Source organism: Schistocerca nitens, chromosome 8, assembly GCF_023898315.1.
Source record: "Schistocerca nitens isolate TAMUIC-IGC-003100 chromosome 8, iqSchNite1.1, whole genome shotgun sequence".
Taxonomy (NCBI): domain Eukaryota; kingdom Metazoa; phylum Arthropoda; class Insecta; order Orthoptera; family Acrididae; genus Schistocerca; species Schistocerca nitens.
Window position 1 is genome coordinate 382375250 of NC_064621.1, and position 72089 is coordinate 382447338.

The 72089-nt window shown below is 42.7% G+C and overlaps 1 protein-coding gene across 1 annotated transcript; it reads left to right on the forward strand.

Annotated features, from left to right (window-relative positions):
* Positions 1-20996: 20996 nt before the first annotated feature.
* Positions 20997-39866, forward strand: LOC126199582 (glutathione S-transferase 1-like). The gene is made up of 6 exons (XM_049936506.1): positions 20997-21068; positions 26189-26400; positions 31212-31270; positions 31365-31506; positions 34846-35013; positions 39708-39866. The coding sequence occupies exons 2-6, from the start codon at positions 26260-26262 to the stop codon at positions 39864-39866; spliced, it is 669 nt and encodes a 222-aa protein (XP_049792463.1). The 5' UTR covers positions 20997-21068; positions 26189-26259.
* Positions 39867-72089: the final 32223 nt, after the last annotated feature.

A 72089-nucleotide genomic window follows, 5' to 3' on the forward strand; every position in this document is an offset into this window, starting at 1 on the left:
ATAATGTGCAATAGCCGGCTGCAGTAATGATGTGGAGCAACAGATCGTAATTGATCAGTGATATTACTATTATTTTGTAATATTTCAATGAGAATTCGTTTACAGCTGTGTGGGAGATGCTCCTGATCTCTAGTCTGAAATGCTAAAAGACGTAACTATTTTATCGGTCTTCTCTGTGAGGCCTCTCCTAATCACCTACTCATTTAGGTGCACATCGTCTGCCTTGCTCGTGTACGGAGTCACTACAGGTGCATATGAAGCAATGTACCCCTTAACGGCCATGCAAACAAGATAGAAACCTTGTAAAACTCTTGTCATATAACGAGGTCTACTCTCAACTCATTGCTACATACCACACATTTCTGTCCACTTGTTTCTCATATGCCGGCCGAAGTGGCCGTGCGGTTAAAGGCGCTGCAGTCTGGAACCGCAAGACCGCTGCGGTCGCAGGTTCGAATCCTGCCTCGGGCATGGATGTCTGTAGGTTAGTTAGGTTTAACTAGTTGTAAGTTCTAGGGGACTACTGACCTCAGAAGTTGAGTCCCATAGTGCTCAGAGCCATTTGAACCATTTTTTTGTTTCTCATATGCATAATTGTCGTAATAACATACCCTGCATCAACTGAAACAGTATAACAAATCCCTTTCCATAAGACCTATCGCTCTGTCCCTTTGAATTCAGTTGCTTGGTGCCATAGTGTTCCCTTTCGCATCGTTTAAACATAGTACCAGTTGCTTTGTTTATAGATCATTTCATCACTCACAAATGAGTGAGTTTGGTATAATAATGCTTTTCCCGGTCAATAAATAAGTTTCTATATACACTTTCAATTACTCCTCGGAAGTATGGTACACGTTCTCCGACATTTGGATTATTTCGGGCTACTCGTGCTGAATGTTGGTATTTTGGGACAGGCGACTAAGTGTGCCGCTTAAGCCGAAATTTGTATAAAACTTTTGTTTTCTTGAAATAAGATATAACAGCACAAAACGTTTACTTGAACATTTGTTTTTGTACAAATGGTGAAATAAATATTTCTAAGTGAAGCAACACACAGCAAGAAGTGATTCTCTTAGAGAATTAGTAGACAGTATGGAGCTTGATATTTTGTTTTAGTGCATAAGCTTATTTCATCTTTATTGCCTTCATCAGTACGCGTCCTGACGGTTTAGACGGACATATGTCAACTTTGACTGAACTATTACTGCTGTCCGTAGTAAACAACTTGATGTCAAATGTTAATTTCAACGACTGCCAAAATAATAAAAAAGTCTTATACGGGCAACATCAAATCATCGAAAAACTTTAAAACATTACTACATAGAAATATTATGGATAGCAGTAATAGTTTACTCAAAGTTGACATACGTCCGTCTACGTCAGGTCACGTACTCTGAAGACAACAAAGCCGCAATAAGCTTACATACCACAAAAAAACATCAAGCAGCATACCGTCTACCAATTCTTTGAATGATGTCCAACTGCAGCAATATGTGCTGCAGGCTAGATAGTAATAAAAGAGATTTTCTAAGACTTACAGTTCGAGATGTTAAGAAAAGTTTCTAGCAGTATGGGTAGTAAAACAAAACAAAGTTTTTAAAATAAAAATGTTTTTTTGTTGTTCACAAACAAATTAATCTGTTTACATATAAAATGCACACTAATAAAAAAACTGTTGGTTAAAAACCTTTCAATTTGTGGTCTATTGAATCTAACAACGAATTAAACCTGTGAGCTGAGGTTTTCTTTAAGAGAGTTCTTAGTGCTTCGTCATAAAATTTTGATAGAAATCTTTACCTACTAATTTCTTTTCTCTGTTTAATCGGTGAGGCACTTTCAAATTTTCTACCAAATTGTAAACCGACATTTGAAACTCAATCTTAGCTAACAGCATTAACCTGGAATCTAAATATCTCGTGTGAGCTAAAAGAATTTCTTCGCAATTTTCTTAAAATATTGGTTTGAAAAATCCCATCTGAGATTTCATAAACAGTTATTTTAATCTCCTTCGCATTGCAGCTCTAAGAATAGTAAAACGTCTGGCACCAGTCCTTTTGATTATTTCGCTTGCTTCACTGCAGTTTCAGAGCATCTCTGGGACGCTTCTTTTCAACCTTAGCGTTTTATCCTAAAAATCTATACCAACCAGCTTTGGCATGGCCCATACTACCTGAAAGACAATTTACATTAAAACATGGCGGAAAGAAGACCGGCTACAGACAGCGGAATTTCATTATTACGATAGAATGTACATTAGACTGTTTAAATATTAATATTAGTCTGACAATACTTCTTCTCTTTAAAAGTATAAACCTTCGCCGAAAATTACACTGTTCATCAGCTTCGACTCTCAGAAACAAAATTATTTGTGACACAAATTCAACAGCTACATCACTCAAGTTCAAACATATGACACTTTATTGCAGGCACTGCATGCGGCCGGTGCTTTGCGGCAAAGCCGAGAAACAGCAAGTGGTCCATGCATGCTACCCGCCATCCCATACTAACTGCTGTTTCCTCACCGTTACTTAAGCTGGTTACATGAACTCATGTACATAAATATATAGCGTTAAGCTGCTGTGTTAACAAAACTGAGTATTCAGTCATTTATTATAAAAAAACTGAATAGTTTACAATTAGTAAAATACACAATTTCATAGTGGGAGCACTGATGACTACCAAATATGGCAGTTAAACCCAAGGCCCAGCACATCAAAAAAATACAATTCTCAAAATGCATAGGTGCAAGGTCATAGTTGACGGACCCAAAATAAAATCTGTTTAATCAGCTTTCTTTTCTTATCAAAATAATTTAAAGGACTAAAGATTAATTGCCATACAGGGTTGCTCGTCGAGAGTTACAGGTCAAGAACTTCAATTGATGAAACAAATAACTACTGCACAGTCCGCTTAAGGCCCCATCATAAATGCCTACCATGGCGAAGCCCTTTCATGCACTGTCACCACCCCCCTGATAATCCGCTCCTGTAGATCCAATGAAAGAGCGAAATTCAATCTTCAGATTACCCATTGTAAAACAAAGAAACGATGAATTCCAGTTAACTTGTCCGGAATCTTTTGTCAGTGGAGAGATCACCATGACACTTTCCCAGTTTCAGGCCACATGTTTCAGGCCACGTGTTTTTAATGCAGTGGTTTCTATTGCCTTCCGCAACCTCATTCCGTTGATCACTGCTGATTCTTCCGCCTTTTAGGGGCAGTTTCCCATCCCAGGAGCTAGAAAGTGCCCTGAACCTCTGTCCACTCCTCCGCTCTCTTTGACAAGCCTTTGGCAGAATGAATATGACTTCTTACGACTGAAGTCTTCAGTTACACTTATGATTTTTTATCAAAATTTAAGCAATGGCAAGATTCGAACCCAGGACAGAGGACGTGTTTATTATTAGTCAACGACACTACCCCTTTTTTATCTCACTTTTTGTACGTTATTGGTCGTTGTACGTGTTCGAGGCGGACATGACACATATTCGAGTTCATCGTTCATCAAGTTACTCAGTTTTTTTTTTTTTTATGACAGAGGGCAGTTAGTCCTCTGACCGAACACGCTGAGCCACCGTGCCGGCGCCCCTATACCACACCCCTATTCTCTAATAAAATGCAAAACACCAATAAATAAAACAAGGCTGGCAAACACTGAATAGGTAGGACGCCATACAAGTAGTTTACAGAAAAATTTTAACAGTAAGGTCTGGCTTGCTTACACAGTCAACCAAACGACACTACCCAGTAGCGTTGTAAGTATACACCAACATCCAAATCGCAATCCACGTTCGCCAAAGATCGTGAATATGTGTCCAGAAAATCTGCCGAACGCAGCGTGGTAGAAAAACACAAATGGGTGCCTTAGCTCACAACAGAATATCGGAAGGAAGACCACAAATATCAGATAGATCTGGAAGGAAGGGGGAAGCAGTGGGAGACACTTCAGTTAAGAGCAAAGTTACTTCACGCAACGGTTCCCCGAGGGACTTGCTTCCTATAACGGTGGAATAGCTGACGTTTGAACTCCACAAGCTAGGCCGTAACCTTCCAGCTATGTTCGGCCCACTGGAGCACTCTCACGCCCTAAGTGAAACGTATCTCTAACTCTCCACACTGATGCTAGCAACCCCCTTCGGTAACAAAGCGCCAAGGATGTCACGCACGCATCTGCATAATCTCTTTACACATCATTGCGATGTGTCTAAGAAATGGCGACGCTGATAAATTCTTTGAATTTCAGTGATTGGCGACTCTCTTTCCGCTACTCCAGTAGCCAGTACACAGAAGGAGAACTTCCGTGGGGTCGGGAAGGTAGATGACGAGATAGCGGCGAAAGAAAAGCTGCGAGGGGGTGTCGTGAGAAGTGCTTGGGTAGCTCAGTCGGTAGAGCATCTGCCCGAGTAAGGCAAAGGTCTCGAGTTCGAGTCTCAGTCCGACAACACTTCTCATCAGCGAGGAAGTTTCTGTCAAAATAAAACTGAACTTTTGACTCTGGGCGGAAGCTTTATCAATGAAATGGTGTTCGATTCAGCGTCACGGCATGGAGAGGTCTGTGGTAAGTTCACCAAGTAACACTTTCAAGTAAGCGAAACTCATCGTTTCTTTGTTTTACCATGGGTAATTTGAAATTGAATTTTGCTCATTTTTGTTGCATCTAGGTTTTACAATTTTTGCAAAATGTAGTGCGTTGTTGAACGAAACCGGGAAGGACACATTGAAATAGACCACAAGCCTAACAGTTACTGAAATATTATGTTTGAACTATTAAATATGTACCATTCTTATGAGATAGTCGAAATGCCAGAAAATAAAGACAAATATTCTAGCAATTCTTTTCGTACTAAATGAAACAAAAGAAATGTGATATAGGTTACAAGGTTTCCGAACCTCCATTAGCATCGTAAAGCCTATTTTCAATAGATGACGATAGAAGTGTCTACGACCTGTCTGTTGCGTAGCAGATCCACGATTCCAGCGAAAAATTCGTCATTAACCATCACTATTAACCACGCCAGTTTTGTACATTTCTAGGAACAGAATATATCACAATGGATATACAAAATAGTTACACAAGTAAAGTTACAGATTTAACATTACCACAGATTCAGCTAATTAATCGTTTATTTGAGACAGAAACGCCTCAAAATTACGAATGAATAAGTCGGCTCAATGATAAAGTCTGCAAATACAATTGATAGGTTACCGACTATTACTAAAAGTAATATAATTTGTTACTGCTTGTGTGCTAATATATAGCCAAGTGATTTGGTTTGCTGTTGACTTAAAAATTTTTTTTAAAAATGTTGAAAGGTTAAAGTTTGAAAAATTTATCACAGAAAAGGAATTAAAGTTATTGTTGAAGAACTTACAGACATGAGGACTAATACGAAGATGTTAGAAAACGTGATGGGGAAAAGTAATGATATGTTTCAAATATAGCTGTTAGTAGAAATTCACCTCGGCAGTTTGCAAATGAATTAGTCGGACTAGAGCTCGTTCCGCCTGTTACAAAGCACCGTTATCCTGATAAAGACGACGATGATAAATATTTTTAATATAACAAGGGCATATAGCGTTTGGGTGGCATTTTCCGCCGTTAAGTGACAAAACGTGTTGTCAGCGATAAAAAGCGCGGTAACTACTAAAAGTGCTAGTCATGCTGCACCGCTAACACTCAGTTCGCGACGAAGGTCGCTGAATAGGCAATTATCGATCTGCGATGCGCGCTTTGGGAGATGTGTGTGTCGAAGCGAAGCCGATAGCACGTCTTTAGATTAGATTAGATTAGATGTCAACAAATAGCAGGGACGCTTTGTTTGATGTCGGCGTCACTAGTCCCAATTCCGGAAGAGAGATACAATTTCGTGGTGAGGAAAGGTTTTAATTTTTCAGCTGAGAAGGCTTTGTGTGTCCTTTCTCACCGTTCCCCTTGTGTTTTTAATTTTCTTCAACTTGGAGTGAGGGACACTCGTTAATTATAAGAAACAGTGCGCTTGCTAGGCCTTGCATGTGTTTTAAAGCTTAGTTGCTTGCCACATGTTAGAGAATTGAAAGCACGATCCCTTATAGCTCTAATTATTTTTAAATGTGCCATTCATAGTTCTAGGGAGTAGACCGACCCTCTCTGCTCCAGTTTTGGAACATATACTGTGTTCGAACATCATGAATCACCTCAAACAAAATGTCTTATTGACAAACAAGCAGCACGGATTCAGAAAATGTCGTTCTTATGAAACACAATTAGCTCCTTATTCTCACGAAATAATGAGTGTTATCGACAGGTGATGTCAAATTGATTCCGTATTTTTAGATTTCCAGTAGACTTCAACACCGTTCCTCAAAAACATCTTCTAATCCAACTGCGTGTCTATAGAACATCTTCTTCGTTGCGTGACTGAATTCGTGAATTCTCGTCAGAAAGGTGTGAGTTCCTAGTAACTGACGGAAAGTCATCGAGTAAAAGTAATATCTGGCTTTCCGCAAGGAGGTGTTATAGACCCTCTGCTGTTCCTGGTCTACATAAACGGCAAAGGAGACAATATGAGCAGTCCTCTCAGACTGTTTGCAGATGAAGTTGTCATTTACCGTATTGTAAAGTCATCGGCTGATCAAAACCAATTGCAAAATCATTTAGACAAGATAGCTGTAAGGGGTTACACTTAGAACAACTTAAATTCGAAAGATCACACAGATAAATCTGTGGGTAAGGCAAACCAAAGACTGCGATATATTGGCAGAACACATAGAAAGTGCAACAGGTCTACTAAAGAGATTGCTTACACCACGCTCGTCCGCCCTCTCCTGAGGATTGCAGAGGTGTGGGATCCGTTTCAGTGCGGCTGAAGGAGGACATCGAAAAGTTCAAAGAATGGCAGTTCGTTCTGTATTATAACGAAATAGGGTAGAGAGTGCCACGGTCATGACTCATGAACTGGGGAAGCAACCTTTAAAACAAAGGCGTTTTTCGTTACGGCAGGATGTTCTTGTGAATTTTCAATCACCAGCTTTCACCTCCGATCGCGAAAATATTCTGTTGGCACCCACATACACAGGGATAAATGATCTTTATGATAAAATACGAGAAATCAGATCTTTCTCAGAGAGATTTGATTGCTCGTTTTTCCCGCTCGCCGTGAGAGACTGAAACGGTAGAGAAATACACTCCTGGAAATGGAAAAAAGAACACATTGACACCGGTGTGTCAGACCCACCATACTTGCTCCGGACACTGCGAGAGGGCTGTACAAGCAATGATCACACGCACGGCACAGCGGACACACCAGGAACCGCAATGTTGGCCGTCGAATGGCGCTAGCTGCGCAGCATTTGTGCACCGCCGCCGTCAGTGTCAGCCAGTTTGACGTGGCATACGGAGCTCCATCGCAGTCTTTAACACTGGTAGCATGCCGCGACAGCGTGGACGTGAACCGTATGTGCAGTTGACGGACTTTGAGCGAGGGCGTATAGTGGGCATGCGGGAGGCCGGGTGGACGTACCGCCGAATTGCTCAACACGTGGGGCGTGAGGTCTCCACAGTACATCGATGTTGTCGCCAGTGGTCGGCGGAAGGTGCACGTGCCCGTCGACCTGGGACCGGACCGCAGCGACGCACGGATGCACGCCAAGACCGTAGGATCCTACGCAGTGCCGTAGGGGACCGCACCGCCACTTCCCAGCAAATTAGGGACACTGTTGCTCCTGGGGTATCGGCGAGGACCATTCGCAACCGTCTCCATGAAGCTGGGCTACGGTACCGCACACCGTTAGGCCGTCTTCCGCTCACGCCCCAACATCGTGCAGCCCGCCTCCAGTGGTGTCGCGACAGGCGTGAATGGAGGGACGAATGGAGACGTGTCGTCTTCAGCGATGAGAGTCGCTTCTGCCTTGGTGCCAATGATGGTCGTATGCGTGTTTGGCGCCGTGCAGGTGAGCGCCACAATCAGGACTGCATACGACCGAGGCACACAGGGCCAACACCCGGCATCATGGTGTGGGGAGCGATCTCCTACACTGGCCGTACACCATCGGTGATCGTCGAGGGGACACTGAATAGTGCACGGTACATCCAAACCGTCATCGAACCCATCGTTCTACCATTCCTAGACCGGCGAGGGAACTTGCTGTTCCAACAGGACAATGCACGTCCGCATGTATCCCGTGCCACCCAACGTGCTCTAGAAGGTGTAAGTCAACTACCCTGGCCAGCAAGATCTCCGGATCTGTCCCCCATTGAGCATGTTTGGGACTGGATGAAGCGTCGTCTCAGGCGGTCTGCACGTCCAGCACGAACGCTGGTCCAACTGAGGCGCCAGGTGGAAATGGCATGGCAAGCCGTTCCACAGGACTACATCCAGCATCTCTACGATCGTCTCCATGGGAGAATAGCAGCCTGCATTGCTGCGAAAGGTGGATATACACTGTACTAGTGCCGACATTGTGCATGCTCTGTTGCCTGTGTCTATGTGCCTGTGGTTCTGTCAGTGTGATCATGTGATGTATCTGACCCCAGGAATGTGTCAATAAAGTTTCCCCTTCCTGGGACAATGAATTCACGGTGTTCTTATTTCAATTTCCAGGAGTGTAGTTTGAAGGTGGTTCGATGAACGCTCTACCAGGCACTTAATTGTGAAATAAAGAATAACTACGTAGATGTAGATCTAGAATGAACTGCAGTTAGAACTGTTTGCCATCTGAAAGGCACTGGATCAAATGTGGCGTCATAAAAGCGAACGGTTTTTATGCGCTCTGTTTCCCTGTCGTACAAGCAATGGAACAAATGTACCCAGGCGCGGAAATTGTACAAACAGTACAGCACCAATTGCTCAATTTTCAACAGCGGAGCAAACGCATATATCATTCTGCTTGGTACCATGAGATATGGGGAAATGGTCAAGCAGACAGAACAGCCAAGGGAGCCTATAGGTGACACAGCGTGAGGCAATGAGCCGTTCCTCTGCAGGCTGTCATCTCGCTTTTGAGCCAAAGCACCTCGGTGCTGTGGCAGATAGTTAAGGGTAAGACCAGCCGAGTACCTCGTACCATTTGTATACCTGGCATTGTTAGCCTGGGGGCGATCTGCAGTTTATGATAACTGAAGAAAACTTCACAAGCCAAGCTCGCCAAAAAAAAAAAAAAAACGATTTGTTGGATGACCGGTTTAGACAGGGCTAAGTTGTCATCATCGGATCTCATGTTTTAAAATGTTTTCAACATATTGTCCGTCAGTGTTGCAAGTCGCTTCACATTGCATCCATTATCTCACATTTTCTAATAGCTGAAACGCTTCAATATTTTGAATATTATACTTGAATATCGTTTGTAAATAAACGTTGCCAGCCGATAAAAAAACACAACCAATGGAAAGCTTAAAGATAGAACAGCTATGAACAACTGTGTGTGCGTGTGTGTGTGTGTGTGTGTGTGTGTGTGTGTGTGTGTGTGTGTGTGTGTGTATCTCTAGTAAGGCGACTGTACCATTATCGACTATTAATATGATAACAATTTCGGAATTCAATTCAGGTTTAGTTTCCAGACATCTCTACACACAACTCGAAATTTCTGGAGTAGCTAGGTAACTGAGTAGCCACTAGGGGTATTTAACAAAAAAAATATAGTGAGCAACTAAAAAACAGACAATGGACGCAAGAAGAACTTCAGTCCCAAGTAATATATATAATCCAAAGCATATCTTTGCGTGCTTAGTTAATTCGTTGCTTATCTTAGCCAATGCATTCAAGAAAGCACAAATACCAGACCAGGATTAATGTGCAGAATCAGGTCATAAATAAAAGAATCGATTACAAAATATTTATTGAACGTAAGAAAATGTTGTAAACTAAATCAAGCTTTAATACACTACTGGCCATTAACATTGCCACACCAAGAAGAAATGCAGATGATAAAGAGGTATTCATTCGACAAATATAATACACTAGAACTGACATGTGATTACATTTTCACGCGATTTGGGTGCGTATATCCTGAGAAATCAGTACCTAGAACAACCACCTCTGGCTGTAATAACGGCCTTGATACGCCTGGGCATTGACTCAAACAGAGCTTGGATTGCGTGTACAGGTACAGCTGCCCATGCAGTTTATACACGATACCACAGTTCATCAAGAGTAGTGACTGGCGTATTGTGACGAGCCAGTTGTTCGGCCACCATTGACCAAACGTTATCAATTGCTGAGAGATCTGGAGAATGTGCTGGCCAGGGCAGCAGTCGAACATTTTCTGTATCCAGAAAGGCCCGTACAGGACCTGCAACATGCGGTCGTGCATTACCCTGCTGAAATGCAGGGTTTCGCAGGGATCGAATGAAGGTTAGAGCCACGGGTCGTAACACATCTGAAATGTAACGTCCACTGTTCAAAGAGCCATCAGTGCGAACAAGAGGTGACCGAGATGTGTAACCAATGGCACCCCATACCATCACGCCGGATGATACGCCAGTATGGCGATGAAGAATACACGCTTCCAATGTGCGTTCACTGCGATGTCCGCAAACACGGATGCGACCACCATGATGCTGTAAAAGGAACCTGGATTCATCCCAAAAAGTGACGTTTTGCCATTCGTGCACCCAGGTTCGCCGTTGAGTACACCATCGCAGGCGCTCCTGTCTGTGATGCAGCGTCAAGGGTAACCGCAGCCATGGTCTCCGAGCTGATAGTCCATGCTGCTGCAAACGTCGTCGAACTGTTTGTGCGGATGGTTGTTGTCTTGCAAACGTCCCCATCTGTTGACTCAGGGATCGAGACGTGGCTGCACGATCCGTTACAGTCATGCGGATAGGATGCCTGTCATCTCGACTGCTAGTGCTACGAGGCCGTTGGGATCCAGCATGGCGTTCCATGCTACCCTCCTAAGCCCATCGATTCCATATTCTGCTAACAGTCATTGGATCTCGACCAACGCGAACAGCAATGTCGCTATACGATGAACCGCAATCGCGATAGGCTACAATCCGACCTTTATCAAAGTCGGGAACGTGATGGTACGCATTTCTCCTCCTTACACGAGGCATCACAACGACGTTTCACCAGGCAACACCGGACAACTGCTGTTTGTGTATGAGAAATCGGCTGGAAACTTTCCTCATGTCAGCACATTGTAGGTGTCGCCACCGGCGCCAACCTTGTGTGAATACTCTGAGAAGCTAATCATTTGCCGGTTGGTTCAAATGGCTCTGAGCACTATGAGACTTAACATCTGAGGTCATCAGTCCCCTAGAACTTAGAACTACTTAAACCCTACTAACCTAAGGACATCACACACATCCATGCCCGAGGCAGGATTCGAACCTGCGACCGTAGCAGTCGCGCTAATCATTTGCAGGTCACTGCATCTTCTTCCTGTCGGTTAAATTTCGCGTCTGTAGCACGTCATTTTCGTGGTGTAGCAATTTTAATGCCCAGTAGTGTAATATCTGAACCAAGCATTGCAATCCACTCCCCATACAACAGCTTTAGAAGAAAGATTTCTGGTCATCCACAGTTCCCCTTAAACAAGGTAACAATCTTCTGACAGTTAATAAAAGCCAAATTTAATTTATATATTAATAACAAATATTCCCTCACTTAAGCCTGGAATCTCATCGAATCGAGTTGAAGTGTCTTCATTGATGAGTCCCGCTTCCAACTGAGTCCCGATGACCGGCGAAGACATGTGTGGAGGCGCAGTGGAACACCCAGCCTGAGTGAAACTTCGTGTCAGATTAAAACTGTGTGTCGGACGGGGACTCGAACTGGGGATCTTTGCCTTTCGCGGACAAGTACTCTACCATTGCCATGCTCTCCAAGCAACGTGTGACTCAACGTACATGTATATGGCTCGGTTCTTTCTCAATACGACAAAATATTTTAAACACCATTTACAATGAACTAATTGAAAAACCAGAAATACTATAATTGCACATAGAAACCAGAATTACAAGTCTAATAAATGAACACGAGCCAGATACTTTGTTGACTGTACCTGTGAGCAAGAGGGATTGTAATTAAAGAAAACTGTAATACCTTTTTACCTCATTATATATTGACGAAAATTTTCCATTACACCAGCATCATAAATCAAAGCCCATCTCCTTTCTTAAATACACTCTGAAAATTGCAACTTCTTCCATCTATACATTACACCAACCGAACAGCATCTACTCTCTCGCCCAACAGAACAACAGCTGCCCTCGACATCCTCTGAGCTACTATTGCACCAATGGAGGTGGCGGAATAATAATCTTTGGCGCAGTCTCTGGCGCTGTGACTCAGTGTAGCCACCTTTCATCACGACTCACGACCCGTCCTCACAGCCTCAATTCCGCCAGTACCTCCACTCCTACCTTCCAACCTTAATAGAAGCTCTTCTGCGGACCTTGCAGAACTAGCACCCCTGGAAGAAAGTATATTGCGGAAACATGACTTAGCCACAGCCTGGGGGATGTTTCCAGAGTAAAATTTTCACTCTGCAGCGGATTGTGCGCTGATGTGAAACTTCCTGGCAGATTAAAACTGTGTGCCGGACCGAGACTCGAACTCGGGATCTTTGCCCTTAGCTAGCGAGTGCTCTACCATCTGGACTATCCAACACGACTCGTCCTCACAGCCTCTAGCCTGAGTTTCGCCCGCCATACGGTGCGATAACCAAGAGTATTGATCCGAGTGCCAATTTTTTTTATAGCATGGCACCCTTACAGCACAGGAACGATATTCTATGCCCCATTTTGTTGCCCTTCTCGCAAGCCATCCTGGACTTGCATTTCAGCAAGATAATGCCCGCCCAAGCACGGCGAGAGTTTCTACTGCTTGTCTTCGTGCTTGCCAAACCCTACCCATTTATAATTGAGAACTCGGGATTTTGACGATCTAACGCGACAATTGGACAGAATTTAGCACAATACCCCTCAGGAGATGATCCAACAACTCTGTCTGTCAATGCAAAAACGAATAGCTGCTTGCATAAGGGTCAGAGGCGGACCAACACACAACGCATCATTGACTCGCTCAAATTGTGACGCTCTTTCTCTTGAATACATCATCCATTTTTCGTGAAACTGTAATCATTTGTTTGTCTTTAGATGTATATCACATCTACAGACTTCCGTCCCATTCGGATTAACTCCGTGGTGCGTCCATTTTTTGCCCTATTTGAAAATTAGTTGAGAAGAGCCTGGAAGAATCAATACACATTTAAAATACAAATTTCGATGGTGCTTGGACACCATACATGCGTAATATATGTGACAATGAATTTTTAGTTTGCCAACGTTTGTATGGTTCCTGGACGGCCACATAATCGTAAATCCTCACAAGTGTTCTAAATATCTTCGTTTGTTACGGTATGTAGTCAATGACATTTTTGCTAGGATGGAACAACGTCTAAAAAAGTTCCCTGTTTATGTTAAGTGGCGTTAAGTCTATTATTTCTTCAAAATTTTCTTCAGCATTTTTTGAAACCACTTTCTACAGTAGATAGTAAAAGTAACGAAACTATTTCAAGCGTGAACGTTTTCGGAAACCAAATGTTGACAACTGCCACTGGAGTGCTTCGCGATCGCCTAAAAATCGTGTTGTCAAGCTCGCAGTCCATGTGTTCACGGGTGATTGCTGACCAACACGCTGAAAAGTAAGTTGTCGTTCACGTCCGTGTCTCAATCTGGGTTAAGTTAAGTATCAAAGGTGGGTCAGATATGATAGTCGGATGCTTCTATAGACCACCTGCATCAGCAACCGTAGTAGTTGAGCGCCTCAGAGAGAACCTGCAGAACGTCGTGAAGAAGTTCCGTGATCATACTATTGTAATAGGGGGAGACTTCAATCTACCAGGTATAGAATGGGATAGTCACACAATCAGAACTGGAGCCAGGGACAGAGACTCTTGTGACATTATCCTGACTGCCTTGTCCGAGAATTACTTCGAGCAGATAGTTAGAGAACCAACTCGTGAAGCTAACGTTTTAGACCTCATAGCAACAAATAGACCGGAACTTTTCGACTCCGTGAATGTAGAAGAGGGTATCAGTGATCATAAGTCAGTGGTTGCATCAATGACTACAAGTGTAATAAGAAATGCCAAGAAAGGAAGGAAAATATATTTGCTTAACAAGAGTGATAGGGCACAAATCGCAGAATATCTGAGTGACCACCATCAAACGTTCATTTCTGAGGAAGAGGATGTGGAACAAAAATGGAAAAAATTCAGAAACATCGTCCAGTACGCCTTAGATAAGTTCGTACCGACTAAGGTCCAAAGCGAGGGGAAAGATCCACCGTGGTATAACAATCATGTACGAAAGGTACTACGGAAACAAAGAAAGCTTCATCATAGGTTTAAGAGTAGTCGAATCATAGCTGATAAGGAAAAGCTGAACGAAGCGAAAAAGAGCGTAAAGAGAGCAATGAGAGAAGCATTCAACGAATTCGAACATAAAACATTGGCAAACAATCTAAACAAGAACCCTAAAAAGTTTTGGTCATATGTAAAATCGGTAAGCGGATCTAAATCCCCTATTCAGTCACTCGTTGACCACGATGGCACCGAAACAGAGGACGACCGAAGAAAGGCAGAAATACTGAATTCAGTGTTCCGAAACTGTTTCACTGCGGAAAATCGTAACACGGTCCCTGACTTCAGCCGTCGCACGGACGCCAAAATGGAAAATATTGAAATAAACGATATCGGAATTGAAAAACAACTGCTATCACAATCTAAACAAGAACCCTAAAAAGTTTTGGTCATATGTAAAATCGGTAAGCGGATCTAAATCCCCTATTCAGTCACTCGTTGACCACGATGGCACCGAAACAGAGGACGACCGAAGAAAGGCAGAAATACTGAATTCAGTGTTCCGAAACTGTTTCACTGCGGAAAATCGTAACACGGTCCCTGACTTCAGCCGTCGCACGGACGCCAAAATGGAAAATATTGAAATAAACGATATCGGAATTGAAAAACAACTGCTATCACTTAGTAGCGGAAAAGCATCCGGACCAGACGAGATACCCTTAAGATTCTACAGTGATTATGCTAAAGAACTTGCCCCCTTTCTATCAGCAATTTATCGTAGATCTCTGGAAGAACGTAAAGTACCTAGCGACTGGAAGAAAGCGCAGGTCGTTCCCATTTTCAAGAAGGGTCATAAATCAGATGCGAATAATTATAGGCCTATTTCGCTTACGTCAATCTGTTGTAGAATAATGGAACATGTTTTGTGTTCTCGTATTATGACGTTCTTAGATAATACAAATCTCCTTCATCATAACCAACATGGATTCCGCAAACAGAGATCATGTGAAACTCAGCTCGCCCTATTTGCCCAAGAAATTCACAGTGCCGTAGACACTGGCGAGCAGATTGATGCCGTATTCCTGGACTTCAGGAAGGCATTTGATACGGTTCCGCACTTACGTTTAGTGAAAAAAATACGAGCTTACGGAATATCGGACCAGGTTTGTGATTGGATTCAGGATTTCCTAGAAGAAAGAACACAACATGTCATTCTTAACGGTTCAAAATCTGCAGATGTAGAGGTAATTTCGGGAGTACCGCAAGGAAGCGTGATAGGACCTTTATTGTTTACAATATACATAAATGACTTAGTTGACAACATCGGTAGCTCCGTGAGGCTATTTGCACATGACACGGTTGTCTACAAGAAAGTAGCAACATCAGAAGACTCGTACGTACTCCAGGAAGACCTGCAGAGGATTAATGAATGGTGCGACAGCTGGCAGCTTTCCCTAAACGTAGATAAATGTAATATAATGCGCATACATAGGGGCAGAAATCCATTCCAGTACGATTATGCCATAGGTGGTAAATCATTGGAAGCGGTAACGACCGTAAAATACTTAGGAGTTACTATCCGGAGCGATCTGAAGTGGAATGATCACATTAAACAAATAGTGGGAAAAGCAGGCGCCAGGTTGAGATTCATAGGAAGAATTCTAAGAAAATGTAACTCATCGACGAAAGAAGTAGCTTACAAAACGCTTGTTCGTCCGATTCTTGAGTATTACTCATCAGTATGGGACCCTTACCAGGTTGGATTAATAGAAGAGATAGACATGATCCAGCGAAAAGCAGCGCGATTCGTCATGGGGACATTTAGTCAGCGCGAGAGCGTTACGGAGATGTTGAACAAGCTCCAGTGGCGGACACTTCAAGAAAGGCGTTACGCAATACGGAGAGGTTTATTATCGAAATTACGAGAGAGCACATTCCGGGAAGAGATGGGCAACATATTACTACCGCCCACATATATCTCGCGTAATGATCACAACGAAAAGATCCGAGAAATTAGAGCAAATACGGAGACTTACAAGCAGTCGTTCTTCCCACGCACAATTCGTGAATGGAACAGGGAAGGGGGGATCAGATAGTGGTACAATAAGTACCCTCCGCCACACACCGTAAGGTGGCTCGCGGAGTATAGATGTAGATGTAGATGTAGAAGTGAGAACGGGTTTGTTAGGGGACCATACCGAGACAGAAAATACAATGGTCGAAAGGAGGATAAATGCATGTGCAATTGCGTTCTACTGATCAAACAGTGTAACTATTGAAATCAGTCGTCCTCAAACTGCAATGACGGAAAAAAGTCGGAACACAAAAAATAATTAACGCGAAGTAATAAAATTTTTGGAATACATTTGCCTAGGTAACACATTTAAGTGATTAACATTGCAGGATCACAGCTTAAAGTAAGCGGAGATAAGCAACTGGAAATGTGGAATACTGGTACATTAATAACCAGTGTAACCACCAGAATGTTGCATGCTAGCATGAAAACTTGCATGCATTGCGTTTTACAAATGCCGGATGTCAGTTTGTGGGATGGATTTCTACGCCTGTTGTACTTGGTCGATCAATGTTGGTATGGTTAATGCTGGAGTTGTCATCCGATAATGTCCCATATGTGCTCAACTGGAGACATATCTAGTGATCGAGCAGGACAGCGCAACATGTCGACATTCTGTAGAGCATGTTGGGCTACAACAGCGGTATGCGAACGAGCGTTATCCTGTTACAAAACACTCACTGGGATCTCTTTAAAGTCAGTACCGCCATTAGATTGTCTTTTATCTGGAGTTTTACATTTCTACGATCGTGATTTCGGCTTTAAAGTGCCATCATCAAATGTTTTAATGTTATACAGTGCCTAAGAAGGCATACTGTCGTATTTAAAATACACTATTAGACGCATTGTCTAAGGGTCAATATTTCTGGTAAAAGCCTACTGCTTTGTTTTATCACTGCCTATACCATACTCAGTGATAAAACAAAGCAGTAGGCTTTTACCAGAAATATTGACCCTTAGACAATGCGTCTAATAGTGTATTTTAAATACGACAGTATGCCATCTTAGGCCCTGTATAGCAATAAAACACTTGATAATGGCAATTTAAAGCCGAAATCATGATGGTGTAAATGTAACACTGCAAATAAAACACAGTATAATGGCGGTACTGACTTTAAAGTAATATGTTATGATTGTGGCCCCACATTATGAAAAAATTATTAAACTCACTGGGATGCTCGTCATGAATGGCAGCAATCACCAGATTGTCGTACAGAATTGCTTTCAAGGTACGTGTGATAACCATGAATGTGTTCTCGCTGTCATACGAAATGCATCCCAGATCATAACCCCGTGTGTAGGTCCGCTGTGTCTAGAATGCAGACAGGTTGGTTGCAGGCCCCCAACTGGCCTTCTTCTGGCCAACACGCGGCCATCACAGGCACCGAGCCTGAACCAGCTTTCATCAGGAAGCACAGCAGACTTCCATCTTGCCTTCCAGCAAGCTCTCGCTTGACACCTCTGAAATCGCAAATGGCGGTGGTTTGAGATCAGAGGAATGCAGGCATCTGGCTCGGAGCTGTCGTTAAAGTAACAGATTTGTAACAGTTCGTTGTGCCACTGTGGTGCCAACTGTTGCTCATATTGCTGCTGTAGATGTAGTATGATGCATCAGAGCCATACACGTGGTCGTACGGAGTCCGTTCTTCTTGGACCTTGAATTTCCGTGACCATCGCTGCCAGCAATCATGCATAGTGGCTACATTCCTGCCAAGTCTTTCTGCAGTATTGCAGCAGGAACATCTATCTTTTCGTAGCTTTATTACACGACCTCGTTCAAACTCAGTGACGTGTTGGCAATTGCGTCCTCGTCGCTTTAAAGGCATTCTTGACTGACACCAACTCACTACATCCATATTTAAGGCAACCATGATTTGCATACTCAGAGCGGCGCTACTAGCGCCAGTCTCACGAGAGTGAAGCGAAGTTTGAGTAGACATCATCTTTCAGATGTAGAAATACGCCTACCAGCTTTCGTTTATGTCGCAAAACTCCTTCTTGTTGCTGCGATTTTTTTTTTCCATCAGCGTGTGTGTTGAGCTGGCCGAATGACATGGTAGCTTGCAGTTGTAAGTAGGCTGTTTAGGTTTTTATGTTGGTAACGCCACGTAGCGCTCTGTATGAAAATCACTGGCTGTGCTGTGTGCAGTCAGTGGCTGGGTGGCATTGTTGGAGTATATGCTATTGTAGTGTTGGGCAGTTGCCTGTTAACAGCTCGTAGCGTTGCGCAGTTGGAGGTGAGCCGCCAGCAGTGGTGCATGTGGGGAGAGAAATGGCGGAGTTTTGAGAGCGGATGATCTGGACGTGTGTCCATCAGAGACAGTGAATTTGTAAGACTGGATGTCATGAACTGCTATATATATTATGACTTTTGAACACTATTAATGTAAATACATTGTTTGTTCTCTATCAAAATCATTCATTTGCTAACTATGCCTATCAGTAGTTAGTGCCTTCAGTAGTTTGAATCTTTTATTTAGCTGGCAGTATTGGCGCTCGCTGTATTGCAGTAGTTCGAGTAACGAAGATTTTTGTGAGGTAAGTGATTCATGAAATGTAAAGGTTATTGTTAGTCAGGGCCATTCTTTTGTAGCGATTATTGAAAGTCAGATTGCGTTGCGCTAAAAATATTGTGTGTCAGTTTAGTGTTGAACAGAATAGGTAAAGAGCGAAATGTCTGAGTATGCTCAGTTCTGCTCAGCTGTTTGAAAATCAAATAATGTAAGAGGTTCATCAGCACAGTAATTCATTAATTTTTCTAAGGGGACCTTTCACAGTCAGTAAGTAAATGGTAGTCAGTTGTTTATCCAGTCATACGAATACATTTGTGTTTGATAACCAGTGAAGAATCCTGCATACGTTTATGCTACGTGTATCCTTTCATTCTTTACTAGGTTTGTTGTCGCTGCATGTGTAGCTCTGAATCTATCATCAGACGATCATTCAGACTGCATCACTATACAGGGTGAATATTAATAAAACCGAAAAAGTGGAGAGATGGACTGGTTTCCTGACTGGAAGTGGAGAGAAAAAGGTCCAACGAACGTGTATCTGGAAACGGACGGTGTGCGTGCAATCACAAAAAATGTCCCGGAACACAGTACAGAGTTGCATTGCATCCGCGTCACAACAAATGTCCCAAGTGACCACCATGCAGTGCACGTTTTCACACGTCGCATCATTGACTGCCGCTCTCTTTCGCTTTCACAGTGTTGGTAGGCCACCTGCCTGGACTTGTACTAGGATTCGTTTCAATATTCTGTAGAACCCGATTCTCCAAATCTGGTGTACGCACGGTCCGCCGCATCCCTGCACTTTAGTCTGTCCGAAAGGACCCATGATCACGCAAACGCCCAAAAAGACCTTGAAAGGTTGTATAATGTGGTTGGTGTCCGTGAGGGTATTTGTTTTGGTATAGCCGTGCTGCCTCTCGGCAGTTTCCACCCACTTCGCCGTACACAAACACCATCTCGGTCGGCTTGTTCCCGACATGAATACCGACCGAACCATTCTGCTGCTTACAGTACGCTGCACCAATCAAGGAGGATATAAGATGAACATCAACAAAAACAAAACGAGGATAATGGAATGTAGTCGAATTAAATCGGGTGATGCAGAGGGTATTAGATTAGGAAATGAGACGCTTAAAGTGGTAAATAAGTTCTGCTATTTGGGGAGCAAAATAAGTGATGATGGTCGAAGTAGAGAGGATATAAAATGTAGACTGGCAATGGCAAGGAAAGCGTTTCTGAAGAAGAGAAATTTGTTAACATCGAGTATAGATTTAAATGTCAGGAAGTCGTTTCTGAAAGTATTTGTATGGAGTGTAGCCGTGTATGGAAGTCAAACGTGGATGATAAATAGTTTAGACAAGAAGAGAATAGAAGGTTTCGAAATGTGGTGCTAGAGAAGAATGCTGAAGATTAGATGGGTAGATCACATAACTAATGAGGAGGTATTGAATAGAATTGGGGAGAAGAGAAGTTTGTGGCACAACTTGACTAGAAGAAGGGATCGATTGGTAGGACATGTTCTGAGGCATCAAGGGATCACCAATTTAGCATTGGAGGGCAGCGCGGAGGGTAAAAATCGTAGAGGGAGACCAACAGACGAATGCACTAAACAAATTTAGAAGGATGTACGTTGCAGTAGGTACAGGGAGATGAAGCAGCTTGCACAGGATAGAGTAGCATGGAGAGCTGCATCAAACCAGTCTCTGGACTGAAGACCACAACAACAACAAATGTTTTTGAACTGACGATGAAGGGTGGTTAAAATACCAAACTAAAAATTAAGTATACCAATAACATTAACTTCGTGCTTTTCCTGTGATTGGGACTAGCATTACAAAACACAATTTCCGCTGTAGAGTTAGGACTGTCGTACTGCCTCACATAGTAGTAGATAATCTTGACTCAGCATTCTTTAACGCTTACTCTGTCCTTAGGTCGAGGTGTTTACCGCTACATCACCAGCGGAAGTATTTCTTATCTTAGCGGCGTGATGCAGCACTGCCACGTGACAAGACACAGAGAAAAAGCAGAGAGAGAGAAAGAGAGAGAGATGGAATTCATGCTCTGACTAGGCTGGCATGAATGGACAAGTTGACTCGCGGTATATAGTGAGCTGCCTGCGAGGTTACAGACAAATTCCTCTTCCTGGAGTGCATTGCTACACAGCAAAATTGCTTCTTCACTCACATTCCCAGGTAAGTTACAGGAACTTCAGTGTTCTTCGGCTAATGGTTATTTGATATAAGCTGAAAGAAAATCATTTCGAAAGATAATGTCTAGTGCTCGTTGCGACTAATGAGTAAGACGTCCGGTGTGGCCGTGCGGTTCTAGGCGCTACAGTCTGGAACCGCGTGACCGCTACGGTCGCAGGTTCGAATCCTGCCTCGGGCATGGATGTGTGTGATGTCCTTAGGTTAGTTAGGTTTAAGTAGTTCTAAGTTCTAAGGGACTGACGACCTCAGATGTTAAGTCCCATAGTGCTCAGAGTCATTTAAACCATTTGACTAATGAGTAAACTGTTTTATTATTAATGCATTTTACTTGAAATACTTCATTTTTTTTATTCGCCAGTCTCTCTACTGCATTTGCGTCGTATTTTATTTTTATAACGCGTTTCCACCTAGTGTTCCTATCGTAATTTCTGTTTTTGTCGTATCTGCATCGTGTAGTCTGCAGTTTCTAGACTAGGTACTTTTCCGGATATCTAAACTTCTTTTGCGCTTGGGGTATCTCGTAGATCACTACCGAATGATGTAGCTCAGTAGTTAGCACACTGCAGTCGTATTCGGGTGGACGACTACTCAAATCCTCGTTCGGCCATCCAGATTTTGGTTTTCCGTGATTTCTCTAAATCACTTCAGGCAAATGCTGGGATGGTTTCCTTGAAAGGACGCGGCCCATTTCGGCCTTGTCCAATGCGATTTTGCACTCCGTCTCTAATCACCTTGTTGTCGACGAGACATTAAATTCTAATCTTCTTTTTTTCCGAAGGTGACTCTCCTCTGCTAGTCAAAGTGTCTAATCTTTTGTTTCACTTGTTCGTATTCTTCCCTCTCTAATAAGCCCGTAAGACTTTTTGTTGGTATTATAATGGACGAGACACACACACACAGAAATTCGAAAGGTCATTGGCGGTATCTCTCCTGCCGTAGCAAATGGGTCACTTTTCACTTCTTGGATATTTTTAATCACCGAAGAGTGTAGAAGAGAACCTCTTTCCGTTTCAAGTAATTATTTTTATGTACATCCAACTAAGTCAATGGTTCTTTTAGAAAATATCCTTTGTCTTTTATTGCTTCGTTTTTAACCATATTTTTAAGCCAACACAACATGTAGGATTGAAACTTTCTCCATTTTTGTATTTCTTTTCTCATGTCAAGTTTTATAATTAGAAACTTGTTTCATTCCGGCTCATGTAAGATTTTATGTTATTATTGTTTTAAAATTATTATTATTTCTCTTTTATTATTATTATTATTGTTATTATTCGAAGTTGGCCAACTTAGGACCATGTGAAACAACTGACTTATGACGTCTCATTTGGCTTTCCAATACTTCTTCATTTTGATCTGCACTGTTCTCTCCTTTGTTGTGTCGATGTCCAACAGTAGTGACAACATCTTGTAGAGTATATACTCGTGATGTATGTAATCAAACTAGTATTTCATGTGTTCAACAACACCTAGGCCAAGGAATGAAAATACTCTTTTGGTTTACAATGGACCTGAAGATGGCGTAAATGTTGCCCCGAAACTAGTCCTTTGAAATAAATTTCTTTGATGACATGGCTGCAGTGGTTCGTTTTCTTTATATGTATCATCAACCGCTGTTCCATGGCTACTAGAACGATTGACTTCTACAAGTCTGTGTTTTCTTCTGTAAACCCTTGACTTACTATATCATTTTCCATGAATCTATGTCTGTTTTCTAAGTCTTTGTCTCTAATTCACAACTTCTGTAAATCTTGCCTAGCTTCTGTACACCTCGAAATTGAAGTTTTCATATTTTTGTCGAAGGAAATGAAATTTTTTCGTCCACTTCTTGCCCATTCTTTTTAGGTGACCATAAATTGTGATCCGCCCCTTTCTCACTGTGTGTGTTAAATTTTCAGTTTTTTCATAAACCTCCTTGTTGCGTCTTAATTTCAAAATCCCATGCTCATACTTCGGACCAAAAATTTTTCGAATTATTCTTCTTTCCTATCCAAATTACTTAACCGTTTTGCAGTGTTTATAGCGATGACATCTGATGTTTATAGACACTTGATTTTAACCATCACACTGTTAGGCCTCAATTTTGCATTAATAGATAAGGCTTTTTTAATTGTACGTGTGCTTTCTTGAACGGAATTCCATCACCACTTTCCTCTACAGTGACTTTCAAGAATTGTACTTGTTGTCAGTTACTATAATGTATTACAATGATGTTATCATCTGCTGTATATATTATACATCCATAAAAGCTTTTATTTATCACATTTACTCGTCTTGTCTGTAATAGTAATAATAATAATAATAATAATAAAACACTTCCGAAGCGCCTGTTCTACTGTGTGTCCTATTACACCAGCAGAAAATTTTTTAATCAATTGCTAAGCGGTTGGAAAAGATGAAATAGAGTAAATATCTTCCTCCTAATGAAATTTCCACCAATTACTTCGGTAAGAAAGCCCAGTTTCTACGTATATATCATCTAAGGTGCAAAACTAAGCTGAAAGACGAAATTACGTTAAATCGAATTTGACAAAACAAAAATTATAAAATCTACTAATTATGGAATTGGCAACAGCCAAGATGAGTGGCAGCCTTTCATTTGGTACACAACATTACTGGACCTCGCCACCCATGTCGCACTGATGCATTCGAGCATTTTTGGGGTTCTTGCTTTATACTATGCACAAACATCACTTAACTTTGACTTGCTAATGTACGAGGACATGTCAATAAATAAAAGCAATTTGTTCTGCTCCATAGATTGATAACACTACTCAACAATGAACTGCCTTAACCTCACTGTTATTCTTGTGCGTTATAGTTGGACACAAACGTTGGTGGTGAGTTTAGGCTCGTTCTGTGCAACTACGTCACGCATTCTCCGGTAGCCAATTAGCTTTCAGTGGTGTTCCGAGCGTTCTGCTGTGAATGTCGTATCCAATGCGAGCATTAAACGTGATCGTAGCGAGTTATTTGGTGAATTTGTATTCCAATTGTTGCAAGTTGTCTTGTGGCTGATAGCGGTGGTAAGCGACTAATTCTACTCAAGCAAGTGAGAAACATAATTTGCGTGATACACGCTTACATAAAGCGCAAAGCACATGTATGCACGTACCACAACTGTCGCTTGGAACCGGCAGCAATGCATTCCCCGTCCGATTCCCGACCTGGGCTAACCGCCATCTTTTGTGGATCGCTCTATAGCTGTGTTTCTTCAATGAATAGCTCTTTATATTCATAGCATTTCTTTAAGAGCCCCCTGTTGCCCGGATGCACCAACTAAGAAACTAGGGGAGTGATTAGTTTTCGCTACTTTGAAGGGAGTGGCACTTCGAACATTTTTCGCAGGATATGACTACAGTGCAGCGGTTAAATGATGTTGGAGAGGATGGATATGTGTGAGCGACGAAGTGCTTTGGATAAGCCGTCCATTTCTAAATTGGACAGGCATATCGAGACACCTGAGCGAATGATTCGTGATGATCGTCGTGCTAGAACTGATGTTATTGTACATGAGATGTTGTACCTGTATGAGAAGAAGATTACACAGACACAAGCATATTTATTTACACTGTTTACATGATTAATAATTTTATACTCAACTGAGTTAACCCTGGATGTAATTGTTCCACTGTGTCACAGTGCAGAATTTTGGTTATTAGTCCAATTCTTAGTCGCCTGCTGATCTAATTTGACTGCGAGTCTTCCGAGCTCTTGGCCAGAGCCAGAGCCATGTATGATCGACGAAGGCAACGGTACCTCAAACTGAACAGTAGCCACGGTTCAGAATTTTCAGTCGTCCGGGAATCTTTGAACTACTGTCAGGTTTGTGTTCGTTGGATACGTTGTCACATGACTTGTTTGTCACGCGAACAGAAATGTTTGGGTGTATCGAAATCATATTTAAATCCGTTTTGAAGAGGAACGAGAATGCATTCTCAGGAGCACAGTACCTGCTTACCAGATGATGGTCTATGAGGCGCAGAGCAGACCTACGTCTTTGTCTAAAGTAAAAAATTTGGAAAGCCAAACTCCTGCAGGGAAGTTGGTGATGACTTTGGTTTGGGATATGAAAGGTCCACTGCTAGTTCATTAGACTCCACGGTCAAACAGCAAATAGTGGCAGCTTCTATGAGCTATTGCAAGATATGAAACACCATATGAAAATTAAGAGAAAAGAGAAACATTGAGAATGTGTGACTTTACTTCAGGATAATGCGCGCCTTCTTACAGCTGCGTAACAGTCCTGTGCATTCAGAATCTTGGTTTTCAGTGCTGGGAGCCCCACCACACTGTCATGACTTAACCGCAAGTAATTTTCATCGTTTTGACCTGATTTAGGAGCACTTGCATCAATCCCAGTTTTTATTGGAAGACAAGACTGTGCAAGCGTTGCAAGAGTGAATGTGCACGATGCCAGGAAACTTCTTCAGGATGCAGTTAGCAATTGCATTGTGGTTCAAATGGCTCTGAGCACTATGGGACTTAACATCTATGTTCATCAGTCCCCTAGAACTTACAACTACTTAAACCTAACTAACCTAAGGACATCACACAACACCCAGTCATCACGAGGCAGAGAAAATCCCTGACCCCGCCGGGAATCGAACCCGGGAACCCGAATTGCATTTTGGTTGTGGGACGTTATAGAGGGAGACGATATTATTTACTATGATGTTTGTCCAATAAAAAGTTTCTTTTCAAATAGCTGCCTTTACATTTAGACTTGTGGTTGTGTAATAATAAACGATTGATTGGGGATTTGAGTTTAGCTGCTAAGAGGAATACAACTGTTGCATTCTAACATTACGCCGCACTATATGTATACCGTATAAACGACTGAACTGAGCTACGTGGATAGCACGCTATTAAACTACCAGAATAACTCATGTAGCTATAATTCTTTACAATGTAGAATAAAATCCATATGTATCGCAAAACAAGTATATAATACAACAGAGCTTATACCATATCACCTGTAATGTCTACTTTTTCTGTTGATGGAAAATATAAAAATTACTTAATATATAAAGTAACCATATCTATCTGTAGTTCACTCATGTACATTGATTCGCTAATGGCACCTTGCATCTTTACTGCAGCACCACAGCATCCCTTTGTGAACTGACGCCTTTATTTTTATTTCTCTATTCAACGAGGAGATACTGACGTCATGCCCATCACGCTGTACTTCGACGGAGCTGCCCCCTCTTCGAGGATAGCTCTGGCAGTAGCAAAGGCTGTTGGAGTAGACGTCATAGTCAAAAAAATAGACTTGGCTTCGAAGGAACACCTCAAGGAAGATTATCTCAAGGTATGCTGCAACACTGCAGGAGTTTAGTCTACCAGCACGGGTGGCGCAAACTGGGAAACTATGTGAAGTAAAGAATCTCTCTCTCTCTCTCTCTCTGTGTGTGTGTGTGTGTGTGTGTGTGTGTGTGTGTGTGTGTGTGTGTTTGTGTGTGTGCGTGTGGTGTTTCTTTGCCGTTTATGGGCACTCAACAGCGAAGTCATCAGCGACCGTGAAATTTAGTTCTCTAGAGCTCAGGTTAACTGCTCACATACTCGACTTTACTGTATATAATTTTGTTTCTAAGAACTTCTTATAGTTTCACGTAGAACTGTTTGAACACAGTTGCCTTTTCGTAAAACCTTTTGAACGAATGGTTTGCCTTCAGTTCCTTTCCCATAGTATTAACTAAAAGAGTAGTAGAAAGTGCAGCACCTTAAAGTACAACCAGAATTGTCGGGCTTAGGACATTCCAAAATAAAATCGGCTGTAAGTGGCAGTCATATGAAAACGAGACAGATGGAAAAATATGTAAACTGTTCATTTTTTCAAAAGTAGTCGCCATAATTGTATATTCATTTATCCGACTGTGAGACAAGACGGACAATGCCGACATGGAAAAACATCTACAGTTGCGTACGGAACCATGATTCTACCCGGGTGTGCGCGTCTTCGTCCGCAACAAACCGATGAACACGAATGTCTTGGCGACAGGTTCCTCCCGCTTCCTTCTCATTTTCCTTAGCGTCATGAAAATGCCTTCCAATCCAGTGTCTTCCTGATCCATTTGTTTGTTTTCCTATTTTCCCAGTGGTTACGAACATGCATGTTCAAATGGTTCAAATGGCTCTGAGCACTATGGGACTCAACTGCTGAGGTCATTAGTCCCCTAGAACTTAGAACTAGTTAAACCTAACTAACCTAAGGACATCACACACATCCATGCCCGAGGCAGGATTCGAACCTGCGACCGTAGCGGTCTCGCGGTTCCAGACTGCAGCGCCAGAACCGCGCGGCCACTTCGGCCGGCGAACATGCATGTCTTTACTGCTCACAATCCTAATGTTTTAACTGGTTTTTGCATTAAATGTCCCTGTCTCATCGCCGTAAAACTCGACTGATAATACACTCTGGTTGTAAACTACCCTTTTCAGACGCATCGGAAGCTTACTTCTGAAAATCCTGTTGAGTTTACCAAACTAATTCCTCTCCATTTTCACTCTTTTGTTCGTTTATTTTGGTACCCATACATTCACTACCTTAAACCACCGTAAAAATAACAACTCATCCACTGGTTTTATGGCTTCATTGTTGATTTTTACGATTTTCTCTTCAATGCCTTGTTTGTGTAACATAGGCCAATTGGAATCCAGACATGTGCTGCCGTTAGAACAATAAAAATAGTATTCCGCACAACGTTCAATTTTTAAAAGGCTAATGGATGGAGTATGCAGAAGATTTCAATGCAGAAACTCAGCCCAATTCTGTAAAACTACAAAAACTTCTTAGACATTCTCCAACAATCTTCCGAGAGACCTATTACACGAGGCTGCAAGCAATAATTTATTCCAGGCCTCACAGCTCAATCAGAGGGCATCCTGAACAAACAAAATCACTGTACTAGCAAGTCTTCATTCGGAACTGAACTAATGGAAATGCTAAGTGAGAGGAAAGGGACTGAATACTGAAGGAAATGACACGACCGATTGTAGCAAACTGTCCTGGAACTTAGTCAGAACCCTCAGCTGTGAGCGTTAGGTAGTTAAACAAACGTACAAAGTAAAACCCAACCAAGTTGGCCACCAACTCAACTCTAAATGGAAAATCAATATATAGCCAGAACCAGAATCAAATACCTTCATTGTGCCATTTGCCCCTAAATAATCCAACTACCCTCAATAAAAAGAGAAAGAGCAGCTGTTATGGGCGATTTTTGTATGGATTGGATGAAACACTTCGGCCCTGGAGACCAACAATGGAACCTAAAGATGCGGAGAAAAGAAAAGGTAGTAACACTGGGAAAGACCCAAATTCCCCAAAGAACTGTCGATCTATATCACTCATATGTCAAGCATGGAAACTCTATAAACAACTGATACTGACCCTCATTGCAGGCATCGTGGACCCAAAGCTCATCCTTCAACAGGACAGTTCCAGAGCAGGGAAATCTTACACCAGCGAAATCTTGGGTCTTATTGAACAGACAGCGGAAGGGTGCCTTGGTTGACCTACACTCTGCATGGTACAAAATGACAAAACTGTGTGACACCCTTATGTATTACCAGATTCTAAAAATCACTGAATCACTGCTCAAAAAGCGAATGTTCTATGTCACAATAGGGCAGAAGGAGCAGTTGACAATGGCAGAACAATAGGCTTGCCGAGGTTAGTTGTTGGTCCATGTTCTATTCCTCAACCTCTATACCAATGACCACCCAACATCAAATAACGTGTCTCACTTTTTGAACGCCGACGATCTGGCCATCACAGCTCAACGAAAGAATATTGAGGTGATACAAAAAAATCTGGAACGCGCTCTAGCTGCAGTATCAGAACACGATCAGGAAAATTTCTCCGAATGAAACCCCTCAAAGTCAAAAGTCAGCGCCTTCCATCTTAACCCATAACGAGCAAACCGACAGCTGAAAGTAAACTGGAATAGCATCACCCTTGAATTCACAGATACCTGGTTGTAGACCAATCACTAACGTATACACATCACTGCAATAGGGCACGTCAGGAAGTCGCAGCCAGAAATAACATACTTAGGATACTGGTCAATAGCAAAGGCGGAGCTAGACCAAACGTACTGAGAACAACAGCCTAGGTACAGCGATTCTCCACGCCAGAATAGGTTTGCCTGGTGTGGTTCAGATACATGCAAGCCAAAAAGGTCAGCTTAAACTTAAATGAAATATACTGATCGATAACTGGGATGAAACCTATGCCCCTCAATAAACCATATGTGGTCCCCAGATGTACAGACTCATGCTCCTGAAGAGCACTGAGAAGGTGAAGCATTCCTTCGATGAACGCCACACCTCATTTGACGCTTTCTGTGGGCCTAGAAGACTTAAATCCAGCAAGACAGTCTTGAACAATGAACTTAGCGAGTTCCCAGACGATTACCCTCCGCTACAGGAGATACCCAGTGGCGAGAACTTGGGTTGAAAAATTTGGAGGAGCCTGAACAGCATATGAACCGATGTAGCACCAGTGAACGCAAACATGATGGAGTGGAGTCTCGTAGACAAATATGATGACAGATGGGACTGTGGCGAATGTGAAGTATGGAACATCTCCTGACCTGTCCTAACTGTTCCAGGGAACATAAGCTAAATTGCACCCCATCCCAACAGGCCTTGGAAGGCCCAGCTACCGACCGTCCACCGTGTTATCTTCAGCTGATAGGCATTATTGGAAGTGGATATGGAGAGTCATGTGGTCAGCACACCACTCTTCCGGCCGATGCCAGTCTTCGTGACCCGAGCCGCTACGCTACTTCTCAGTCAAGTCGCTCCTTAGTTGGCCATACAAGGGCTGAATGGACCCCGCTTGCCAACATTGCTCGGCAGACTCGTACGTCACTCATGCTAGTGCTAGCCACGCTCGACAGCGCTTAACTTCGGTGATCTGACGGGAACCAGTTTTACCACTGTGACAAGGCCATTTGCCCAGTAAACGTTCGCTCGATTAATTATGGTGGGGAAGCAATTAAGCACTGGACGTACCATAATTTTGAAGTGAAAAACTTTGATCTCTGGCCAAGAAAAAATAAAGTGAATATACTATTGTGGTTGATCAACTGTGGTGTGCGTACTGTAAGACCTTCAGTACACACACCATCAGATTATTTGACTTGTCGCTCTAACGAAGTAGGAGAGTGTCAGCAATATGTCTCGTGGTCTTATCATAGCGTGTTTATCTCCTGCCGTTAGGTCAGATGATAGAAATGCCACTGGCACACTTATAGTAGCAGACTGACGGTGACCAACTTTAAATAGAACTTGATTAATTTTCACACACATTTATTAAAATAGTAACAAGCATAAACCTTACGTAACTTGATTCTGGATGCTATTTACAATTGACAATCTGAAGTTCCTTTGGTCTTGGTACGTTAATCTTATTCTCACATATCTCTGATACTTGACAAAGTGTCTATACATTTCACTTCATGGCTATGTACAGGAATATGATAATCTTATTATGCGCAGACTGAAACTTAACTATAGACTGGTACAGACTAATGTAGACTGGTACAGACTGGTGCAGACAAATGCAGACTGACTAATCTGAAGTCTGTACACTCGTTATAATACCTCGCGCGTTCATGTATCACTGCGCGAGTGTGATCTGCGAGGAGAAAAGGTTCTACGTTAGCAGCAATCTCATTGGCTGCGTTACATATTAATATGCGGATCGGCGGAAGCAGAATTTGGTCCGTCTCTAAGGCAGCGCCATCTCGTAGTGCGGAGACGGACGAGCGCTGCGCCTGCGGTGTTGTGCATAGCGGGGCGCGCTCTAGTGGGAAAGTTGTGTACATGCTGACTATGCGGAACTATGTACACAACACCTACATTTTATTTTTTCGAATACATTAGCTGTGTAATGCGCACAAATTAACACTATGTGTAAAACCAACTCTTCGGGAAGACTTCTGCTTTACAAGATGGAAACATAATGTAACTACTATTTTCAGGCGCACCTACCGTTTTCCATTTTCCTAATTTATTGCATTTCACTTTTATTATACCATGTGAATTAACATTTACAGCAAATTTTTGTCGCTACTGTGTCAGCTTATGGCAAAAAATCATTTTCCTTTGTTGCAGTTAAATCCACAACATATGGTACCAACGCTTATCGACAATGATTTCATCCTTTGGGACAGGTAAATACAGATAAGCATCATGGTTAAGAAAATATTCTTCTGTCCACCGAAACGGAACTTAGCTTTGCTAATGACACTGCTTATCTCCTGACAGCCACGCAATAGCAACGTACCTCGCTTCACAGTATGGCAAAGACGATTCCCTCTACCCAAAAGACCCAAAGAAGCGAGCGGTCGTCATCCAGAGACTGTTTTTCAATGAAGGAGTCCTGTATTCTCGCCTAAGAGCTGTTGGCGTAAGTATTTTTATTGACATTTGCCAGGCGACATCTTTGAGACATCCTAGAAAATAACAGTGTAATGTCTTCTCTTATAATTTTATGTCCTCAGTGATTTGTGTACACTGCTGCTAGCCGTGAATCTGAGACACTGTGAAACTGAGTATTAAATGTCTTTACAAAGTTAAAAGAGTTAAATGTTATTCTATCCACACTACAAAAGTGTGATCTGAGTTCATGTCTCAAAGAGAGTGATTTCAGCATAAGTGATTGGTGAAATGCATTAATTTTTATAGAACCAGCTGTAGAGAAAGCCTTCACCTAGACTTTGTGACAAAAAATAAATTAAATAAGAAATATTCGGTTCAGATACGGGTATCCCTCATGCCACAAAAGTAAATTCGCGCAACTTTGCTTACGGGCAAGAATCACTGGCCTGATTGCCAAACTTTTCTCTTCTTTCAGTCTTGTGCTCAAAATGGCTGTTCAGTTCAAGAAACTATGAGGTGGGCGCGCTTCGCGTCTACTTGGTGACGCAGATGACAGCGAGAGAGCAGGCAGGGAGGAAAACTCGCTGCCGACACATGGTTTATTCCACTCGCATAGCTTCAAAGGAGGCCGCCGAGCTACACTTCATAATTAGATAGGCGACAACCGAAATCGTCACGTGTCCTCTCTCCACGAGACCCTGTAGACTAAGTTTGAAAGTCATGCAATATATAGTTGTTAAATCCGGCAGTCAGTACTCAGGAACTAAATTCATCCACCCCTTTCGCTCCCGCCCTAGTTGCTGGTAAATACTGTAGTTTCCATGAAATTATTCCCCACCGGTAGAGTGTAACTGACGTCAGCTTCGGTCCGAGTGAAGATTCACTATCGTACAACAGTTATCTCTAGTACTGAGGCAGGTGTTTCTGAATTGAAAACAATGCATGTCCCTGCATAACATGTGGAAAATGTAAAATCTGAAGACACTTGTCGAGATTAGGTATACAGTGTTAAGAACTTCTTTCTATACACAACGTTCGTGGAAACTACAACATCAAGACGAATAAATATAAAGTAATTAAATTTTATAGATAGATGAGACGTATTGTAATATATAAAAGCTCATATATTTTAGTTTCATTCACATTTAATACCTTTGTTACTTGAAGGCCATCATCTGGTACCGCACTACATTCTGTTCTACGACATTACCCAATCCTGTACCCAGCACTGCTTTAAATGTGATACTAAACAAACTCTTAGAAAAATACAACCGTAGCTTTCTCTGCTGTCATCATTACACGATCACTTGTGTGAACCGACACGCTTGGTGTCAAATCACACCAACAGTCGGAACCAATCTGGCGGCTGTTCTACTTTCGTGCCCTTGCACTCACTAATGTTGCACCATCATCGGTTGACAAATAGCCATCGTAGTAGTTCATGTGGTTGTAGTTCGTAGCACATTACTTAATTCAATTGTCCTGCAAAGCCATTCTTGACAAAGTAATATGTGAAACTGAACACAGTTTGCTGAAGAGGTGACAAATAAGAAGGTTAGAAGCCACATATTTACAGTATTTATTATGATTGAATAGCATACTTTTAGTACATGTTAATAGCTACCAGGAGGCCCTTGAGTATGCTCCAGAAAAACAAGTGAATTGTGGTAAAGAACTCAGATTCATTACCCAAGCGATAGTAATGCAGACTTATCGTTTTCATTAAGAAGTTTAGTGTAAACTTATGTACTCTCCACTTGTTTTAGTAACTGATTTAGTTCTATACATAACATATACAGTACAGAAGTGATAATGTAGCCGGCCGGAGTGGCCGAGCGGTTCTAGGCGCCACAGTCTGGAACCGCGCTACCACTACGATCACAGGTCCGAATCCTACCTCGGACATGGATGTGTGTGATGTCCTTAGGTTAGTTAAGTTAAATAGTTCTAAGTTCTAGGGGACTGATGACCTCAGAAGTTAACTCCCATAGTGCTCAGAGCCATTTGAACCGTTTGATAATGTAATGAGAGAGCAACACAAACGTTTATTCAATGAAAATGATACATTTAATTCGTTTTTGAGCATCATTTTATTTCGGATGGGCAGTATGTCATTCCTGTTCAAATTGTACGTATGAAGTACAAATGAAGATTTCGAGTGTGCCACAGTAGAATATGCGTTCATTAGAATCAACTCAATTAGCGCACTCATAGAGAGGAATTTATTCAGTTACAGCACTTTCTGATTCTCTGATGTTCTCAAAAGAGTGCTACATGCGTGTCTTCCTATCTAGAAGCTTTATGAGCCTCTAGAGAATTTGCCTATTTTTATCGATGCAGATAAATTTGTATTTCTAGGTATTACTCTCAATCTGTACACTGAGCGAGTTGTGAAGGAAACACATGAGGAATTTGTAGAGGGATTTATACTTCAGGGAGAAGAAATTAAAACTTAAAAAAAAATGACTGAAGGGAATGGCCAGCGTTTATAAAAGAGATTGTGAAATGAACGCTAACAAAAGTAAAAAAAAGGGTATTGGATTACAGCCTATTTAAATCGGGTGATGCCAAGGGAATTAAATTAAGAAATGAGACACTGAAAGTAATACCTAAATTCTGCTTCTTGGCAGTATAAAAGTGACTATGGCCGAAATGGTGACGATATAAAATGCGGACTTGAAATAGGAAGGTAAATACTTCTTAACAGGGAAATTTTTTAATACTGAATATAAACGAAATACTAGGAAATATTTTCTGCAGGTGTTTGTTTGGAGTATAGTCATGTATGGAAGTGAAACGTTGACGATAAACCGTTCAGAAAAAAAAGAATACTGAAGCTTCTGAAATGTGTTGCTACTGCAAGATGCTGAAGGTTATATGGGCAGATCGGAAAATAATTGATAAGAAAGTACTGAACACGATTGGGAAGAAATCAAATTTATCACACAACTGAAGTAAAAGAACGGGTCGTTTGATAGAACACTTAATGAAGTATCAGAGAAATAGTCAGTCTGACAATGGAAATAGTGTTGGGGTTAAACACTGTAGAGGAAGACCAAGGCTGGACTGCAGAAAGCAGGTTCAGACGCATGTAGTCGGCAGTAGTTACTCGGAGATGAAGAGGCGTACAAAGGACAGATTAGCGTGGATAGCTGCAACATGCCAGTCATCGGACTGAAGACCACGACAACAACAATTATTCCTGCAGGTAGGCCTACACTGCACTGCGCGTCCTCCGAGTTAGGATCTATTCTGACCATTGCTTATAGGTGTTGGATTTCCACCAATTTTAGAGTATTTTGTACTCGTGTATTTCCTGTGACTCATCAAATGTCGATTCTACGTGACACATTCTGTTACTTTGCAGACGCCTTTATACTTTGGGCTGAAAACAACAGTGGACAAGGACAAAAAGGACGCCCTGTATGAGGCACTCGACTTTCTGGAGAAGTTCCTGGAGCGCACTGGCTGGGTGGCTGGAGACCACGCCACTATCGCAGACATCGCATGCGCTGTAACCGCCTCCAGCATAGAGGTAAGCGCCTATGCAACGAGGATTGCTACTTTTTCATTTATTTTGAAATTATGAGACGTTTTCTGTAGGAAACTGACCACTTATATCCTGGCAAGAATTAATGTGTAGTATGTTTAATAGACACGCAAAAACCAACATGATCTTGATGCGTGTACAGACGTTTTGATACATATTTTATTATTCCATTTATAATTGTTATACCTATTACGAAGTATGAACTTTAGAGGCTTTGAATTGGCAAATTGGTGAAATCAATTGGATTAACTACTCTTAGATGCATGTAGAATCTCCCATAATGACAATATTACAAGACAGATGAGAACAAATATTACATAACTGTATTAATCAGAATTTATGACCGAAATAAATTGCTTAAAATAATATTTCTAAACCGATGGTAAAATTAAAACCAACATAATCACGGTATGGCTTTGATAGTGGACTTGTTTGGAAACACGGAGGATGAATCCTGATTGAGGTCATTCGTCGTTTACCTAAATACTTTCTGGAGAAGAGCGGGACTTTCGTTCAACAAAACTGCAGCTCTCATCACGTTTCAGCCAAGCTCCTAGTTTGTCTATGATCACTTTTATATCGACGACTCGCTAAACTTTAAGGCACCATCTGAGGTAATACTTATAAAATTGTAGCTCGGTACCGTTTCGTGTTAGAAATATGGAGCTTTATTTGCAGTGTGGGAGACAAGAAAGAAAAAGTAATTCAGCTATATCTTCCATAAATTCAAATGGTTCAAATGGCTCTGAGCACTATGGGACTCAACTGCTGAGGTCATTAGTCCCCTAGAACTTAGAACTAGTTAAACCTAACTAACCTAAGGACATCACAAACATCCATGCCCGAGGCAGGATTCGAACCTGCGACCGTAGCGGTCTTGCGGTTCCAGACTGCAGCGCCTTTAACCGCACGGCCACTTCGGCCGGCTCCATAAATTCCTCAAAAAATTTTCTGCACCAGCTTAATATCTGCGAACGTTTGAGGGCTTAGATGCAAAGGGACCAAGGAATGAAGCAATAAGACTTATCATCATCATCATATATTTGCATAAACAGGCATTTAGGGCAATGCTAGAAACATAACACATAAGGAAATGATCAACACTTCTAGTCCACAAATCATGACTAAATACAATCACGTATTTTTACCCATTGCCGGTTGTTGGATCTGCTTCCTCCAGGCTTACCAAAGTTCTATCTTTCCACCCCGTTCGCGGACAACCGCTTGGAAGGCTACCAGTTTGTTGCTGTATTAGTCCTGTATTAATACTTTGTTAGGAAGAGCACCCTATGTTCGGCGGTACAGATCTTCATTGTGTCTTCTTTCCGGTCTTCCAGTTTCTGCATTGTGTACCTCACCATAAATTTTCCTTAAAATCTCAAATGTATTGATCCGCTTTTCCATCGTGCACTGGCCCACGTCTCATAACCATACAATATAGCCGGCCGCCCTAGTGGCATGTGCAGCTGTAGCTGTATCTTGCTTTCCTGGGATACGATGCGTGACATGTATAGGTGATTTAAACTGTAGTACACCGGTTTACAGTTGTTATTCATCGTTGAATTTCCGTCTCTATCTCACTTTTATTCGACCATATTGACCCCAGGTACTTGAATTTTTCGACTGTTTCAAAATTGCGACCGTCTAAACTGATGGAGTCTATTTATTTTTTGTCGGCGGGAGACTAATATTATGCTTTTGTCATTGACCCGTAACCCTAATTTCTTTGCTTCTAGCATAAATCTAGATGTATCTCGCTTCATTCTGAGTTTTGCCCACAAACACCACATCTTCTGCAAATACAATGCTTGCCTCACTTTCAACCATCTCCATAACCCTATTACGGCCAACTGCATGTCTCATTTTTTCTAGCGCAATGTTGAACAGAACTGGCGACAGACTGTGAAGGGCGCCGACAACTGATTTGTACAGCGTACTTGACAACTTAATCGGTTGTAATGAGCTGCAATCAGCTTAATGTACTTCATTGGTCTGCTGAAATCTTGCACTGTCTTCCAGAGGTCTGCTCGTTTAATTCTGTCGTATGCAGATGCGCAAGACTTATGTAACTAAAAAGTAACTTCACTTTAAAACAATAAAAAGTACAGGCTGACTGTCAGAAAGATCACACATCACAATGATGAAACCGTAACCTGCTGCTGGGTGTGATGCACTGTCATGCTGTTCACATTGTGGTCTAGATATTTCTGCTCAACACCGATCCATTGTTCGACGGTGGCCCTCCTGAGGTCATACAGTGTGTGATCACTGTACGTGAAATGACACACTGCGAGTTTCAAGTGGCTCCAAGCATGTTCAGTAGTGTTCATGTAAGCTGAAACCGCGAACCGTTCCAGTTGGTTGATTAGTGCCTTCTGGAGGAGGGTATTCACAAAGCGGGTGCCGTGTGCATTACCTTCCTGAAATACGACCGGACAACAGGTTGGAGGATCCTGCTTCTATATTGTACTGCACTGAAATTGGCTTGAATAGAGATGGAAGGCGTCCGACATCTGTACACCGTATATTGGTCCCAATACATGACTAATCAATCTCCCATCTAAACCTGTTGGACGGAACACTCACATGTGTGTATTGCTACCTGTCTGCCTCCACACTCCTCTATGACTATCATCAGGTGTCACACAAGTTGCGAACTCATTATTGAAGCTGTTCCTGGCGTTCCCTTGCCCACCTTTTTCGCGCACCACGGTGCTGTGGAGTTTGTACTGTTCCTCATAGTGGATGCCTTGGGACCAATTTGATTGCATGGGAACGGCGGAGCATCGCATGGATCCCAGATGCCTCCAAGAAGGCAGCGTAAGTTCATCTACATAATCCATGTGCGAACCTAAGATCCATAACTTGTATGTCGTGGTCATCAGATGATAATGACGGGGGCGATCACTATGATGCAGAAATTAAATTTTTTGTTTGTCATGATAATGGCTGAATGTTCGAATGACATCGTTATGAGCGACGCCAATTCGTCAAGCAAATTCCCGTGCTGACAACTCTTTTTGAGGGAAAGTGACAATATATGCTTCCATTGCGCAGATACCGCTATATAGAGATTCTGTGCGGTCAAAAGGCCTATTGAGAAACAAGTTTACAATAATTAAAAAGAAAGCTTCTTCTTAGCAGTTTACTTTGTGATGTTGGTATCCGTGTCCTGATTTGGCTCGTGGCGTTCTTGTTGTATGTACACTACCTGACAAAGAAAAATGAATCATCCACAAATTGAGGAGGAAACGAAACGAAATTTCATAGGTTGAGAGAATGTGTGACGTTATTTCAGTGATTACAGTCTCGAGTCAAATTTACAATGTGCTTGACATTTTCCCAATTATCAGTATGACGATGAACATCCACTGGACTGGATTCATGCACTGAGTTGGGAGGAGTGTCATGAAGCCGTTCTATGCTCTCCTGAGGCCAGCTGGCCACGGCTGTTGGGAAGGGTGTCATCACCAAGCTGGCCACAACTGTTGTGACAACTCCTTCATATCCTGGATACTGCCGCTGGCACAGAGTTGACTTCTGAACTGGTCCGATACATGTTCTGTCAGGGACGCATCTGGGAATCTTGCTGGCAGCGGGAGTGCCTCCGTATCGTTCAGACAGTTCATAAAGACACGTCGCGTGTGTGGACAAACATTGTCCTGCTGAAATATGGCGCCACGATACTTTCGCGTAAGATGTAACACGACATGCCTCGGCCTACTGTTATGCTATTAGAATTAGACACTACCAGTCGTGACCTTAAGTTATACCTGGTAGCTCCCTAAACCATGACCATTGGAAGAATTGGAACTCTCTACAGCTCGACGCCATACTCGCCCATGATGCTATCTGTGGCAGTCATCACTGACCACAGTGCGACGCCATGCTTCCCCGTGACGGCACCACTCCAAACGTAGCAGTTTGTGTTGTGGCGTTAACGGTAGCCAGTCCTGGCTGCTGCCAATCTCCGAACAATATGGTGTGGAATAACACGGAATGTTGCAGGGAGTCCATTCCTTGTTCTCGGATGGCAGGTGCAGATGTCAAGGTGTTAGGATGTGGTTGCTGTACAGAATGGCGGTCCTCCTTCGTGGTGGTCAGACATGGCTTGATGACTATTATACCTCCCCTCACGTCCCCACGCCGTGCAGCATCAGGACGCAATCGTATCTGAATGCGTCACAAGCTTGAATATTGCATCCCAGTGCCCAGCCAGCCAGATGGAGACCCAGAATGGGGCCACTTTCAGATTCTATCAGGGGCTGATAAAGCTGTCTCATATGAGTGCGCGACATCTCTGTGTTCTTCACAGTGATCAGTCAACGTCTGTCGCTGTCAACCCCGTTCATATAGCCTACCAGGCCCAGCCCCAGCAACAACACTAATCACGAACTTCACTAACGCACTCAGGTGGCTGTTTCACCTGCTACAGAGAATTGCAACTCTTTATCAGTTAGTACAACCCATCCCCCCACACCCCACCCCTTGAATTGTACGTGTACACTGACATCCGATCATGTCTTCTGGCTGCTTAATTTTATTTTTATTTTTATTTATTTATTTATTTTTGTCAGGCAGCATAAGTCATAACGTTTCTATCGGACTTCCTAGATAGCAAAACTTTTACGAAAATCATCAAGAAATAGGTTAAGCGAGGATACGCATCCTGTCTTCAGGCTATAGGAGCAGACCTGAGCGGCTTCCCGAAGACCCGGGACTGGCTGGGGCGCTGCAGGAAGAGCATCCGCGGGTTCCGCGAGGCGGACGACGAGGGCGCCCGCTTCCTGGGGGAGACCATCCGAGGCCGCATGCAGCCGCACCAGCTGGACCGCTAGCTGGGCAGCCAGATCACTGCCCCAACATCTTTATCTGCTCACTCACTGTTGTAACTGCCATTATTCAAAATAAATATCCGTTCATTTCCTATCATACTCTTTTCTTCTGTATACAGTTGGTAGTAGTTTCCCTGCCTGTAAAATGATTTCCTCTCTTTGGTGTTACCAGACAGGACAAGCAATTGTCCTGTCCAGAGTGGCAACATCGACGTACCTGCGTCAGAGAAAGTGGAGCAGACGTACAGAGAGATACAGCTGTCATTGCCGATGAAGATTTATGCAGCCCGCAATGTTATGTCTGGCCTTCAATGACCACACGCAAAATTTTCATATTCTCTCACTCTCTACGAGCAGATTATTAGTCTTCAGAAAAAATGAACAGGGCCTTTGTGTATGAAATTTAATGTACACTACTGGCCACTAAAATTGCTACACCAAGAAGAAATGCAGATGATAAATGGGTATTCATTGGACAAATGTATTTACAAGATCTGACATGTGATTACATTTTCACGCAATTTGGGTGCATAGATCCTGAGAAATCAGTATCCAGAACAACCGCCCCTGGCCGTAATAACGGCCTTGACACACCTGGGCATTGAGTCAAACAGAGCTTGGATGACGTTTACAGGTACAGCTGCCCATGCAGCTTCAACACGATACCACAGTTCAAGAGTAGTGACTGGCTTATTGTGACGAGCCAGTTGCTTGGCTACCATTGACCAGACGTTTTCAATTGGTGAGAGAACAAGAGGTGACCGAGACGTGTAACCAATGGCACCCCATACCATCACGCCACTATGGCGATGACGAATACACGCTTCCAATGTGTGTTCACCGCGATGTCGCCAAACACGGATGCGACCGTCATGATGCTGTAAACAGAACCTGGATTCATCCGAAAAAATGACGTCTTGCCATTCGTGCATCCAGGTTCGTCGTTGAGTACACCATCGCAGGCGCTCCTGGCTGTGATGCAGCGTCAAGGGTAACAGCAGCCATGGTCTCCGAGCTGATAGGCCATGTTGCTGCAAACGTCGTCGAACTGTTCGTGCAGATGGTTGTTGTTCTGCAAACGTCCCCATCTGTTGACTCAGGGATCGAGACGTGGCTGTACGATCCGTTACAGCCATGCGGATAAGATGCCTGTCATCTCGACTGCTAGTGATATGAGGCCGTTGGGATCTAGCACGGCGTTCCGTATTACCCTCCTGAACCCACCGATTCCATATCCTGCTAACAGTCATTGGATCTCGAGCAACGCGAGCAGCAATGTCGCGATACGATAAACTACAATCGCGATAGGCTACAATCCGACCTTTATCAAAGTCGGAAACGTGATGGTACGCGTTTCTCCTCCTTACACGAGGCATCACAACAACGCTTCACCAGGCAACGCCGGTCAACTGCTGTTTGTTTATGAGAAGTCGATTGGAAACTTTCCTCATGTCAGCACGTTGTAGGTGTCGCCACGGGCGCCAACCTTGTGTGAATGCTCTGAAAAGCTAATCATTTGCATATCACAGCATCTTCCTGTCGGTTAAATCTTGCGTCTGTAGCACGTCATCTTCGTGGTGTAGCAGTTTTAATGGCCTGTAGTGTACTTAAATTTTGTATTGGGAAACGTTTACCCTACAGGCTCCGTTTCTAGAGTTACTCAACACAAACGCACCCCCATTCTCGCACTCAGCCCCCACCTGTGAGGTTTTCTATTCTGTTGTTTATGGCACTCCGTCCTACCATTGTACTAAAATTTGGGACTGCACTAATTATTTTCCTCATTCAACCTTTTTAGGTCTACTTTGACTGGCCTTATTATGCCACCGGCGCAGTCGAGCACTAACAGACAAAACTGACGTTTGAATAAATTTTACCTAACAATTTTGTGAATTTTAACAGCATCAAATAAAAATTTATGTCTTTGTATACCTCTGGCTTTCTAACAACGAAAGTACTGTGCCTGTAAGGGTTAACTTTGAATCAAATAGACAACGTAATTAGATTTGATGACGTTAAAATTAATAATGTTAACGAAATAGCAGATTACGCTGTTGGTGTAATAGCCCAGTCATTAGAAATTTAAAAAAGTCGAACATCGAAAACAGTTCGTGTAGTCGCAAATTTTTGTACATTGATAGGAGGGCGTCCCAGGAACAACATACCAGAAGTCCTGACTGGTGAGGGATGAGTGTGGAGCTGGAGGGCCGTTTGAAGGTCACCTTTAATCGTTTTTATTGAATAACTCGAAAACCGTGGCCTCCAGAAAAAACGTATCCCACTATAGAATTTAACTACATTAAATTTCCTACAAAATGGTTATGTTCACTTTCTTCTATAGGACCAATAGTTTCAGCGTAACGATCGAGAGAAAATGTGTATCTCGCGCATGGATCTTGAAGGTTGCATAAAACGACATCGCTAGGGGCAGCTGAATCACTCCGGCTACTTTCATACTGTTATTAAAAATCAGAACGGTTGCTACGTTCTCTGCTGATCACGCTGTTTGGCTAACAGTATATGTACAATTTATTTCCCAGACGATATAACGATGTTCGTTACTAATGACAATGGAACAGTTTTCTGTCAGTTCGACCGCAGATAGTGATGATAACGCATCAGTGGTTTATTTGTTTCACCTCCCAAGTTAGGTTATTCTAGTCCTCTCTCAAGCAAATTCAGACGTCCTTAGTAAGTTGACGTGACAATGTATGTAGTACATTTTGCAGTACATAATAATAATAATAATAGAGAAGTGCGCCACACTGGCATTAAGGAAAAGGGAAAATTTCGTAAGTGAAGGCATCCAAAGGCCACATGGACAAGCTGTCAAGTGCTGCGAGCCATAAACCTACAAATACCTATGTATTACGCAGTTGGACAACATCTACCATGGGCAAGTAAAAAGTATGGTGAGAAAATTTTTAAAAAGGAATCTGAATGGCGGCGATACCAATAAGGTACTCAATATCCAAGACAGCTTTCGACTAACCATTCAACATTGTAAAAAACTGGAAGGTTCCTGTACACTCCCCCGCCAGCTTCAGATTGGAATGGATGTTACGGAAAACGACCTAAGCTTACGAATAAAGAACTACAAATAGGAACATGGAATGTAGGAACACTATACGTTGCAGGACAGACAAAGATACTTGTTGAAGGACTAACAGAGTACAAGATGGATATCACAGCTCTGCAGGAGATATGATGGCCTGGCCAAGGCATGCACAGAGAGAGAAACTATACTATTATATACCACAACATGGGCATATTGTATTTAGGACAGGAGTTGCGGTACATGATAAAATTATGGTCAATGTGATGACACTCGAACTTGTCAATGCAAGGATATGCTGCATCAGAATCAAAGATAAATACGGGAACGTATCATTAGTAAGTGTTCATGCCACAACTAAGGACAGAAGATAAACATAAAAGACGAATTCTATGACACATTAAACCAGATATTCTCCAGATTACCACAGTATGACTTACAAATTGTGCTGGGAGACTTACATGCCAAAATAGGACAAGAAAACCAATGGCAATATACGTAGGGATATTCAGCATATTCTCTAAATCAAATGATAATAGTACAAGGCACATCTACTTCGCCTCAGCTAAATACATTAAAAAAGTCATTTCATCATTACCCCGCAAAGACATATGTAAAGCAACATGGACATCACCAGATGGGCTAACTAGGATTCACCTTAGACCATGTGTTGACAGATAAAAAACATGAAAAGGCAAGATATTAGGAGAATGAGAGAGGCTGAGATAGGATCGGACCATCCTCTTGTCCTAATATAAATTAAGCTCCCATTACCAAAGAAACCAAGTATAAGAAACTGTGGCAAAAGGACTCAAAGAGTAGATGTGAGTAGGCTAAAAGAAGAGGAGGTGAATAAACAGTTCAAGATTAAGAATAGAAATAAATTCACTGAATTAGAGAATGAAAGTAATAGGAAAGAAGATAAAGATATCAATACAAAATGGGACAAGATAGCAACAGTTATAAAGAAGACAGCACAGGAACTATGAGGAGATAACAACAGCGATATCAAGTGCAAACCATGGTTCAATGAAACATCTAGGAAAGCAGTTCAGGCCAGGGAGACAGCCAGACAGGCAGTGACGAGCAATAACAAATATGAAAACAAAATAAAATGCAGGATAGCCGCGAGAGAAATGAAAAGAAGAATCAGGTGAGAGGAAAGATCATTTATAAATAAACAGACAGAGAAGGCAGAGGAGGACTATAGCCAGAACAACAGTAAACAGTTTTACAGGACTAAGAGAAGCTATAAAAAAGAGTACAGTGGTAAGCCTATGATAATGAAGCATTAGAACGGAAAACAGATCACTACAAATGAAGGGAATCTAGATAACTGGCGGAGAACTTCAAAGAACTGCTGAACAACCCGGTAGACATCTACGAAAACGAAAAAGGCACAGAAAGCAACCAGAAGGTACAACCATTACTCGAAGAACCAACTCTGAGAGAGGTGAAGGAGGCAATAAGAAGACTGACCCAGGCATGGACATGATATCAGCAACGCTCATCAAAGAAGGGGGAAACAAGACATATGAGTGTTTAGCCGAAATGATAAAAGAGGTGTGAAAGGAATGGAAAACTGCTCCTATATGTCCCATATGCAAGAAGCGAGACAAAATGTTGACACAAAACTATAGAGGGATATCTCTACTACGCACATGCTATAAAATAACGTCAGTAATTATACTGAACAGGCTCAATCCATACACTGAAAAAACATTAGACACAACACAAGTGGGGTATAGAAAGGTAAGTCAACAACTGACCAAATATTCACTCTAAGATAAGAACTGGGAGCACAGTCAGGATACTTTCTGTATGTTTATAGACTGGAACAAAGCATATGACAGCATAGTGAGAGAGGAGACGTGAAGGATAATGGCAGAGTGTGGGATATCGGACAAGCTGATAAAGCTAACTAAAATGTGTGCGATGGAATTAAACTGTAGAGTGAAAGTACAGGGGGAGTTCTCAGAAACATTTGAGATAAAAACAGTAGTGAGACAGGGAGATATTATATCGCCAACCCTGTTCAACAACACCCTGAGGAGAGTAACATAAGAATCTGCAAGAGTCACCATAGGTAAAAAGATAAATGTTCTGACTTTCGCAGATGATATTGTGGTGATAGGAAAGAGTAAGGAAGACCTGGAGAAAATGGTAACTGTACTCGGAGAAGAAGCTAAGAAAGTAGGTCTAAGTAAAAATGAAAATAAAACAAAATTCATGGTAATAGGAAGAAGAGCTCAGTTAGGACCAAACAATCTAGCAATCAGAAACCTGACAATACAGAAGACAGACACATTCTCTTACCTCGCTGTCAACATCAACCAACAAAACCTTAAAGAGCAAGAGATCGTAACGACAATTCAAGCCGGGGGGGGGGGGGGGGGGATATCTAGGAGCTATGCATAAATCGTAAGATCTAAGTTACTTGCCACACGGGCAAAAATAAGAATATATCAGACCGCCATCAAACCAATATTGCGCTGTGATAGCGAGACATGGACTCTGAAAAGAAAAGAAAAGAAAAGAAAAGAAAAACTGAGAAAAATATATGGACCAGTCCAAGAAAATGACGAGTGGAGAATAACGAGAATCAGAGAACGCACACAATTATACATACTACCCGACATCGTAGTGAGTGTGAAAATTAAATGACTCAGGTAGTACGGACATATGACAAGGAGAGGAGAGAACACGGTAATAAAGGCAATGACAGATGGAGAAGTCGAAGGAATAAGACCACTAGGGCGGCCGAGAACGAGATGTAAGGATAATATCGTGAGAGACATGCTGATATTGGATCTGGGAGAAGAGGATGCAGCTGACAGGCACGTGAGGAAGGCTGGACTGAGTGAGGCGGTTTGTATGGTCAGTATAGCTAAGACATACCAGTCGACAGATACAATGCAGCCATCATGAACTAGAGCTGGGTAATTTGGACAGGACAACAAGAAACCTCATGAAAACTCACCTTCACAATGACGTGGATAGACAGTACATCCCCAGAAAGTCAGATGGTAGAGGGTTCTTGGATAAGATGCGACGGTGGACGAAGAGAACCTTGCATTGGCAGGCTATGTGAAAGAGAACCAAGAATCTTCCTTGAATGAAGTCATCAACAGATGTTTCTCAATACTGGAAAGTTTCGCTCCAATGGCAGACAATCTGCGCAGTAAATCATTGCATGAGCGGTTCTGGCTGAAGATCGAATGCAAAATAGATAAAGAAAAGACCTGGTCTTGGCTGATCAGCCGAACCCTGAAGAACGAAACTGAAGGAATAACTTTTGTTGCCCTGGAAGAAGCCGTCGGAGCTAATATTATCAAAGCCAGAATTGATAAACCATCAGATGGCCCCAAATGCATAATCTGCAAAGAAGGTGAAGAAACAATTTCTTATACCTTGAGCTTTTGGAGGAATATCGCTCAGACTGATTACAAGCACAATGCTATGGCATGAATGATCCTCTGGAACTTACGTCAATATTATTAAAAGCTATCCAGTGTAAATAACAAGAGAATAGATTTTTTAAAATATGGTGCTACAGAAGAATGCTGAAGATTAGGTGGGTAAGTTGTATAACTAATGAAGAGGTATCGAATATCATTGCAGAGACAATGAATATTTATGGCACAACTTGATTAGCAGATCGAATCGGTTGGTAGCATACACTCTGAGGCATCAAGGAATCGTCAGTTTGGTATCGGTGGACACGGTGAAGAGAAATTATTATAGAGGGAGGCAAAGACGGCTACAGTACAAAGGTTCAAGTTGATGTAGGCTGCAGTAACCATGCAGAGATAAAGAGGTCTGCATAGAATAGACGGCCGTGGAGAATTGTATTAAACTAGTTTTAGAACTGAAGATCACAACATCATCCAATACTTTCGCCTCTGCAAGAACGACGATTAGTTACAGTAAATCAGAATTAAACGTGAGCTGCACGTTTTAGTATCATAATCAGCTATTTCCACGGTGGTGAGAATACTATACGTTCACATAAAAAAAATGGTTCAAATGGCGCTGAGCACTATGGGACTTAACATCTATGGTCATCAGTCCCCTAGAACTTAGAACTACTTAAACCTAACCAACCTAAGGACATAACACAACACCCAGTCATCACGAGGCAGAGAAAATCCCTGACCCCGCCGGGAATCGAACCCGGGAACCCGGGCGCGGGAAGCGAGAACGCTACCGCACGACCACGAGCTGCGGACATACGTTCACATAACAGGAGTTTCATGTACGCACTTCGACAAACAGATACCGTGCGTTACTGACATATGTTAAAATATCTGTTTGTTTTAGAAAGCCAATTACTGCAATAACTACCGTCAATATCTGCTTACTTATTCCATTTAGATACTTCTTGCCCGTCTACTAGATAATTTTGTCACGACACGGTATTATTTGGCTTGCACTCTGCACTACAAACACGACGTACTGACAGCTGTCAATAACAAAACACTTCACACTTCAGCAGTAGCGGATGCATTCTTTAACGTATTACAAGTAGTCGACTGCCCCCCCCCCCCCCCCCCCCCCCGCCGCCACCACATTGTTTTATTTTTACTGTGATACGATAGAGATACGACAGCAACTCTAATTTGCCACTGACTAGAGATTTCTGATCTACTTTTACTGTCGGACTAAAAAGAAATAGTATAATCCATCGAAAAGTTGAAATGAGACGGTGTAACAAACTTTCAGAAAATCTGAACATTGGAGAATAAAAGAACAGATACGGCAAAATACTTTCCATGATATACAACTAATGTAGGTCTGGCTTACAACAACAAGGTGTACCACCTGGTGAAGGAGTCTGTAATGAACATCCAACCTCATGGACATGATTACGGAAAATGTTCGAAGTGGGACGAACAGTGGAATGGCGCCTTTTTACGTCTTAAAGGTCACCTCGAACTTAAAAGCTCTCCTTGGGTTCGAACATTTCGGTAAGATATCATTATTACCTTGGTAAGAATGCCTACCAGTTATGGTTAAACTCCTTCCCACTTTCACTAGATAGGCATCAGGGATAATCCTCTCTGGGAATATCACAAGAAGAAAGAACAATGAGACGTCAACATTTGTTGCTTTTCTGCAGTTTTTTCGTAGCTCAGCGAAAACTTTATCCCGAAATCTTAATAAAATGAAAGTGCTCATCCACATAAATGCGCCGATCCTACTGCTTCATACAGATATCCAAATTTATAAACCCCTTTCAAGTTTTGAGTGGGACAATAACGTTTTTTTTCTAGAAATACTTCTATGTTAGCAATAGCTACTTTTTTATTCCCCCTGTGTATTCTCCATACTCTGTCGAGCTGTCTGTTTTTGTATTCCGTTCTAGCTACAGTTGTTACCATTTCAAGATTTGTGGTTGTAGAATTACATTAATTTATTGTGTGGTTTAATTCTATCATGATATATCCATACAGATTCTTTTAATATTTGTACCAAGTTATTGGTTGTATTGTTCGAAAACCCCAAGTTGAATAATAGGCTAAAAATTAAATAAGAAAGCTACAGGCTTAGCTTACGAAGCAAAATTATTATGACTATGGTCATTTATGCTGCAATCTAATGTCAAAACCTACAGTAATTCCCACAGGAATGTAACCATGTCGAGCCACGTCATCAAGTTTAGTTGTTGCTACGGCCAGAATCATCGCGTATTTTGTCGAGTATTTCTTCTCTATTGGCCACAATTAAACAAAACAACTCCAGTTATTATCCTTCTCCTTGAAAGTAGGTATGAAATGGACCTTAATTTGTCCTAGATTTGTTATGGTTTCATTCCTTTGTTGGGACAGTGTTGACTTAAGATGGAAGGAGAAACTGGGTACGTCACCCGTCTGCAAATCGTGTACATCTATGCTCCAGAAGACACCGTATGTGGATGTGGATAGTTCATTTTAATGGTTTGTGTGCTATGTTTTTGAGGCGAAAAGTTTTATACCGCATTCATACTAGCTGGAGAAACAGACAACTGGTCTTTATTTCGGATTCGATTTACATCGTCACCTCTTCTCTATCTCGCTAGCCATGTCTCCAATTGTTGTACCGTTCGAGATGCTAAAAATAAAGTGAAAAAATATGAGTTTGTATATGTCTCGTCAAGGGACAAGATATTGTTATACGTGGAATGTGTTCTCAGTTACGAATATGGACAACCATCAGCTGTGTAATGGAATGACGACAATGAAAATTTGCACTGGACCGGGACTCGAACACGAATTTCCCGCTTGCTAGACTCAAATTCCAAATGTCATCAGCCTTGTGTCCACAACCATTCATGTCTGAAGGAACATTGTATTGTAATTTAGAATAACACGGGCACTGCAATATCGTATGGTATCGTATCGTACAATATTGTTAGGCTACTGTTCAAGAACAGAAATAAAATAATGATTCTTTTAAAAAACTTTATTGTATCCAAAGCCTGACATATAACACTTAGCGGCAACCTGCCTAGTTCGAAGCATTACTGTTGAAGTGCATTGTAATGTGTTTCATCTATCGTGTTTCATCTATCGCTTGTAAACATTGGGCCCCATCAGTTTCTCGATGTTGTTGTTCTTGATGCAGCTCTCCATGCTACTCTATCCTGTGCAAGCTTCTTCATATCCCCAGTACTTACTGCAACCTACATACTTCTGAATCTGCTTAGTGTATTCATCTCTTGGTCTCCCTCTACGATTTTTACCCTCTACGCCGCCCTCCAATGCTAAATTTGTGATCCCTTGATGCCTCAGAACATGTCCTACCAACCGGTCCCTTCTTCTAGTCAAGTTGTGCCACAAACTCCTCCCCAATTCTATTCAATACCTCCTCATTAGTTATGTGATCTACCCATCTAATCTTCAGCATTCTTCTGTAGCACAACATTTCGAAAGCTTCTATTCTCTTCTTGTCCAAACTATTTATCGTCCATGTTACACTTCCATACATGGCTACACTCCATACAAATACTTTCAGAAACGACTTCCTGACATTTAAATCTATACTCGATGTTAACAAATTTCTTCTTCAGAAACGCTTTCCTTGCCATTGCCAGTCTTCATTTTATATCCTCTCTACTTCGATCATCATCAGTTGTTTTGCTCCCCAAATAGCAAAACTCATTTACTACTTTAAGTGTCTCAATTCCTAATCTAATTCCCTCAGCATCACCCGAATTAATTCGACAACATTCCATTATCCTCGTTTTGCTTTTGTTGATGTTCATCTTATATCCTCCATTCAAGACACTGTCCATTCCATTCAACTGCTCTTCCAAGTCCTTTGCTGTCTCTGACAGAATTACGATGTCATCGGCGAACCTCAAAGTTTTTATTTCTTCTCCATGGATTATAATACCTACTCTGAATTTTTCTTTTGTTTCCTTTACTTCTTGCTCAATATACAGATTGAATAACGTCGGGGACAGGCTACAACCCTGTCTCACTCCCTTCCCAACCGCTGCTTCACTTTCATGCCCCTCGACTCTTATAACTGCCATCTGGTTTCTGTACAAATTGTAAATAGCCTTTCGCTCCCTGTATTTTACCCCTGCCACCTTTATAATTTGAAAGAGAGTATTCCAGTCAACATTGTCAAAAGCTTTCTCTAAGTCTACAAATACTAGAAATGTAGGTTTCCCTTTCCTTAATCTATTTTCTAAGATAATTCGTAGGGTCACTGTTGCCTCACGTGTTCCAACATTTCTACGGAATCCAAACTGATCTTCGCCGAGGTCGGCTTCTACTATTTTTTCCATTCGTCTGTAAAGAATTCGCGTTAGTATTTTGCAGCTGTGACTTATTAAACTGATAGTTCGGTAGTTTTCACATCTGTCAACACCTGCTTTTTTGGGATTGGAATTATTATACTCTTCTTGAAGTCTGAGGGTATTTCGCCTGTCTCATACATCTTGCCCACCAGATGGTAGAGTTTTGTCAGGACTGGCTCTCCCAAGGCCGTCAGTAGTTCCAATGGAATGTTGTCTACTCCTGGGGCCTTGTTTCGACTCAGGTCTTTCCGTGCTCCGTCAAACTCTTCACGCAGTATCGTATCTCCCATTTCATCTTCATCTACATCCTCTTCCATTTCCATAATATTGTCCTCAAGTACATCGCCCTTGTATAGACCCTCTATATACTCCTTCCACCTTTCTGCTTTCCCTTCCTTGCTTAGAACTGGGTTTCCATCTGAGCTCTTGATATTCATACAAATGGCTCTCTTTTCTCCAAAGGTCTCTTTAATTTTCCTGTAGGCAGTATCTATCTTACCCCTCATGAGATAAGCCTCTACATCCTTACATTGGTCCTCTAGCCATCCCTGCTTAGCCATTTTGCAATTCCTGTCGATCTCGTTTTTGAAACGTTTGTATTCCTTTTTGCTTGCTTCATTTATTGCGGTTTTATATTTTCTCCTTTCATCAATTAGAATCAATATTTGTTCTGTTACCCAAGGATTTCTACTAGCACTCGTATTTTTACCTACTCTGCTGCCTTCACTACTTCATCCCTCAGAGCTACCCATTCTTCTTCTACTGTATTTCCTTCCCCCATTCCTGTCAATTGTTCCCTTATGCTCTCCCTGAAACTCTGTACAACCTCTGTTTCTTTCAGTTTATCCAGGTCCCGTCTCCTTAAATTGCCAACTTTTTGCAGTTTCTTCAGTTTTAATCTACAGTTCATGACCAATAGATTGTGGTCAGAGTCCACATCTGCCCCTGGAAATGTCTTACAATTTAAAACCTGGTTCCTGAATCTGTGTCTTACCATTATATAATCCATCTGATATCTTCTAGTATCTCCAGGGTTCTTCCAGGTATACAACCTTCTTTCATGATTCTTAAACCAAGCGTTATCTATGATTAAGTTATGCTTTGTGCAAAATTCTACCAGACGGCTTCCTCTTTCATTTCTCTCCCCAAATCCATATTCACCCACTATGTTTCCTTCTCTCCCTTTTCCTACTTTCGAATTCCAGTCACACATGACTGTTATATATTCGTCTCCCTTCACTACCTGAATAATTTCTTTTATCTCGTCATACATTTCTTCAATTTCTTCATCATCTGCAGAGCTAGTTGGCATATAAACTTGTACTACTGTAGTAGGCATGGGCTTTGTGTCTATCTTGGCCACAATAATGCGTTCACTATGCTGCTTGTAGTTGCTAACCCGCACTCCTATTTTTTTATTCATTATTAAACCTACTCATGCATTACCCCTTTTTGATTTTGTATTTATAACCCTGTATTCACCTGACCAAAAGTCTTGTTCCTCCTGCCACCGAACTTCACTAATTCCCACTATATCTAACTTCAACCTATCCATTTCCCTTTTTAAATTTTCTAACCTACCTGCCCGATTAAGGGATCTGACATTCCACGCTCCGATCTGTAGAACGCCAGTTTTCTTTCTCCTGATAACGACGCCCTCTTGAGTAGTCCCCGCCCGGAGATCCGAATGGGGACTATTTTACTTCCGGAATATTTTACCCAAGAGGACGCCATCATCATTTAACCATACAGTAAAGCCGCATGCCCTCGGGAAAAATTACGGCTGTAGTTTCCCCTTGATTTCAGCCGTTCGCAGTACCAGCACAGCAAGGACATCCAGATTGTTGCCCCTGCAACTACTGAAAAGGTCGCTGCCCCTCTTCAGGAACCACACGTTTGTCTGGCCTCTCAACAGATACCCCTCCGTTGTGGTTGCACCTACGGTACGGCCATCTGTATCGCTGAAGCACGCAAGCCTCCCCACCAGCGGCAAGGTCCATGGTTCATGGGGATAGGAGTTTCTCGATAGCTTCTGCGTATTCCCTCTCGCCCTGTGCAACAGCCTCCTCGTACCCGCGAAACGTGTTTCGGCAGCGTTTCAGCCAGTCACGAATCTTCGGATAGACACTGAAGTCGATTCCTAGCGCCTGTTAAAAAGAGAAAATATTGGTAGTACATTTAGTTTAATTTTAATAATAAAAATTCTACACAAAGCGCACATTTAGGAAGAAATAATAGTGCAACATATTCATCTTTGTATGTGAAAATCCAGTGCCCTGAAGAGATAAGAACTCATTGATCGATACGTTCAGTGGAATTGTAAAATGTAAGTGTGAATTGCTCGACTAACAAGAAAAACATAACAATTTGGTGTTCCCCACTACGTGGAATACAGACTGTTGTTATGGTTTATTAGTACGTTTCTTTTTTGTGCTTGTTATGTGCATTATATAACTCGTATTAAATTGGTAAGGCATCTATTTTGATACATATTCTCTATGTAAACAAAAATTATTTTAGTTAATCACAATTCTTACTCGTTAGAAATCTAGATTTTTTGTTCCCACTTGCATTTAGGGACCAAATGCTCAAATAAATTTTTTTTATGGCTATCCCAGTCTCCACTGAGCAGCCGTTATCAGTAGCCCAATACAAATAAGTAATGGTATAGAATTATGTATATAACAATATAACAAAGATAAACTTAGTAAATACGTAACTAAACTGCATAAAATTTAATACTGGTGCCGCAAACACTTCCTGGCTGATACGCGCGTCACAACTTGCTACGAGGCAATATGTCCCTGTATAATGAATTCTACTCTGTTTTGTAATTGATGAAAGTATGTGTGAATGCAGCTTGCCGCTAACTTGGTGTAATGTTTTGTCTGTACAGAGGTGTATCTGTCGCCTTTATTACTCCTTCACTCTCACACATAAATCGGTACAATAAAGTCAGGGCTTCGTGGTTTATATGTAGGCTGATCCGTGAAAAGACAGACAAACAATTATGCTAATGGAGGATTCTGAGTAATTTCCCGAATTTCATTCGCTCTCTCTCTGTCCTTTATCTGTATACCGTTTAAATATATTATTTACGTGAAATCAGCCTAGCAGAATCTCTGGTGGAGCCCTTCGTCTTAATATTCAGCGGCTGGCTTGCTGGAAAAGATCTTTACATTTGTTATTATTATTAAGCGCTGCATTCAGTTGGGAAAATCGATCGTTTGAACAATTCGTTCAGTTTACGACAGATCTAAAATTTCAGATGTGGACGAAGCCTTTTTGGACGATTTATAAGAAACTCGGAGATTGCAGGCTCTCTTCGTCACAGCTGAAACTTCCCAATTAATTACAGGGCCCAGACAATCATCAATGATTCAGACAGAGAACTCATTCGTCATTCACTCTAGAATAAAATGGTCACAAACCTTATTTCTGAGGAAAATTGTATATTGAATCCATCTCCGTACATGTTCCGTTTTCTGTGGATTTCAAGTCTCATATAATTTACTTCACAAGTTTTTCTTTCTCTTTATCTATCACGCTAGCGGCACAAACGTTCCTAGCTCGTTTTAGCGCGAAGAAGAGTAAATAAATCTCTTTTAGCAATCCGACAAACTTCCAACCGATACTTCCGAAGCTGTTCCCTTCTCTCTCTATAATAACCATGGAGCATACATATCTGTACCTCTGTTGTTCCAAAGAATAAACGTACTAGAAAAATACCTTGGCGTCGACGAGCTGTCGGCGCATATATTACTAGAAAATCCGATCAGATACTTTTCAAACGTAAATAAATGTGGATGACTTGATTGACCATTATTAATTATTGCGTGGTAGAGGGTAATTTTCCGTGGGGAGATTACAATGCCCCTCGCAGCGAGCGAAGTTTGTGAGCTCAATTTTGATTCATCGAACACACTTCGCGAGCTATCTATTAGCGTGGATAACCCGGAAGTGATGGTTGTCAGTCCTCCGACTGAAAAAGAATATTATGCTTGAGACGGACGAAGAAAAGAAATGTTGAAGACAGAAGAAATGAAGAAACCGGTACCGCGGCTGTATTGCTTTTACGTGCATCTAGGTGTTATGTTTGCTGTGCACAACCAAGGAAGATGATCTTTCATGAACTGTTGTCAGGGTCTACCCATTCGGGAACTTTCTTAAGCAGGGAAACCTTGGAAAACCTCTTAAGCCTAGACCCCCAGCCTACGGTACATAGAAGATAGGAAAGCATATAGAAGAAAAAAAAATAATTTTGAAATAGATTTCTAAAGGAAAGACGGGGATCAATTTGCATCACGATTTGGAGAAGAGTGGTTTGTGCCTCTAGCAAAAAAAAAACGTTTTACAATAAATAACGTGAATTCTCGTTTTACAATCTTGTTCCTAGGACAATATCTTGCGGTGCTAAACTCCCCCGGGTCTTGCATGTCCCCGACGTCCACATTTGTAGTCGGTCTTCTACGCGGCCCCCTTTGTAGTTGATCTTCTACGCGGCCCACAATGGGAAGAGTAGAAGGAACAGGGATACTCGAATTCACATGCAACATTCATTCCAAAAGAATTAGCAATGACCAAAAGGGAAACTCTTCCTGTAAGAGAACTGGTTAGGTTGCGCCGTCCAAGATTCTCCTTTTTGAAAGCAAAATCCTTATGGCTTCATGGATCCTTTTTGTTACGACGTACTTCAATGAATTCAACCATTAACTAATGATGTTGCCAAAAGCATCATCCGATTTACTCTCGTTTGAATACTCCTTTTGACTTTGCCTCCCCACTTGTGCTTATAAGTCCAAAAGTTCTAACAGATTTTCTATCACTGATTTGTTCTTCGTAATTTAAAGGATTCATGTAACTTACTATAGATTTTGGATTCAAATCATCGAATAATGGAAAGTGTAGTTCATTTTGTATCAAGACATCATCCATATTTCCTTGATAAGTCATATAATTTAGCTATACTCAAAACTTTTTATTCTAAATACATATATTTCTTCACTTGAGTGCTGAAATGTAAAAGTTATTAGCATTGAGGAATGCGGATTCACTTCTTTCATTTACTCTCTGATTCATACGGCGTTCATCCATGCTCATATATGGAAATGGATTTTTTCACACAAAATTCGCAAACGAACACGAAACTCCTAATTCTATGAATATTACTTTCTTTAATCCTTCATTAATAAATTAAAAACTCTTAACTTCTAATTATAACACCTATTCTTTTTAAAGTTCAACATGAATCAGTTTATCCTCGCGTTTGGTGCGAGTCTCTTACAAAGCATATCTGTGTCGTCTTTATCGATTTTAACTCTCGCGCCGACGTCAACTGTTTTGCGCGGGAAATTATCTTTGCGGCGTTAACCGTCACTCACAATTCACTGCCACAACACATCCCTTCACACGTTTACACATCTAAGCGTTCACATGAGATTATATATGAATATTCACTCGAACGTCTTTTGATTATTCAGCGTCATTTGCGGGAAACATCTCATTCTTCTTGAAGGTCAGTTAGATCCTTAATCATTCTTGATGACATTAGCAATGCTAAAGTTCTATGTTCACCCAAACCACAGGTGAAGCCTATCTCCACTATCTTCTTTACAACACTTGATATTAATAGTTAGTCACTATTTCTATACTCTATGTCACTGATTAACTATTTCAATTTAAAGGTTTCTATCACTACACACACATTTTATTGTTATGTTTTTTACGAGCGTTCATTTCTGTCACTCGGAACACCATTCCTCACTATCTTCTAATCTTCATTATATTTTTTTAAGTCGTTATGAGAAAATAACCCTTTTATTTTGTTCGATCCCGGGTATGCTTTTGGCACGACCAACAATGGGGAGCAGTATGGGCTTGTGGAGGGTTCGATCAAACCCCATTTCAACATGCGATCTATTTCTTTTTGAACTTGAGCCTTTAATCTCCAGGGAACAGGATAGAAAGTTCTACAATACGTTTCGTGCGGCTTAACGTAGAGATGGCATATGTATCCCTTAATAACTCCTGGCCTTTCATCAAACACGTTTTCATACACTAATAATAATTCTTTGAGCTGCTTCTTCTGATCTTCATTAATGCAGTCGGATTCATTTAACTTCTCATACACTAATTGACCGAAATCTCCTTTAACTTGGACTTCATTATTTACGTGCTGTTTAGAATTTTGTGCAGTCCTGATTACTTGCACACTGATCCCACTATTATATTTTCTGGTAAGGTTTTCTTTTTTCAACAAGTCCAACTCAATTTCTTGTTTATTTACATTTAACCAAATTTTTCCTGTTTTAAAATCTATTCTGCATCCGTATTGACGTAGGCTGTCGACTCCGATAATGCAGTCTACCACCAAATTTTTCACAACAAGGAATGTGCTTAATATTGCTACATTTCCGACTTCTACACTAAGTAGTGACTGCACTTTTACATTAGCCGATCTAGCCCCAACGGCGCCTATTATTCTACAATTTTGAACTGGAAAAATTGGTACTCGTGTTATATTTCTGATCTTGTTGAATAGAGCCTCCGAAATAACATTCGTGGTTGCAGCTGTGTCCAAAACCGCCACTATAGGTACAGTCTCCAAAATGACTTGCACTTCGGCTACTGCCACCTGTTCCTTATCCTCATCTCGGGGTTCTAAGTCCTCGGTCAATTCATCTGCCAGTAATCGTCCATCATTATACGTTAGCATGGGTACACATATCCTGTTGCCCCTCAACCAATTGTTGACCGCTCCTCCGGGGCACGAGTGAGTCCTTAAAAGTTTGTTGGATTTTGATTCGCCTGGTGATTGACATCGTCCGTCACATCGGTAATTACCGGTTGATTCGTAGATGTCCGTCCCCACTGATGTTGGTTATTTGAGTTTATTCCCCCCGGTTGATTCCACTTTCTATTACTGTTATTGTTCCAGGTTTGCGGTCTGAAATTCCTTTCGTTCCCCCATACGGGATTGTATCTTTTCCCATTCCTGTTGTTCCTTGGATAGCCCCTCGCAAGACTATTGCCGGTATTATTATTGAGATTTTGAGGGGTTTCTCCATTATTTATCGATCTCTGTGCGTTCCCTTGCCTACCATTTGGCGGAGGTTCTATCTCCCTATATTGGAATCTGTTGTTACGGGCTTTCTGGTTGTTCTCTTCTATAATGTCTATATGATCTAACGTCGTGAGGAACGACTCCAAGTCTTTATCGTTCCCGTAAATTAATTGATTCCGGATGTTAGTTGGTAATCTCGCCTTAAGTATGTTTATTATGTCTGGCAAAGGCATAGGTCTGTCCCAATATCTAGTTTTATTTATATATTTTTCAAAATACTTCCTAAGGCTTCCTTTCGAAAAAGAGAAAGGCTCTGGGTAGAGCACCTCCTGCCTTAGGCGTTCCTGTACCCCTTCTGACCAGAACTTTGCTAAAAACGCTTTCTCAAAATCTTCATAGGTCGAGCAAACAGAAGTCATGTCCGAGGCCCAGATCGCCCCCGAACCTTGTATATACCCAGTAACGAAACTGATCTTCTGCCACTCCGACCAATTTCTGGGTAGCACTCCTCTAAAACTTCGGATAAAAACAATTGGATGGACCCCCCTTTTGTCAGTGTTAAAAATCTGAAATTGCCGATGCTTTATCATTTTTTCTTCGGCATGGCAAAGACTTTCGTAATCTCCGTCAGATAAAACTTCACGCGAACAACTAGCTCGTGGCAATTTAATATTTGAGTTACTTACACAAGTCGGTATTGTATGCGAATGTGCAGTAACTGGCTCTATAGTCGCCGCCAACTTCTGCTGCTGGCCTGTATTCATTTGTTCTGAGCCTTGTTGTGAAACGCGTATCGACTCTGCTATCGTTTGTTTCCAATGCTCGAGGTCAGCACCTAACTGCTGTCGCACTTCCTCAAGTCCTTTCGCAAACAAATTCTCTTCCTGTTTGCCACATAGACTCTGGAATGCTGCTTTAACATTTTGCTCAACGTTTTCACACATTAGCCTTTTGTTTTCTAATGTGATTTCGGATAATTTACCCGTTAATACATTAATTTGGTGGTCTATAACTTCTTGACGTTCTGTCAGATGTTCAACACTTTCCTTTAGGTTCGTCTGTGTACGTGCCAATTCAGGAAGTTGCGCAATTGCACATGACATGGCATCTTGCTTTTGTACTAATTGCGGAACTATTTCCACCTGTTCCCGTACGGTATCTATCTTAATAGCCACATACTCTTTCATTTCTACACGTACGCGGTGAGTAGATTCCTCACATTGAGCTTTCACCAATTCTATTTGTGCAGTTAATTTTCGTTCCGTCTCTTCGGCCTGATCTTTAAGTTCCTTTGTCTTTGCCTCTATCCGCTGCTCTAATTCGGAAAAACTGTCGTGTAACTGCTGCTCAATCTCAGCTTTCAGATTTTCCTGCCCTTCCGTAACTGAGGCTAACTTCGTATTCAAATCATTTTGCCCTTCATTAACTGAGGCGAACTTCGCGTTAATGTCGGCTTTCAAATTTTCCTGCCCCTCAGTAACTGAAGCTAATTTCGTATTCATATTACTCATGGTCTCAGTTAACATCTGCATCTGCCTCATGATAATGACCAATGGATCTAATCCATGTTGCGTACTTGCTGTTACATCTCCAGCCGTGTCTTCAGGGCGTTCTATTGCGCTACCTGTAGCGATCGGTTCTACAACACTTCTTACTACATCATTATTATCAGTGCTCACAGCTGAAGGCTGTTGCGTGTTGCTCTGCTCTGCTTGACTCATCTTAAACATTGCCCTAGTTAAAACCATATAAATGTTCTATCGTCAATATGTATATATCTCCCTTCACACAAGAATACTTCTGTGGCTACTTTCTTACAGTACTTATACAGGTAAATGCAACTAGGGCAGTTCAATCAAACTACATCTGGCATGAGCTCAATTAGTAAATGTTCAAATCTACGTCTACTTCCTCAATACTAGCAAGCTTCAACAAAAAATTAAAGATCTGGCCTTTTTCCTGCGCCCAGCGTGCTGTTTATATGTGTAGATCCACTTAATTTGACTGCGAGTATTTCTTCTCTTTTCCAAGTCAAGTTGTCTCGTCGTAGTTCACATGAAACAGAGAACAAAATTATTTTAACAACGTCCAAAAACGTGTCCTGTCACGGATTGACCATTATAATGAATTCTACTCTGTTTTGTAATTGATGAAAGTATGTGTGAATGCAGCTTGCCGCTAACTTGGTGTAATGTTTTGTCTGTACAGAGGTGTATCTGTCGCCTTTATTACTACTTCACTCTCACACATAAATCGGTACAATAAAGTCAGGGCTTCGTGGTTTATATGTAGGCTGACCCGTGAAAAGACAGACAAACAGTTATGCTAATGGAGGATTCTGAGTAATTTCTCGAATTTCATTCGCTCTCTCTCTGTCCTTTATCTGTATACCGTTTAAATATATTATTTACGTGAAATCAGCCTAGCAGAATCTCTGGTGGAGCCCTTCGTCTTAATATTCAGCGGCTGGCTTGCTGGAAAAGATCTGTAGCGACGCTGCCGCGCGCTACTTCAAGCTCGCCAGTGTGTGTGTGTGTGTGCTGTGCGCGTGTGTCAGTACAGTGATGTAGCGACGCTGTGTAGTTCCGCGCCCAGCCTCTAGAGGCGCTGTGTTTTATAACTTTTATATACGTTCTGTTTATTATGATTATTATTCCTTGTTTTTTAGAGTGAGATAGTAGTTCCTTGTCTCCTGACTTGTGTGGACGGATACTATTTTCTCTCCTAACTACAGAAGTTCCCGAGGATTGAGGATCCTCTGTATAGATCGGAAGCAAAATTTTATAGCCCCGAACTGTCCACACATGCCGGGCGTCGTCAGATACGCGCCGCAATAAAGTTATTATTACTCAACTGAAGGTCTTCATTCTTCCGAATCACGTCAAGCAAAAGTCGGACAGCCACCAGTTTAGCTGTACCCGACAAGTGGTGACCCCGACGTGATCCAAGCAGAGACCGACGTGATTAAGAAGAAGCAGTCGTGAGCTACGCAAGTAACGAGCACATAATGACCGAACAGCAGGCCGTCTCCAGGATTGCAGTCCGTTTGCCGCCGTTCTGGCCCGACAACCCAGTACTCTGGTTCGCGCAGTTAGAGGCAAGTTTTAGCTGCGCTGGAATAACGGTCGAAGCAACTAAATTTGCGCTGATTGTGAGCCAACTCGACCAACGTTATGCAGCCGAGGTGCAGGACATAATCACAGCACCGCCCGAGGCTGGAGCTTATGCCAGGCTAAAATCAGAGTTGATTCGACGGGTTGCCGCGTCACAAGAGGACCGGATACGTCAGGTTCTGACACAGGAAGAAATTGGCGACAGGAAGCCTTCCCAATATCTGCGACATCTACGCAGCAAGGTTGACACCGTTACTGTGCCAGACAGTCTGCTCAGAACGCTGTGGAGCAGTAGGTTGCCGCCGCAAATAAAAGCCATAATCGCCTCACAAACGGACATGCCGCTGGATGACGTGGCGCAGCTAGCAGACCGGATTCAGGACGCGATCACACCGGCTCCGGTCAGCGCAGTCGCGGCGTTGGACAACAGTGCAAACAGTACCGCGTCTGTGGCACGAGCCGACCATGATTCTCTCGCTGCCAAGGTTGAGCTTTTGTGCGCCCAGGTCAGTGCGCTGCTAGCACGGGACGACGACAATAATAGAAGAAGTCTATACAGACGGCGGCGTTCGAGAAGCAGATCTTCAGGCAGTACTACCACTCCGCAAGGCGAGGTACCGTTGTGCTGGTACCACCGACGATTCGGCGATCAGGCAAGGAAGTGCACATCGCCATGCTCGCACCCAAACGCCACCGGCGGTCGACAATAGGCGCAACCGACTGCCAGTTATCCTCCAAGCGCCTGTTCGTTACCGATAGGAGTTCCGGCGTTAAGTTTTTAATTGACACTGGGTCGGACCTGAGTATCATACCACGAACAGCCATACATCGTTGCCGGCCGCCAACTGCCTTCCGTCTGACGGCTGCCAACAATTCTTCCATCGCAACATATGGCACACAGAGGATGGAGCTTAATCTCGGCCTACGTCGCGCGTACGAGTGGAATTTTACAGTTGCTGACGTCACGGAGGCGATCGTCGGGGCTGATCTCCTCGCGCACTATCACCTGCTGCCGGACGTCGCGAACGCACGCTTGGTAGACAGCGTCACTGGCTTAGCTGTCACGGGTTTCCGTCGCAACACCGCAACGCACAGTGCCAAGTTGGTCCATGCTACGGAGGGTGAGTACACTGAATTACTGCTTAACTATCCGAACTTGACCAAGCCGCCCGGCGCTCCCAGGTTCATACCACATGACACGGTGCATCACATTCAAACGACTGATGGTCCCCCAGTAGCATGCCGACCTAGGCGTCTCGCTCCGGACAGATTGAAGATAGCGAAGGCAGAATTCGACGCCATGATTCGCGAGGGCATAATGCGGCCATCTAAGAGCCCGTGGTCCTCCGCATTACATCTTGTTCCGAAGAAGGGTGGAGCTTGGCGCCCATGCGGTGACTACCGTGCGCTTAACGCGCGAACGGTGCCGGACAGATATCCCGTTCCGTTACTGAGGGATTATAATCACGCTTTACATGGTGCCACGGTGTTCACAGTCCTGGACTGCGCTAAAGCGTATACACAGATTCCGGTGGCCAATGACGACATTCCAAAGACTGCAATAATAACGCCTTTCGGTTTATTTGAAAGTAAATTTATGACTTTCGGTTTACGCAATGCCGCTCAGACCTGGCAAAGGTTTATAGACTCGGTTCTCCAGGGGCTGCCGTTCTGTTTCGCCTACCTGGACGATGTGTTAGTGTTCTCTGCTGACCACGATCAACACCGACAACATCTGCGAGAGATTTTCGAGCGATTGGAGCGTTACGGTGTCGTCTTGAACGTGGACAAGTGTGTTTTTGGGCAGTCAGAGGTGACATTTCTTGGCCATAAGATTTCTGCTGAAGGCTCTCTTCCTCTGTCCGAGAAGGTGGACGCTATCTTGCAGCTACCCCGACCAACTACAATCAAAGAATTACGTCGTTTTTTGGGGATGCTCAATTTTTATCGACGACACCTTCCTCACGCTGCGGAGCTGCAGGAACCTTTGACGGCGGCATTATCAGGCCCTAAAGTAAATAGCAAGTCTCTGATACAGTGGACAGAGGACATGTGTTCTGCGTTCGAGGCAACAAAGAGGAGTATGGCCGACGCGGCGCTTCTCGCACACCCACGACTCGACGCGCCATTAGCAATTGTCGTAGATGCGAGCCAGACGGCGATCGGTGCCGCGTTACAACAATGGTCCGACAACGCATGGCAGCCACTGGCGTATTATTCCCACAAGCTTTCGCCTGCACAGAGAAAATGGAGCACATACGACCGTGAACTCCTGGCAGTATACCAAGCAGTGAAATATTTTCGCCCTCAAGTGGAAGCGCGAACTTTCACGGTATATACAGACCACAAACCACTCACTTTCGCCTTCCGTCGGAATAGTGTCAACTGCTCTCCCCGTCAATTTCATCACCTTGAGTTCGTGGCCCAGTTTACTACCGACATTAGACATATTTCTGGGATCGACAACATTGTTGCGGATTGCCTTTCACGGATCAGCAGTGTTTCCAGTAACATAGACTTTCCTGCACTGGCACAGGCACAGAGAGACGACGAAGAACTCCTTGCCTATGTTAAAGACACGGCTTCAGCATTGCAACTGAAACTTGTTGATGTTCCGGGGGAGGACACACAGCTATACTGCGACGTTTCTCGCGGCCGACCTCGTCCCTTTCTGACGCCGGCTTTTAGAAGGCAAGCCTTTGATACGGTACATGGATTGTCCCATCCAGGGGTACGCCCGACATTCCGCCTAGTATCGCAACGTTTCGTGTGGCCAGGCATGCAAAAAGACTGCCGCGAGTGGGTCCAATCTTGTCTTCAGTGCCAACGCTGCAAGATTAACCGCCATGTACACGCACCGATCGGCGATTTTCCGGATACCACCGCCCGCTTTGCCCACGTTCATTTGGATGTAGTCGGACCACTTCCACCTTCGAACGGGCAAAGATATCTGTTTACAATGATCGACCGTTTTACGCGTTGGCCGGAGGCAGTGCCGGTGGATAATATCACAGCAGACACATTAGCTTCCGCTTTTGCAATGACGTGGTTGGCAAGATTTGGATGCCCACTACATATTACCACTGACCGCGGACGGCAATTTGAATCAGACCTGTTCTCACAGCTGGCCAATTTTTGTGGTTACACCCACCATAAGACCACAAGTTATCACCCAGCAAGCAATGGAATGATCGAACGCTGGCACCGTTGTTTGAAGGCCGCGCTGATGTGCCACGAAGAAACCTGGACAACCGCACTACCAGTGGTCTTGTTAGGCTTACGGACGACTTTCAAACCAGACCTGGGGTCGTCAGCGGCAGAACTGGTTTACGGAGAAACACTGCGCCTTCCTGGTGACTTTGTAGACGCTGATGCCACGGAGACAGTTGCTACTGGCCAGCCGGATTTCTTGCGACGATTGAGGGACCATGTATCAAAGTTTCGCCCTCCGAAAGCCACACGTCATGGCAAGCCGCCCACTTTCGTGCACCAGGACCTGGAACAATGTCGTCACGTCATGCTCCGCACTGAGGGCGTTAAACCGCCTCTACAAGCTCCTTATTCTGGTCCATATGAAGTGCTACGGCGCAGTGCCCACACCATGGATATCCTAGTGAACGGCAAAACGACGACTGTCGCGTTGAATCGGGTTAAACCTGCATATGTTTTTCCTGACACCCCACTAGCGGCACCTCGTCGTAGGCGTCCACCTACCGCTGTTCCAGACACTGACGCCACATCTCCGGCGCCGGCTCTTCAACATTCGCCGCCCAACGCAGCACAACATCCGCCTCCTGACGTTGTTCCTCCTCCTCCGGCGAGGACGACCCGTTCTGGACGTCGGGTGCACTTTCCGGCGCGGTATCTCGACGCCGACGCTCCGCTTCCGCCCGGGGGGCTGATGTAGCGACGCTGCCGCGCGCTACTTCAAGCTCGCCAGTGTGTGTGTGTGTGCTGTGCGCGTGTGTCAGTACAGTGATGTAGCGACGCTGTGTAGTTCCGCGCCCAGCCTCTAGAGGCGCTGTGTTTTATAACTTTTATATACGTTCTGTTTATTATGATTATTATTCCTTGTTTTTTTAGAGTGAGATAGTAGTTCCTTGTCTCCTGACTTGTGTGGACGGATACTATTTTCTCTCCTAACTACAGAAGTTCCCGAGGATTGAGGATCCTCTGTATAGATCGGAAGCAAAATTTTATAGCCCCGAACTGTCCACACATGCCGGGCGTCGTCAGATACGCGCCGCAATAAAGTTATTATTACTCAACTGAAGGTCTTCATTCTTCCGAATCACGTCAAGCAAAAGTCGGACAGCCACCAGTTTAGCTGTACCCGACAGATCTTTACATTTGTTATTATTATTAAGCGCTGCATTCAGTTGGGAAAATCGATCGTTTGAACAATTCGTTCAGTTTACGACAGATCTAAAATTTCAGATGTGGACGAAGCCTTTTTGGACGATTTATAAGAAACTCGGAGATTGCAGGCTCTCTTCGTCACAGCTGAAACTTCCCAATTAATTACAGGGCCCAGACAATCATCAATGATTCAGACAGAGAACTCATTCGTCATTCACTCTAGAATAAAATGGTCACAAACCTTATTTCTGAGGAAAATTGTATATTGAATCCATCTCCGTACATGTTCCGTTTTCTGTGGATTTCAAGTCTCATATAATTTACTTCACAAGTTTTTCTTTCTCTTTATCTATCACGCTAGCGGCACAAACGTTCCTAGCTCGTTTTAGCGCGAAGAAGAGTAAATAAATCTCTTTTAGCAATCCGACAAACTTCCAACCGATACTTCCGAAGCTGTTCCCTTCTCTCTCTATAATAACCATGGAGCATACATATCTGTACCTCTGTTGTTCCAAAGAATAAACGTACTAGAAAAATACCTTGGCGTCGACGAGCTGTCGGCGCATATATTACTAGAAAATCCGATCAGATACTTTTCAAACGTAAATAAATGTGGATGACTTGATTGACCATTATTAATTATTGCGTGGTAGAGGGTAATTTTCCGTGGGGAGATTACACCTGGATTCCTACTGGAATCTTACTAGGCATAATAGCAGTAAGTCCTTATACAGGGTGTCAAAGGAGGAATGCTCATTATTGAGAGATGTGACAGGAACGATTACTCGCACCAAGAAAGTCTGGTAAACATAGGCTCTACACTGAAGCGCCAAGGAAACTGATATAAGCATACGTTTTCAAATACAGGTATGAAAACAGGCAGAATACGGCGCTGCGGTCGGCAACGCCTTTATAAGACCAGTGTCTGGCGCTTTGTTAGATCGGATACTTCCGCTACAATGGCAGGTTATCAAGATTTATGTGCGTTTGAACGTGGTGTTACAGTCGGCGCACGAGCGATGGGACACAGCATCCCCTAGGTAGCGAGGAAGTAGGGATTTTCCCGTATGACCATTGCACGAGTGTACCGTGAGTATGAGGAATCCGGTAAAACATCAAATTTCCGACATCACTGTGGCCGGAAAAAAATCCTGCAAGAACACGACCAACGACGACTGAAGAGAATCGTTCAACGTGACGGAAGTGCAACACTTCCGCAAATTGCTACAATTTCAATACTGGGCCATCAAAAAGAGTCAGCGTGCAAACCATTCAACTAAACATCGTGGATATGGATTTTCGGAGCTGAAGGCCCACTCGTGTACCTTTGATGAATGCACGTCGCAAAGCTTTACGCCTCGCCTTAGCCCGTCAACACCGACAATGGACTGTTGATGACTGGAAATATGTTGCCTGGTCGAACGAGTCTCGTTTCAAATTGTATCGAGCAGATGGACGTGTACGGGTGTGGAGACAACCTCATGAGTCCATGGACCCTGCATGTCAGCAGGGGACTGTTCAAGCTGGTGGAGGCTCTGTAATGGTGTGGGGCCTGTGCAGTTGGTCTGGTATGGTACCCCTGATACGTCTAGATACGACTCTACAGGTGACACGTACGTAAGCATCCTGTCTGATCACCTGCATCCATTCAGGTTCATTGTGGATTCCGAAGGACTTGGACAATACCAGCAGGACAATGCGACACCCCACACGTCCAAAGCTAGGGATGCCTTGCAACGTGCTGTTCAGAAGAGATCTCCACCCCCTCGTACTCGTACGGATTTATGGACAGCCCTGCAGGATTCATAGTGTCAACTCCCTCCAGCACTACTTCAGACATTAGTCGATTCCATGCTGCGTCGTGTCGTGGGTCCCTACACGAAATAGGCAGGTGTACCAGTTTCTTTTGCTCTTCAGTGTAAAATGCGTATCTTAGTAGCTATGAGCACTTCTTCAACTTCTATATCGTAGAAGAAATCCCTTCTGCTACAAGCTCTTTGCTTATCATATTTTGAGAGGTGATAGAACGGACCAAAGCAAGAATAAAATGTCCAGCTAAACATGGGCTCTACATTGCATATCTCGACAGCTATGATCACTTTTTCATTTTATCTACTATGAAATACATTGAGACGTGGTATTTACTGGTATTAAGGCAAACGTGGAAGGGTGGACCCACCAATGAAACTTCCTTTTCGCACAACCTGTTTATTTAACGATATACAGGGTGTTACAAAAAGGTACGGCCAAACTTTCAGGAAACATTCCTCACACACAAAGAAAGAAAATATGTTATGTGGACATGTGTCCGGAAACGCTTACTTTCCATGTTAGAGCTCATTTTATTACTTCTCTTGGTTCAAATGGTTCAAATGGCTCTGAGCACTATGCGACTCAACTTCTGAGGTCATCAGTCGCCTAGAACTTAGTCGAACCTGCGGCCGTAGCGGTCACGCGGTTCCAGACTGAAGCGCCTTTAACCGCACGGCCACACCGGCCGGACTTACTTCTCTTCAAATCACATTAATCATGGAATGGAAACACACAACAACAGAACGTACCAGCGTGACTTCAAACGTTTTGTTACAGGAAATGTTCAAAAGGTCTTCCGTTAGCGAGGATACATGCATCCACCCTCCGTCGCATGGGATCCCTGATGCGCTGATGCAACCCTAGAGAATGGCGTGTTGTATCACAGCCGTCCACAATACGAGCACGAAGAGTCTCTACATTTGGTACCGGGGTTGCGTAGACAAGAGCTTTCAAATGCCCCCATAAATGAAAGTCAAGAGGGTTGGGGTCAGGAGAGCGTGGAGGCCATGGAGTTGGTCCGCCTCTACTAATCCATCGCACCGAATCTATTGTTGAGAAGCGTACGAACACTTCGACTGAAATGTGCAGGAGCTGCATCGTGCATGAACCACATGTTGTGTCGTACTTGTAAAGGCACATGTTCTAGGAGCACAGGTAGAGTATCCCGTATGAAATCATGATAACGTGCTCCATTGAGCGTAGGTGGAAGAACATGGGGCCCAATCAAGACATCACCAACAATGCCTGCCCAAACGTTCACAGAAAATCTGTGTTGATGACGTGATTGCACAATTGCGTGCGGATTCTCGTCAGCCCACACATGTTGATTGTGAAAATTCACAATTTGATCACGTTGGAATGAAGCCTCATCAGTAAAGAGAACATTTGCACTGAAATGAGGATTGACACATTGTTGGATGAACCATTCGCAAAAGTGTACCCGTGGAGGCCAATCAGCTGCTGATAGTGCCTGCATGGTACGGAAAGAACTGGTTCTCCCGTAGCACTCTCCATACAGTGACGTGGTCAACGTTACCTTGTACAGCAGCAACTTCTCTGATGCTGACATTAGGGTTATCGTCAACTGCACGAAGAATTGCCTCGTCCATTGCAGGTGTCCTCGTCGTTCTAGGTCTTCCCCAGGCACGAGTCATAGGCTGGAATGTTCCGTGCTCCCTAAGACGCCGACCAATTGCTTCGAACGTCTTCCTGTCGGGTCACCTTCGTTCTGGAAATCTGTCCCGATACAAACGTACCGCGCCACGGCTATTGCCCCGTGCTAATCCATACATCAAATGGGCATCTGCCAACTCAGCATTTGTTAACATTGCACTGACTGCAAAAGCACGTTCGTGATGAACACTAACCTGTTGATGATACGTAATGATGTGCTTGATTCTAGTACTGTAGAGCAATGAGTCGCATGTCAACACAAGCACCGAAGTCAACATTACCTTCCTTCAATTGGGCCAACTGGTGGTGAATCGAGGAAGTACAGTACATACTGACGAAACTAAAATGAGCTCTAACATGGAAATTAAGCGTTTCCGGACACATGTCCACATAACATCTTTTCTTTATTTGTGTGTGAGGAATGTGTCCTGAAAGTTTGGCCGTACCTTTTTGTAACACCCTGTATAATCATAAATTTGTTTTCTTCACAAATTAACAAGTTTGTGAAACGAATGAGTTTTTACCAGAGAAATCAAAACAAGACTAACGTGCTAATAATCATAAGGGCCCGGACCTGCTGCCTGCCCGTTATCGGGTGTAACAGCGGTGTTTACTGCCGCGCTGGACACAGTCTGTCTTATTAAATGCCCTTCTGCAACACATGAAAACATATAGGTAATACTCATGACAAGAGTGTTTTAATTTCTCAAACAGATGACGTAAAACATTTTGTTTTAATTTGGAAACTGCATGTCGAAAGATTCGGGGTTAAGATTCGCATCTATGCTTAAAGGTTAAACAAATTAGGAAAAAATTATGACCATGATAAGGCTTGCTTCAAAGCGAGCAACCTTTTCATTTCAATCAGCAACCAAGGTGCGACTGGATCCCAACCCGTCCCTTTTGACAATCTTATTCTAATTACAGCCCTGGTGACAGTTGGCTGTTAATATGTCAAAAGTTAAACTGCTTATCAGCTATGAAGACCGCTCTGAAGGAACGTTTTAAAACATTACGTATGAGCACTTATTACTAGAGAACTCACTCGGCGGAACCACAAGATCCAGTTAAAAATTCACCAATAATGGCCCGTTCTTTCAAAAAGCTTAATACAACAGATAGTTCAGATTATCTCAAATGCAATTACAATCAAGGAATTGAACCGGTTAACATCTATATCTAACCACAAGACTCCTGTTTGTTTCACGGCAACCCGTGCCTTAGTAGAATTATTCCGACTGTATTTCTGACCAGGGGCAGATTCATTAAAACATTAATGATCGGATATAAACTAAAACGGAAGGGCAATATAACATCAGAACAAATTTTCAAACGACTACTAGTGTCTAGTACAATACTGCGGTCTATATTTACGACCAAAGAGCCGACCGAGTAACACTCTGAGTGTCGGGTACAAACCAGAGATAATTAGGGGGTCGGGTAGACACTGGCACCAATCACCACGAGGATTACAGAATGTTACTTCCCTTTATCGGCAAGCCGTTGCATGGGTCCGATGACAGCCAGGTAGAAGGGGGCAGTCCAGCTTGAGCGGTCGTCCGGCACGAATATTGTCAACCAACCGACGGGATGTCGGCTTGCTGCTTGCAGTCGACGCTGACCCCGGTGAAGTACCCTGGTATCTTTCCTCTGCGCAGACCCCCCTTGCGCAGCTCGTGGCTTCGGCCGCTCGGACCTCGTGACCGCCTCTTGTCGCGACGCTACTGCCAATCCCGAAACATTTAACTAGACTTTTCTGCTTGGAATGATCGTCCCTGCCATATACCTGAATATTGACCATTCCTCCTGGGACAACTTGTGTTAAGTAGCTGACTTGAGGGTAGCAATAAAAAAAGTAAATAAATAAATAAAGAAAAAGAAACTTCATTCTGACAGCGCGTTACACTCCACAGAAAAATCCTAAATTATGTTTATCAGAGATCATCAACGAAATCACTTATGCTCCTTGGCAAAAACATATTTCTCACTGAGGCTGCCTCTGAATATCTTTTTCAGTTTATATATCGTATGGCACCTCATCAAATACAGTGCAAGAAGAACGAGTCGTGGAGCACGACCTGTCAGTTTAAATTTTCGTTTATTGTACAACTATCCAGCATTACGAGAGACGAAGAAGCAGAGAGCGACCAGATTTCCACGTTTCTACCGGAGGATTCCTCAGTTCATTTTCTTTATGTAATCAGTCTCTCAGCGTGTTTTATGCTGTCCATCTTATCCTACCTCGACCCCAGTCCTCTCAAGCCTACTTAATCTCTACGACAAACATTCCCTACAATTTGTTTTCCAAATTCTAGTCCTGTCTGCCTCTACTATTATCTCTCCATAATGCCTCTTCCATCGCCAATTTTATTGTTTCTGGATGCAGACATGAAAGACCATTAACACGCCCTTCCTCTGGGGTCATCCACAGACTCCTTTTCTCTTTATGGTGCCTACTCATTTGGCAGTTTATCTGTCCGCTTAATTTCTTACCAATCATTGGTAGCAACACTGTTCATATGATTCTAGTTTCTTCTCATCCACACTTCAGATGGTTCACGTTCGACGTCCATATAATACTGTATTCCATGCACACGCTTTTACTAAGTTATTCCGGTAAACGGAAGACGCCATGGGTATCCAAGTAGCGTAAGCACTATGTGTGATGTATAATGAATGTCTCAGCGTCGTACCATTACCAATAAAAACGACAAAAGACGAACGCATTGTGAACTGAAGGAAATGATCAATGGAAGCATAATATCACTCTTCAAGTTGCGTCGATATAACGATGCGGTAAAGAAAAGGGGTAGTTTTACTTAACTTCTCTCGGCAGCGACATTCTCAACGTGGACAGTGCCACCCCTGGTATGGACAGCCAGTAATAGCATTCCTTGTTTTCCGTAGCCAGGGCAAACTCGGACTATATCTCTGAGAAATATGAGGAGAGTTTCAGATGGGAAGGTATTTCCGTGACAGGCGTAAGATATGGAAATATACTCTTTCCCACTGTCGACGTTCGTTCTTAATAGATAACTTCAAGGTATTCCATGAATACTCAAGTGTTTTGCGAGTGAATCGATGAATCATACGTTGAAACGAACTCTATACAGTGGTAGATGAAATCCTGGTCGATACCTTCTTTTCGCAAACTGCGATACAACTTGTACCCATCGGTTAGACTCTCGTACCAGGCAAAAAAGTACTTTATCAAGGGCACTAAAGTTGCTTTACCCCGAGAGTACGCACGAAGGATAAAGAACTTCCTCGATTCTTCTTCTCTATGTCACCAAAGACCCAAATGTGTTCGATAACGTTTTTCAGGAGACATCTGTTGTACTTACGAGCCGCAACGTACAACTCG

What these genes read in the sequence shown, in the direction of transcription:
- LOC126199582 (XM_049936506.1), top strand. Translation starts at nt 26,260, where the DNA reads ATGCCCATCACGCTGTACTTCGACGGAGCTGCCCCCTCTTCGAGGATA. An exon ending in TCAAGGAAGATTATCTCAAG is followed by an intron (nt 26,401 to 31,211) that starts GTATGCTGCAAC and finishes CCTTTGTTGCAG; the next exon opens with TTAAATCCACAACATATGGT. An exon ending in GATTTCATCCTTTGGGACAG is followed by an intron (nt 31,271 to 31,364) that starts GTAAATACAGAT and finishes ATCTCCTGACAG; the next exon opens with CCACGCAATAGCAACGTACC.